Source organism: Anser cygnoides, chromosome 24, assembly GCF_040182565.1.
Source record: "Anser cygnoides isolate HZ-2024a breed goose chromosome 24, Taihu_goose_T2T_genome, whole genome shotgun sequence".
NCBI lineage: Eukaryota > Metazoa > Chordata > Aves > Anseriformes > Anatidae > Anser > Anser cygnoides.
This window is the reverse complement of record NC_089896.1, coordinates 1,218,082-1,289,629: the sequence shown is the minus strand read 5'-3', so window position 1 is coordinate 1,289,629 and position 71,548 is coordinate 1,218,082.

Sequence of the window (71,548 nt, the reverse complement as noted above, 5' to 3'; positions counted from 1 at the left end):
TTGTGAATTCAAAAGTATCATCTTGACTAAATCACCTGTCCAAAGACTCAGTGAGTACCTCAGAGAGCTCTAGGGGAGCTGGGAGGCACAACTTCACATTGTGAAAGCTGTGTAGTTTTCATCCCTGGTGTATAATATGGATCAGTGCTAAGCATTCCTATATATTTTTGGTTTTCATCAGCTTCTTGATTAGGATATCAGACATGCTGATCTGTTGTTTCCTAGAGAAGATTTGTAACCTTTTTAAAAGCTGATGTTGCATCTTATCATTCTTTCATTAGTGAAGTTACTTTAAGTGTTGGGTTGTGCATTTCAGTAGTTGTTCAACAATTTCATGTTTGAAGTCCTTGAAAACTTTAAAGCTAATATCACATACTCCTGGTAAATTGTTTTTGATCATTTAATCTGTTCCATTGACAATTCTGGTTAAATCAGTTCTTTATGTTCATATTTAATAAAGAAATATCAGATTGTTTTAATATGCTTGAGCTTCAACAAAGTAAATAAACCATGATGCAAATAATTAATATATTTTTATAAGGTAATATCTGCCATGAATGACCTTTCCTGCTTCTGTCATCCTTAAATAAACCAACCCAATTGCAGACTCCCAGTGTCTGATGTACTGCAAAAAATAATAAATAAATAAAATTATTAGTGTTTTTCATGACTTTAGCAAGTTGTTTTTTAAGATCTCTTTTGCCTTCTCTTACTGGTTTTACATTTATCTTACCAGAGCTTGTGATCTTTCATGTTTTCCATGCAGAGGCACGATATCCACTCTTGTAGGATTTTTTTCTTTCCAAGAATAGACTTCTTTTTTCTATTGTTTAACTAAGCAGACTTTTTCTTTGTGTGATCCTCTAACAATTTTTAATAGTGATTTATATTTACCTTCAGCAAATTTATGACGTGTTTAATCTGTATTGTTTGTCTGCAAATATTTTACTCTTAGCTGCACCTTTTCCTTTCCTCTGAACTGCCATCCTCGTCCTTTAGTATCCTCATTCTTGAAGTTAAATGAAATAATATGGCTCATTTTTACTCCTCTTGTAGTGGTTTAAATCATGCACTGTAAAAAGTTCAGTTCGGATGATAAAAACTCCTCTGTGAGCCACATGTTAGAGTAAAACTGCTCAGATTTGTACAGATTACCCTGCTGATTCAGAACTGAGGACTAAGCTGATGTAAATCAGATAAATGGATCTAAGGTAGCCCATGTGGCTTCTGCACCAGTGTAGTTAAATGTCTAAAATCATATGCTTATTTCAAAAGGCATGAACATGTACATGGACCAGGACTTGAAGGATAAGCGTGGTAAGTGTTAGTGCATTTTAAATGCCTACTCAATACCTTCCATGGTGAGGTGTAAATAGTCATCCACATATTTGTTCCATGGTGTCAAGGTAGGCTAAGCCCTGTGAATTTGTGTCTGTGCACAATCACTTAGAAATTGTTTACACTCAGCAAACAGCTGGCTAATTGATGGTTAGGCATATCTCTGCCTCTGCCCCAGTTGGCAGGCTAGTGGTGTGTTCTTAGCTTTCCTTTTTAAAATCATAAATCACGTTTCCAAATGAAATCTCTCTTAAGGAAACAATTGAGAATCAAGGCTGTTGTGCCAGAAATTACACAGCCCTTGGAGCTGATGCACATGCACATGCAAGAAATACTGTCTGCACTTCAGCAATGGGCTGCAAAGCATCGTAGCTGTCCTTGTTCTCCAGCATCTCCTTCTGGAGAGGATTCAAAGCCCTTGTCAGACACAGGCCAAAGGGCCTGCAGCAGGAAGCGAGGCAAAGCACGTTACAAACATTAGCAGGGTGGGAAGGAGGGCGAGAGGAGTTGGCAGAGCTGGGGTCCAGCACAGCAGCTACTGAAGCTCATCAGATTATGGTGCTCCTGTGTTAGAGAGAAGGAAGCCAACAGGAAACAGAGGGGAAAGGCCAAAAAATATAACAGTGCTGATTAGGAGGAAACTGTTTGAAAAGGAGAAGTCCGGGTCCACAAGGAACGTGTCCAGTGGCCTCTGTGAGTTCAGAACTGCACTGCAGAAATCACTGAGTTAGCTAAATGCTTTGTCCCCAGTGAATTCAAACAACACAGGGCTTCTTTTTCTGTGAAGTAGATCAGACCTGAAATGAGGTCTCCTCTTGTTGAAAGGGAGACCAGCACGAATAAAAGAGAAATAATGGTGCATTCATTTTTAAGAAAATAAAAATAATATTGTTGTGTATATGCTGCCATTCCTAGTCACCATTTTTGACCAAAGATATAGGAAGGCACAAGATGTCATGGAGAAAATGAAAGAATGAGTAAACCAGTGTTGCTTCGTTTATGCACCAGTCATATGTCAGTTTATGACAGCTTTCCTCTGGGCACATTACCCCCTGCTCTGGGTTATCATCTTTGCCAACACAAAGTGAGGGGAACTGACACTTGTAGATGAAAGAATATCACTTTTTTTTTTTTTTTCTGACCTTTATCTAGGATTTTCAGTGCTGGAAAAGGGATGGGGCAAGATTACTTGAAACATCTTATTTTTCTCCAGCAACACAAAGCCAAGCTAGCAAGGCTGCGCCACTCTCAAGCTGGCATGTGCCCTCGTCTGCGTTCCCTCTCTGGAGCACATTAGGACAGCACAAGAGTTGGAAAGGGAATGGCAATGCCACATGCCCACCACTTGGTGCCCACAAGCGTGAGATCTGGTGAGGACTTCCTGCACTGCTCACTGGTACATCAACACATCCTAAATCCCACTGCTGCTTGATGAACCGTTACAGTGACAGGAAAGGGCCAAGTACACCACTGCAACTGACCCCATCCTTGTCCAAAGTCACACCTGACCTCCCCAGATTGCTCTGGCCTTTACAGACCTGCCACGGGACAGTGCTGGTCTCCCTTGGTGTTGCTCATGGCCTTCACCAGGCACTGGACCAGAATGGGTGTATGTCATTTGGGTCCTGGTGGTGGCACTTCAGTTACCTATCTGCAAAACCTGTCCTCCTGAATACAGGGAGAGACTCAGTGAGGTGGAAATGCCTCAAGGGAAGGCAGCAATGCATGGCTAGAGCACAGACTCAGATTTGGACTCCACCTGCTGTCTTCGTTGGACAAGTTCGCTGGAAAATGGCACGGCCTCTTTGAGGCTCAGATTCCTTGTCTGTGGAGAAAGGTGGTAATCACCACCTGCTTCACATGACTGATAGGCGTTGCTGAAAAGTCTCATCACCCAGGTTGTGCTATCTATCAGATCTCATTTTCTGGCCCAGTCACATGATTGGAAGCAGTTAACTACATGGTAGGGGGTGGGTGTACAATTACTGTTATTAATGAGGGGTTAATAGGGCTGATGCTGTCAGCTGTTCCATGATCACATCTCCTAGCAATACAGATGGATATCCTGGGAGAGCCTGTGCATGTGGTTTTGCTTGTGCATGCATCTTTGCCTTACTACCAAGTAAAGTAAAATACAAGCCTGTTCAACAACATCCTTTAAAAGTCTCGGTTGTTGAATGTGTTTTACTGTCAGACTATTAAATGTAACAGCTTGTTTGCAGCTGGTAATGGAAAACCCCTTCTGCCTTGTGGGCAAAGCCCTGACCTGTGAATCACCATTATGAGAATCACTGATGCCTCTTTCCTCCTGCTTCCAGGCCCAGCCCTTGTATCTGCATCCACCACCTCCTCCGTCCTGGTCTCCCCGCTGCTGTCTCAGTGCTGGAAGCTGGGACAGGGTTGGCTGAGCAAGATTGTCTACTGGAGAGGAGAAAAGAAATAGTTCAAGAATTTTTCTCTACCAAATTCTGTGAGGGACACAGTCCCTTAGGAATGTATGTGTAAGCACATGCAGCTGCTTTTGTCTGTATGTCCCCAGAGCTGGGCACCTACCTTTACAGCAGTCCTCAATGTGCCACCTCACTGTGAGCTCTGCAAGGACACAGCTCCTCTCCTGAAGAACAGAAGCCTAAGACATGCAGGCACATACCCCTCCAACAGGATCCCCGCTCCTCTCTGAAGACAACCCTTCCCACAGAGTAAAAATGAAGAACCATAGAATCACCGAATTGTTCAGGTTGGAAAAGATCTCTAAGATCATCTAGTCCAACCTTTAACCTAGTACTGACAAGTCCACCACTAAGCCACGCTACGAAGTTCTACATCTACACATTTCTTGAAGATCTCCAGGGACGGAGGCTCAACCACTTCCCTTGGCAGCCTGTTCCAACATCAGACAACACTTAACAATAAAGAAATTTCTCATTATATCCAACCTAAACCTCCCATGAGGTCATTTTCTCTCATCTTATCACTTGGTGTTTGGGAGAAGAACAGCCTCCTTTAAGGTAATTGTAAAGTACAATAAAATCTCCCCTAGGTCTTCTTTCTTCAAGCTAAACAACCCCAGCTCACTCAGCCGCTCACCATAAGACTTGTGTTCCAGGCCCTTCACCAGCTTCACAGCCCTTCTCTGGACACATTCCAGGGCCTCGACACAACTTTTTATAGAGAAAGGAGCTACACATCTAACAAGGTTTATTGTTATTTATTATTATTATTTTATTTTTATATATAGAATTCCGGAAAATGCTTTGATTTAAGCTCAGCTGTTGCCCAAGAAGCAGGAAAGACTTCAACGCAGTTGGAGTACCCTGAAGGTTGAAAATGATTCCCCAAATCTTCAACCTGACCTTGTTTTTGAGGGAAAGCCACGCACCAGGCAGCCATCTGCTGGTCCTGTGGCCACCCAGGGCATGGGGCGAGGACACAAATGTGCGGTTTTTCACTTCAATTTACATATAGCTGTGCTTTCCTTCACAGGGAGTTTGGGGCCATGGGCAAACCCTGTGTATGTCCTGCTTGTCCACGGGGGAAGGAGTCACAGTAATTTCCTGACTTTGGATTTTAGTTGTGGCTGGCTGGTAGGGGAACAAAATCTGATGGCTGTAGATCAAAACTTCTCCCAAATCTTGTGGAGAGCCTCCACAGTTCCCAGCCACTGTCCATGAAGACAGACCTTCACAGCCCCCCAAGCTCTTCCTCCTCCTCAGCAAGGCATGAAATAGAAATGACTTTGTTTACTTGCCACATTTCAGTCTCATTCCCCCTTAGCTTCCTGCTTGTTCAGACTGTTCCCTTTTTATCTTCCCAGACAATCTCCATTGCCTTTGTTTGGCTTCCAGAAAATCCCTGTTCTAACTGGGCAGGAGGAAAAGCAAATTCAATGGCTTCCTCTCACCAAGGAGAAGTTTTGAGACGGCAAAGCCCAGGGCAATGCAGCATGTTTTCCTCATACCCAAGTCCACGTGAGTGGGTAGTGTTCAAACATAACCCGCACTGTCCTACAGACTGCTCTCTTGGGCGGAAAGGGGAAAAGAAATCAGACCTATTCTCTATTAATGTAAAAAGAATGTATGCATTTGTTTGTCATTTCTGAGTTCTGAGTGTGAGCAGCCCAGGAGCAAATTCAGAAGTCATGGCAGAAGTTTCTCATCTGAACGTCATCACCTTCTACTCACCACAGCAGGCACTGCACCAACCGCTGCACCAGGCCACATTACCTCCGTTATGGAAATTCAAGAGTGTATGGGATCACTCCTGGGCACTGGCGCATGATTAATTTATTGTAGTGGTTAATCTATTAGATCTCTTAGTCCTTTCTGCCCCAGAACAATTCTTGGGCATGGCCAGGAGCTAGCCCGGACCGTGCACCTTTCCCAAGGACAGACTGGATGTGGCTACCAAGGCTGGGGCTAGGAGAGGTACCTGTATGGCCTCGCTGCATGGGGACACTCCTAGGCACGTGTCCTTTTCTGTTACTGCATCATCTGTGTCCATGTCTGCTCCTTGACTGCATCTTGTTCCTCCTTTAAACCATGGGCTCATTCTGCCTCCAAGTCTTGCAGCCAGTGCTGCTTTCCTCTTTGTCTAAGCTGCCCAAGGAGAGAGCATTCCTCGTCCTTCCTCCCTCCTTGTCAGACCACGCTGTCCCCACCACATCACCAAGTCTTCACACTGTGATTGATAAAAAGAACTGTGCCACTGTTGGGTACAGATGCTGAGACTGCTCTGTGGGAAGAGAAGGGGCAGGATCTATGTGGACTGCCTTGCTGTAGGTGGCTGGTGTGCATGAAGATATGTAGGGATGTTTTGACATTGTAATTATTTTTCTGTTTTGCTTCTAATTGCTACCACATGTCCAGTGCATTAGAGAAGCATTCATTAATGCTGTGCTCGAATCCAAATAAACAATCATCTCCATTTGCCCCTCCCTGGACCCCTACATCTTTTTCTGTGTGAAAATTTAACAGACAGGAGGAACACGAGCCCTCTGCTTCGAGGGAAGCTGTGATGTCTTCAAGGCGAGGCTTTGACTCGCCTGTTAGCCCAAAGGAAAGAAATAATGATAGAATTTAACAGAATAAAATGTGTTGAGGGATGTGAAGAGAGATACTTTGTAATACAGAAGCAAATCGGGGCAAAATTACCATCTTAATTGTATTAATGTTACCAATTAGAGACAGAGCCCGTGTTGCTCAGCAGGAGTGTTCTGGGATAGAAGGGAAGACAAATTATCTGCGAACTCCTTATTTTGTCTTTGTGAATTACCACCCCAAGGTACTTAATTGAATCTCTAGTCCTGATCAGTGAATATTGTTCAGGGAGTGAATTAAGAAAAGGCCCACAGGCCTACTCGGTTTTGTCCCAATTAAAAGAAAAACTAGATTTTTTTTTTCAATTTTTTTTTTAATTGCTACATGGCTAAGAGAGAAACCGAAAATTAGGAGCCGGGTCTAAATCATGTAGTATCTGCTCAGAGAAGTACACATCTGGAGATCTGGACACGCGTCTTGGGTGCACATGTGGCAGTCTGCACCCCACTCTGAGCACCACTAAAATGGGAAAAAGGAGCTGGAGCCTCCGAGCCTTTCCTGTTCCCGCTCCCTCTGCTCCCATGGGTGGCACCCTACTCCCTTGGTGTTTGTTGCAAGTCGTGTTTCGAATTTTTCGATGGTGATGCAACCGTCCATTGCACTGAGCCAACATCAGTGATAAGCACCAGCCAGAGCCAGCAGGTGGTTTTCCACCAGAGTCTTTTGTTGTCAGAATCCTCTTGGAGGAAATGTTCTGGATACTTCAAGGTCTCCTGAGATGAGTTAATCCTAAGCAACACTTAGTTTAGAGTGATGTATTTACAGAAAATCCCCAAAGGAGTAGTATATGTTGACTAGCTATTTTGCTTTTATTGTGTAGATCATAGTTTGTGTATTTCCAGATTATTATCTTTTAGTCCTCGAGTCTGCTTGCTGTCTTGTTTAGGAGAGAAAAAAAGAAGCAGGGTGAGCGTTCCCGAACATTGCTGGATTGGACCTTCAGATACTGAAATATTTTGATTGCAAGAAACAGAACTCTTTGTCAAAGTGCTCTGAGTGCCAGGGCTTCTTCCATCTGGACCTCACACCTTACCCCTCCTTGATTTTCTCCATGCTTAAATGTATTTGTTGCTTTTCTGAAAAAAGAAAAAAAAAAGTCTTCAAGTTTATTAAAATTTTTATTTTATTTTGTTTCATTTTGTCTTATTTATTTTATTATTTTTCTGCTAGAACAGAATAAAACTATTTGACTCCAAGCCCTATAACCCAGGGTTAGACCACTCTTGTGTGGCTTTAAAATGATAATGTCTGGGGTGAATAAACAAAAGCATAAAACAAGTCCAAATTATATCAGTTTACAGAGCCCTGGAGTTTACTTTGAAACTTTGTGTTGGTTCTGATCCTAGTCTCATAATCATGAGAAGTGAAGAGTGGGATTTGAGATTAATAAGGAGTAATAATTCTGATGTGGGCTTGTCTTTATTATAGATAGAGATTTCCTCCTTTCACTCACGGGGTCTAGAGTCTGTCTGGAGGCTGGTCAAAAGGAAGCCTGGCTGCCCCATGGCTGGGAGGCCGTCCTGGAGAGAGAGCAGAGTTTTACAGCAGTGCAAGGATTTCCACTCCTGCTCTCCATGTTCCCTTGTTTCCTTGCATGCCTTGTGCATTGTGAGTGCTGGGTTCAGGTACAAGGATCCTTCCTCTGAGTACAGTATCCAGCACATGGTGGTCTTAGCCAGATCCTGAAGGCTCATTATAGTAATAATGATGAAGTGTTCAGCAGCTTTGTGTTGAATGCCAAGGGAGAGGTGACCTGCAGGAGAACTCTGAAGGGGATTCCTAGAAAGGAAGGGGATGATCTGCTGGAGCCGAGCTCTTTCAGCCTGGCTGCTGGGAGATCTGTGAACTCTTTGAGGGAAAGGAGGCTGTGTAAACAGGCAAGAGGGGGGAGCCATGTAAGTCAAAATAAATGTTGTGAAATTCTTTCCATTGTATCTCACTGAATACAGGAGCTTGGATGATGAAGCCATGAATTCCAGAGAAGGGGCACCTGGAACAGGGCCTGTGAGGAAGGGGAAAAAATATTATAAAACATAATGATCAAACAGTAGGGGAGAGCAAGGACCATGAAAACATCAAAAGTCATGGCAATTGTTTTGGATGAGAATGTTTTTAAGAGTCCCTGTTTACGTTGGACAGGAGAGTTTGCTTTGAACAATGGGTGAACTTTTGCAAAGCAGGCAAAATCCACTCTACTCACTACTAGGAGTTTATTTTTCTTTTGCTGAAAAAATGCATGGATTTATAAAAACAGTTAAAAACTAAAAGGTGTCTTATTGTATTGCTGCCTACTTCAGGTCTTCTCACACTGTTCATGCTGGACTGTTAGAGATAGGACTAGATAAAATGCAGGGGCAATTTACCCTTGAAATGCCCATGCGTTAAATGTGGGGTATAATATATGAGGTTCATACATCACAGATGCAAACATGTAACTATGGTCCAGACACCAGGGTTTTCTGCCAGAGTCACTAAGCTTACCTAAGCTTACCGTCCAGCTGATTCTGAACAATTAAACTTTGCAGGGGTCTGAGCCCTGGTTTTACACTTATTTTTAATAATATGTTGGTGTCCAGTATAATCCAGATTTGCATTTGTGTATGACATTGTAATCACAAGATATTGTCACACAGAGATGCAGCCTTGTGGGTCAAGAATGTGGGTGCTGCAAGCTAAAGCAGGCTAGAAGAGAAGTTGTGGCTGTTGCTCCAGGACAGGCTGCTGGAGGGTTTGCTGGGGATCTGATGAAGGCACTTTCAGTCCCCAGTCCGTTTGGGTGGGCCTCTCATGACATGAGCTGGGAAGTCTCTCACCCCAAGCCTGAATTATCCCTGTGTGCACTTGTCTTTACAAACTGGCCTCATCCACTCTGCATCTCAGAAAGCATCTGTTACTACTGTGCTGCTGAAACCCAGGTGTCCTTGCTCTATTCACAGATGTACAGAGGTGAACAAACAAGTCCAGACCATTGGAGTCACAGAAGTGCCACAAGCAGCCCAGCAGCAGGACTCCTGCAGCTGGAGAAGGCTGGGCAGGTTTCTGTGTACATGGTGCTTGGACAATTCCCCTGGGAGCTTCCTCTGAGTGCTCCCTGTCTAGCGGGGCACTCATGGAAAACACACAGCAGAACCATCTTCGTGGCTTCTTCTCCTCTCTTCTATAAAAGAGAAATCTCATGAGAGGCTCCATCAGCTAGAAGATATTCTCTAAGCACTGATAAATATGGGATATTTGCAGCAGCAGCCAGCAAAGAGAGTGGCTTTCTCCAGACAACCTGCTATCTCCAGAACAGAGCACCCAGAAATTTATGTCTATTCTCTCACATCAAGAACAAGCACAGCAGCACCATGCCATGCTGCAGAGTATGTAACCCTGAACTGTACCTGGCTATGACACCTGTCATTAAATAATGCCTCCCTTCACTTCTTCAAGGACCTCCTTGCCTGCCTGCCCCGGTGCCAACACTGCAGGTGACCAGGGCAGGTTGGTGGCCCCACAAGGCATGGTCTGCCTAAGAGGGCCCTACATTGCAGCCCCTGGACAATGGCTAGCTGTTCCTGGAGTGCCCCATACATTCCAGGATGCATTGGGCCTCACAAGTTAAATATTTAGTCTTTCCTGAATTCGAATACTTCCTGAGCTGCTGGTTTTGTTGTTTCCATATATTTGCCTTTGTTTCACTTGATTAGAGCGGTGGGCCTTGTAGATAGGGACTCTATTCTTGGCAGAAAGTGGAGTATTATTAACATTCCTTATCGCGGGAGTGTATATTATTGTGTGACATTGCACAGAGTAACCTTAAAATAAAAGCCCTCCTCTGCCATTCTGGGCATTGTTTTGACTGCCAGCCGCCTCCGCAGCGCTCTGAGCAGAGACACCGCTCCCTGGGTTATCAGCTTCTGCTTCCACTCCTTTCCTAAATCAGTGCCATTCACTCACAAAAGGATGTGCCTTTCAGCGTATCCCTGGTGGCAAAGAAGCACGGTGGGACTTGGGGCCTGGTTTCCAGTGAACCAGAGGTTAAAGCCAATTTGGCTGCCTCCTCTGGCTGCAGGCTTGCTCAGGGGAAGGGGTATAACATGCCAGCTTCAGAGAGAGAGAAGCAGTTTGCATATCACTTCAGAGAGTGCATCATGCAGAGTGTCTGCTAATCCCCACGTCCCCTTTCTGACACTTGTTAACATTTTCCCTGACCAGGGCCTTTGGCAAGGACGAGGCAGCTTTCAGGCTTCTATGTGGAAAACTTGCAGTTGTCTCTGCAGAGTCCTCTATCTAGCTTGGCAAAAATAAAAATGCATAAAGGATGGAGCAGGCCTTATGGTTTTCAGGCTTGCCCTTTGAGTTTTGGTACAATACATAAATTATAAGTTTCATATTTAAATAAAAAATAAAAAAAATGTGTCTTTTCCTATCACAAAGTAACTGTGCTGCAGTTCTGTCATCCACCCTGGCAGGAAATTGTCTCAAAGTAAAATAACAGCAACACAGGCAACAGCTCATGCACATCTATCCCATGCCTAATTAAGGCTATTTAAATGCTAACATTATTAAGCAAGAGCAATTTCTTTCTCTGTCTCCTTTTTTTTTTTTTTTTTTTTGTAAAAAATGCAGGAAAATTAAATGTCTTAATAGAGGAACTGTGAGTGTGAATGTGCCAGCAGCAGTGTTTGCTCAGCCATGTTAGGAGTTTGCAGAACTGTCTCTTACTGTTTTTCTGGGTCAGTGTGCAGCTTGATAGACGCTATTTATATTGTATATTGGGCGTCCCAAAATATGCAGGAAGTGCAACCCAGTTGGGTCAATGCTGCTGGAATTGTTTTGCTGTTTGTCCAGCCTTAGTGCTGCTCTCTAGACTGCTTTGCATTCAATAAGGGTGCAACTTGGCTGGGAGCATTTCTACTCCAATTCTCTCTTAACCTCATACTGACAAGCTAATTGCAATACCTGGTAGCAGAATATCTCAATTGCACTGTCACCTGTCTCCTCAGCCTTGCTTCTGCCTGGAAGAGAGAAACTGGAACGTTGCCTCTTTTGGTCGGTGGGAGGAACAGAGCCAAGAGCGGTCTGCAGCCGAAAGCACTGAAGGATGCAAATCTTCATCCTCAGATCCATCCTTCTTCATTGTGCTGCTGCCTGCTAGTAAGGAATAAGGTGTGTCACATGTGGATTTGATAGGATAAAAAGCCTTCTCCAGACCTCAAAGCCAGACCAAGGAAATATTTTTCTTTAGTTATTTTCAGAAATATTGGTGAAAAATGGGTAAAAATTGTATCTGCAGGATGCTTTCTACAGCATTTCTCAGTAGAGAAGTTATGAATTAATAGTTGAAGTGTATCAGGTGTTCACAAGCTTTTAGCTAGCTGATCAACATATACACCTTTATTATTATTATTATTATTATTATTATTATTATTATTATTACTTTCTTTCTGAATAGGAATACAAGAATTTCTAATAGCTCCACCCTTCCTATCCTGTATGACCGAGTGCTTAGGTGCTATAAAAACTCCAGGGAGCAGAGAAATTGCACTGTCTGTGCAGAACACTGTCACAAAGTATGATAGATAGGGAGATAAAGGAGCATGTTGCAGCTGGTGTGCTGGGAGTGCAGCTGAAGCAGCCTTGAAAGAGTGTGAAGATTGTTGTAGACAAGCTTAAACGCCACTTCCTTGGTGTAGCAGCTGGTTCAACTTGCTGCCAGATCTCCTTGCTCTGGAAAAGCAGAAAAGGTTTCAAGGCATTGCTTTGGAAAGTTTCAGGAGCCTCTGTGATGGGTAGGTTTGTCCCAAGACCAGTTACAACCCCAGGGCAGGGAAGGTCCTGGTGAACCATCTCAGTGTGACCAAGAGCAGATATTAGGAGCAACAGCACTGAAACACAAAATCTTGTCAGAATTGTCCCTGCAACGCTCCTGAGCTTTTTCTGGAAATGCAGAAGTCCATGCTGACCAGCATGACTGCCAGGCTGAAACACAAGGTAGACAACGACACCTGAAGGCAGCAGGCTCCAGTGCCTTGAAATCTTGGCAGTGTTCTCACTTAGTCATCGGAGTGTGTTTACAAGTCTCTCCCACTATTCTCTTCCTGCCAGCAGCTGACAAGCACGTCTAGTTAAGCTTAACAGAAGTATGTTTAATAATTAGCAGAGCTTAGGAAGACCTTGCTTGCAGCTCTGTTGCGTGTGGAGGTGTTAATAAGAGCACATGAGGAATGAGAAATGTTTGGCACTTGCAGCAGCTGGAGGATGCTTCCACCCTCTTTCCATGAGCAGCACCTCTCAGTGGCTTCAGGCTAATGCCATCAGTGCCTGGAGGCTCCCCTACATCTCTGCTTCACGTCTGCCCTGCTGCTGCCGGCAATGAGGGATGCTGAGGGCAGCGAAGGGGCCGCAGCGTGTGGGGGGGCTCGGTCCACCTGGGCTTCCCCTCAGCCAGGGATCTCCTGCCCTGGCTCATGCTGGCTGAGCCTTGCCTGCCTTGCACAACCGCGTCCCAACACAGATTGCCCATTGCCTTGCTCTTGTTGAATCTTTCCTGGGAGGCATGGGCCACTCTTTTGCACAAGGTGTGTGTGACAGCTGGGACACAACTGCCCCCAGCCTGTCCTTCCTACCTCATGGTAGCTGCTCGTCGTCAGAGCCCTGGCCTTCTGTCTGCTGCTCTCCCCCTCAGTCCCATTCAGCCTTCTGGAAACGTCCCTCACCAGGGCATTTTCACTTGCTCCATAGCTCTGAGTTGCACCTCTCAGTGCTGCTGTCAAATCTGTCAATCTATTTCCTTGCTCATTTTCATCTAAACTTCATCTAATCTACAATTCTGTCCATCCATAACCTTCCTTTTTTTCTAGAATGTTTCAGACTTGCTCCTTCTGTTTATGTACATTAGCTGCCAACCTTCAGACTCCTCAACACTTCTCTTTGCTTTTCTTTTATGGCCTTTTATGATGTTTATGTTACATCAAGGTCTTTTCCCTTTATTTTTTTCCTTCCTGCCCTTGGATATGTTTTCTTCCATCCATGGCTTTTATTGCCTGTCCTTATCAAGAATGTTTCTGTGGGTGACAGGGCTGTCTGGAGCACCAGACCTCTATCTGCAAGCTGGTAGGTAGCTCAGATCTGGGTCAGGCCTTCCGATGCACTCTGCCCATAACAAGCTTGACCTCCCCAAGGGCAGTCCCTGAAGCCCCTCGCTTGACCCTGCAATACCCTTCCTGTTTTGGCCTCCTCTGAAAGCCAATGGCTGCCACCTCCAGGTGCCTTTGTCTGTCATAATCATGGTCAGCAGTGACAACATCCCCTGCCGTTCCCATAGCCTCAATTTCAAGGGGAAAAGAGAGTGCCTGTCCTTTGCGTCTCACAGAGGCTCAAAGTTCACCTCTGATGCTTGTTCACGGCATGAGTGAATGGCATTCTGATTGCAAATGCTGATTTCTCAGGGCCCCATGAGACATCCTGTCTGTACAACTCGGAGAACTCAGACCCACAACTGGAGACCCCTGTTTCAGTCCGTGGTCTAAATGTTTGCTCCCGACCCCAGACCCGAATGTGGGGCAGTGATTGATCTGTGATCTGCAGAGAGATGGGCAGCAGAGCAGAGGGCTGCTCTTTTTTTCACACCTAGTGTCTCAACCACCTCCACAACTCCCTCACCCAAATCAGGAATGGGGAGATACCATCACCACCACCAATTAATTGATGTGCTTCTAACCTCGAAGTCTTGTTGATTTCCAGAAGAATTTATTCTGAGGAAACTGTGTCTAGCTAATACAGGAGCTCTGGATTTGTCCCTCCACTTAGTGGACTTGCCCAAGGGAAGATGAGTTGGAGAAGGTATTGTGACAGCGCAGTGTGTTCAAGGGAAGTGTGTCCATGTGGTCAGACTGGAGCAGTTCACTCCTCAGTCACAGTAAACCTGGAGGTGAAAGAGGGAAATGTTCTTGGCAGGACACAGAGCCATGATAAGCTGGGAAGAGGAGTCCAGGCATGCCACCATGAAAATCTCTCAACACAAACAGTAAGCAGCCCCTGAGGCAGGACGTGCTGAGAGATCATCACTGCACAGATGCCATGACAGGGAAGAGAAATTGCCAGGGAAGAGAAATTGCCGGGGGAAACACAAAGAATTTCTCAGGTTAGGGCACATAAGTGGTCACAAAGATGCTGGGGAAGTCAGACCATCTTGCATCCTGCCAGGATGTCGCTGCATAGAAAGCAACCAAGCACCTTCTCAGAAGAAATGGGACTGTCTTCTTCACTGCTTCCTTAGATTTCCGTAAAAGCATGAACACCGCCCTCCATTTCCAGACTGCATATATTTCATTCTGTCTTGCACCAAGGCTGCTCCATTTTCAGTCTCTCTTCTTCCTTCTCCCTTTCTTTGTTGAAGTGATGGAATCCCATCTCAGCTCATTTAGAGCATCTTTATTCACCCGTCAGCCTTGCTGTCCTTGTTTGTTTTCCCTTCTTACCAAGAAAAGACTGTTTTTCTCAAAAATGCTGAAGTCTGTATGATGGACTCAGCTCAGCACATAGTTCTGGTGTTCCAAAGGTTTGATGTCTTACAGCACTGGGCTGACTTCAAGGACTCAGTGCTCCACCTGACCTGGGGGTAAAGGACCATATTGGATTCTTCTCTTATAGTGTTTGTGTCCTAAGCAGTAAGATACGTTTTCTCCTTGGATATTTTGGTGAAGACATGCAGGGAAAGCTCCAAAAAGTCCCCAGGCAGGAGGTGACAGCACTGAAAAAAAAAAAAATTAAATTATTTAGGAGTCTCAGGGGGAAAAAATAGGGATCTTGAGAGGATCAGTGGGAAGGGAAATAAGTGGTGAGGTGTGGACAAAGGGTCTAGTTTTAGTGCTAGGTCAGCTGAGGAGTATGGGGATGGGTTGTACGAGGAGAGGGAAGAGAAGTCCTCAGAGGCTCCCCATCAGAGATGAGGAAGGAGGCAGTGGATGTGTAGACAATATTTTATCTATTTTATAATAGGCAATTATTTCTTTAGCTCTCTAAGACTATAGGGCACCTGGACCTTAGGAGGCATGCACAGCCTGCAGCAGCACCAGTTCCTGTTGGCGTGGTGATGCCTGCTGTCCCACGTCCAGGGAGGTGTGGGTGGTGGGGCTGGCCATGGACAAGGGGTTGGGGTGAGGAAAACATCTGACAGCCCTGCCCTGGGCCCCCTCATTGCTGCCGACAGCCCCAGGAGAAGCTGGGGGAGCTGGAGGGATGCTGGCCCCTCATTCTGCCCCGATGGTGTGGTATGGGGTGCAGTCAGGGGAACCTCACAGCTCCCCCCCTTCCAGAGGGTAAGGGCCAAACCCTTGTTTTTCTTTCTCTCTCTCGTGTTAAAGCTCCTTCCCTTGCAGCTGCTGGAGTAATTTAATTAAATCGTAATGCTGTGGAGCTGGCTCTGCTCCAAGGGCAGGAGCAACAGCTTGCCACCTCGAGGGCATGCAGGCTCATGGGGAGCCAGCCACACAGCACCAATAACACACTGCACTTGACTCATAAGTCTCCCGATGACAGGTTTAGAAGAAACCCCACCCCGAATGGAGCCCCGGAGGCAGCCTTCTGCATGGGGCCCTGGCACCCCAGCAGCTTCAGGAACTGGAGCAGCGCTGCCTGAGGTGATGCTGAGCTCTCTGGGACCATCCTGAGCTCCCTTCTGTGTCTGGCTCCAGCCAGAAACCAGCAAACCCCGTGGCAGCTGCAGGGCAGAGTCTTCTACCCAAGTGGAGCCGGTGCCCAGGATGGTGCTGGGGAGCCCGGGGGACCCTAGTGGTGCCTGCTCCTGGCAGAGGGGCTGGGGAAACAAGGGTGATTTGCTGGTCAGGGCTTGGATGGAGGTAGAAAAACAGAGCAACAAAACCTGGAGCAGAAGAGCGTCCCTCTGCCCCCAGCCTACTGCTCTCTTGGCTCTGCACCTTTTTTTCCCTCTCCTCCCCTCTCAGCATCTCCAGCCCCATTTCTCTGAATGCAGGCAGAAATCTCTGCCCTCATCCTGTCTGCAGGATGGCACAGCCCCCATGCCGCTTCCACAGCATCCACCACTCTCCCAGACAAAATGCCCCCATGCCACCTCCTCTCAATTGCCCACAGGCAAAGCCTCCCCCAGTGCCTTTCCCCCAGCCTCCTGCAAGGGGCCATGGCTGCAGAGCTTTGTGTCCCCAGCACCCCGGTCCTTCCTCTGCCAGCAGCAGGCTCCCAGTCCCATCCCAGCCACAACCAAGCCACAGCCAGACGCAGCGTGCTCAGCCTGCCCAGCATTGCCTGGAGCGAGCGGAAGACACACAGCATTTCTATTCTCTCCCCTCTGTTGCTTCCCCTATCTCTGCCTCTCCCAGAGGCAACCTGTGAACAAATGCAAACCCCAAGGAAAGGCTCAGATCTTTTAAAATGAAAGAAAACCTCTCTGGAAGGGAAAGACACGTAGAGGCACAGCTGCTGCCAGCAGGGAACTGCTCATTGTGAGCATCTCTGTCTGAGGGCAGACTGCAGCAAGAAGAAGTGCTGGCCTTTTGAGCATGGGGCTGCTGCTGGCACCGGGCACACGAGCAATGTCATGAGGCAAGCAGTGGAAAGGCAGACAAGAAAATCTTTGTCTATTATTCCACTGTAAGAGGTAAAATCCTGGCTGTTTTCCACACATTCCCAGGAAAGCAGATCCTTAGCAAAACTCATCTCACCTCCAGGAAGGATGAGCCCCTGGAGGAGCTCCCAGCAAACACCAGGCAGAGACAAAGCCCATGAGGGGCAAACTTCCATTAAAGCCTAAAGCACGAGCATATACTGGTGGCAAACATATTACCATCACCACACCGGGACGCCAGGGCTGGGAGAAGTGAACTTGCTGAGATGCCCTGGGCGCAGCTGCTTGCCCCAGGCAGCTGAGTCCTGTGACTCCCCAGAGTGCCTGTGCTTGAGGCAGAATTCAGAAATCATGAAAAGTCTGTCTGCAAGCCCAGGAACAGAGATAAGGAGAAATGTCAGGTTATTTCCACAGCTCTGGGAACAATCGACCTCATAAATCCTGACCTAACTGGTCCCTGCCTGAAGGGTAGTGCAGTCCCCATGGCTGCACAGCCCAGGAGCTCTTGCCATCCTTGCTGCCAATCCCTCTAGAAAATGATCCCCCAAAGGAAAATCACAGCTCCCAGACCAACTGGGATAAAGTCCTGATCCTGGCAAGATAACAGAGGCAGGAGTGGGTCAAGGTGGGCAGGAAAAGTGCTGGCCCCAGTGGTAAATGAAGATCTGTGTGTGTTCAAATAAGAGCGTTGAATCTCTGTGCACAGGTTTGTGTCTGGAAATGGGTGGGAATGGTGGAGGGGGCAGTATGGGGAAGTTGGCTCTTCCCCCAGCAGCCTTCCCACACAGCACGTGGCTGTCCAAGGACACCATGCCCAGGGCATCGAGGGGGGAGGATAATACAGCGGGCTCCTTTGAAACTCTCTGGGGAAACCCCCTCCAGCACTTTGCTCCTGGGTGCTATCACTGCTGTTCAGTCCACAGCCCTTTTAATCTGCTGGGGAGGAGGAAGGGCAGGAGGACGCTGTGCACTGGGACACGGGGCTGGCGTCCATCCCTGAGCACAGGAGCCCCCTCTAGTCCCTCTTGGGTGCCCCTGTCCTGGCTGTCCCCAGGAGGACACAGGCAGGGTGCTGGAGGGAGGCTGAGGGCAGGGAGGACGTGTTGGGGTGAGCTGTCCATGGGAAGATGCTGGGGGAAATTCCAGGGGGCCTCTCAGGGCCTGTGTCCCTTTCCAAGGTACAGAAGTACCTTGTTTTGGCAAAAATCTCTCTCTTTTTGATGGTACTACAAATTCTGTGCAAGTCTCAGGACAACTTTTCTGGATCCCTGCTGGTGGAAAATGACTAGGACCTGGGTGAAGGCAATTACTGGACCCTTAGGTAATCTCCTGAGAAGCACATACTACAAAAATAACTCGAGAATTTCTCTTCTCCAAAGTTCAGTGATACCTACAATGCAGAACACAATATAATCTGACCTACAGTGGATAAGATTGTCTGAATGGATTTCCTTACAGGGGACTGTGTTGATTATACTGTAGAGGAGTTATTCTTGGCATTATACTTATTAAAATATTAACTACAATAACAAATACATCCTAGAGATAGGCTTATGATGAAAAATTAGGATTAAAATTCAGTCCCACCATGGTGGGATCCTCTTCTGCACATGGACAAGTTTGCACTTAGCGAGTCTGCACATGGACCTGACCTGAAAATGTCTCGGACCCTGTGTAAGCATGAGGCCAGCTCTGCTGAGCCCAGGATTAGTGGGGACTGTTTGGTGAAACTCCTCCAGAGCAGCAGGTATCTCGATCTTTCGTTATGTGCTTGCTGAAATCCAGTTAGCCAATGCTCTTCTGAATACTAGGATGAAGTTTGAAATAGTTGGTTCATTTCAACACTGACTCCTATTTGCCTACATGTGAAAAGCAGCTGGGCAATCCCATGATCATTCAGAGTATCCATGTTGTTACTGGGAAGTTATTTCAGTAAATAATTCCTCTTGAGGTGTTAAAAATTTTCATTGTGTTTTATCTAGGATTTGTCTAGCTTCATGTCAGCCAGTGTAGCTTGTGATATGTGTGCTGGAAGTATTGCAGAGTGCGCTACTCAGAAATATTAACTCTGGCCTTAGCATTAAATACGCATTCAGCTTGTTAAAGTCAAGGTTGTCACCTCTTGATCTTTGCTTTGACATGCAGGTAATGTGCTCTCATTTTTTGAAACAAGAGTGAAAAAGAGGCTTAGAAGCAAGTAGTGTGTGTGTAGAGGGGAAAAGAAGACTTTATTGAGTGATCATTAATATTGCAAAAACAAGTGCTCGAATGTTGGAAACTTTAGGTTTAAAGTTGTCTTTCCCATGGAGTTAGCTGTTGAAGATATATTAACATAATAGAGAGAAATGGGTTGTTCCCAGGATTTTCAGAGCTGCCTGAAAAGGAGGATTCATTCCTGTGAAATGGTTTTGAAGTCTCTTCTTCCTTGTATAAATCAGGAAGCCAACATTTTTCAAAAGTCAAAAGAAAGCTGGAAATAAAGTCTCTGAAGGAGCTGACAGGCTGCTGGCTGGAATAGTCACCTGAGACTCATAAATTCAGATCTGGGAAAAAAAGAAAAAGAAAAAAAACAAAAGAGGCAGAAAAGTAGCATGGGCCAAGTGCCCTGCATCAGCAGGGCTTTTGATGGAAACAGATGTGTGGTCTTCCCCTTGTCCCTACAGGTGTCACTGAAACCAATGCATTTTCCCAAAGAAAGCTTCAGTTTCAAAATGCTGCCTTTTCCAGGGTGAGAGGGGGAGCAAACCTGTAACTGAAAATCTCCTATCAGCTTTAGAATTCACCTGGATATTTCCTTTCCTTTCCTTTCCTTTCCTTTCCTTTCCTTTCCTTTCCTTTCCTTTCCTTTCCTTTCCTTTCCTTTCCTTTCCTTTCCTTTCCTTTCCTTTCCTTTCCTTTCCTTTCCTTTCCTTTCCTTTCCTTTCCTTTCCTTTCCTTTCCTTTCCTTTCCTTTCCTTTCCTTTCCTTTCCTTTCCTTTCCTTTCCTTTCCTTTCCTTTCCTTTCCTTTCCTTTCATATATTTCACCAAATTTTGCTCTCAGTCACGTGGCCACAAAGCTAGAGTAACTAGCCTGAAATTGAGATAGGTATATGCCTTGGCACCATGGTGATAGTTGCCTTAGAAATAAATAAACACCTGAAGCAGACGGATGGATTTCTACCTGTGTGGTGGGGAGCCGACTTGGGCCCAGTGCTTGCTGCATGGCACATTGATTTCCAGTTCCATCCGCAAGCTTCTTCCATCTCTAAGACAACTGTTTGGGCTTATTTGTATTCCTGCCGAGATGTAAAAATGGGAGCCTGCGAAGTTATCTTTCCAGGTTATCTTTATTATTAGCATAGCATAGATTTCCTGTGATACGGATAGTGGGGGTTTATTCTCCCCTGAGGACAGCCCGGGTTGTGTTTAGGGAACACACCAAACACTGAAACACGTTTGTGAACTTCTCTGCTCTGTCCTGGCCACCTGCTTGTCATCACCACAGACCGCTGTTAGAAGTGATTGCAAACCTGGGGCATTTTTACTGCCATACGACTTGGAATTGCTTTTGAAGTCAGATTTCCTATTCCACTGGCATGGATTTCTTTTGGTCCAAATTGAAAAGCAAACAAAAACACAGGAAACAGTCACACAAAATTAATATTTTAAAACTATTTCAAACGCTCACATCAGGATAAAAAAAAAAAAAAAGCTCCATTTTGCTCCATTTAATGTAGGTGTTTGGGCCTTACTGCAATGCTGCGCTTCACCAGAAAAGGAAATTCCAGTAACTCTGAAGTGGAGTCCTCTGACCTCGCTGAAATATTGTTGTTCAGTCTTTTTATTCCATGCTGAAATTTGTCAAAAGCAGCAGTTCCCTGGAGGAAAATTCCTGCTCTGATGAATAGGCATTTTCCAAGAGAGATATGCTCCATCCGCAAACATTCCCAACTCCAGTAACGGTGCTCTGGAGGATGTTATTAATCGAGCCCAAATTTCCAGGCAGCAGATGTCTGTCATGGGCCTCTAGATGTTTGTACAGGTGATCACAGAAAGGCAGGAACGTGCACTTTGGGGTTCTCAGTGAAAACCCAAGGCACCCAGGGCAGGGTCCCACAGGGCCAGGCCCCAAGCCAGGCTCCAACAAGGGGAACGAACTCCGTGGCAGAGCGGGGGTGAGAGGCAGCCCTCCAGCAGGTCCGTTGCTCCTGCTTGTAAACCGCATTCCAACAAAGAGTGAGCATCACTTGGTGAATCCGTGCTCAGGTGGCATTTTAGGAGCTCTCCCAGTGCGACCCAAATGAAGCCTTCTGCTCTTACTGACAAGCTCACCATGCCTGAGTTTGGCAAAGAACAGCTCCAGCATTTGCTCGCTGACATCCGGTACCGTTCTCAGTTTCTCCCGATGCCTCATGTTTCCTGTTTCACGCGCTAAGCTCTGGTGTGTGGCTCTCTTTCTGTATGCAATTAAAATCAGGATCCAAACAGCCAATTTCCATTGGCATCGTCATATTTTGCTCTTCCAGAGATGCCTCATCAGAGGATCTCAGAACATTTTGCAACTGTTCATTAATAAACCAGCCACCTGTCTTGGAAGACAGGCAGAATTATCCCTTAACTGCATGTAAGTAAAATCCAGGACACAGACATTAGCTAGTTTGCCAGAGGTCATAAGAAGTCTTTATCCTTGCATGACCCTGTGCTTTACAACTGAAACCTTCAGAGAGGTTTTCGGACAGCTATGCAGGTGCAGTGGCTGTAAATCAAATAAAAAATGGTGGTGTGAACTTTGGTTTATATTCTGATGTTTCTTCCTAGTTTTCTCCCATCTCATATCAAGGGGCACATTACTTCTTTGATGAGGCTGTCTCTGGATCCATCAGACACGCTACAACCACCTGAAAACTTCCTTAGCCTCGGCAGAAGGAGGAATGAGTGTCTCCAGCAAATGTTTTCGATGGGAAGGGAGGGAGGCAGGTAGGAGCCCTGTGGTGCACCCACAGGCTGTGGGCTGGCTTTGATCTCTGAGGGCTTGACAGCACCTTTAGGAAGCACATATTTATCCGTGCTAAGAGTCTGTCTCTTCCTTCATCCGCTCAGATGTCTGCTTTGAACAGAACACCAAATGATGGTCATAAATATCAGGGGATAATTAGAGAGTTTCCTTTCTCTTCCAAGTTTGAGAGCTGCAGAGAAGATGATCCTTTAAAGCTGCTCAGCCTCTACCTTTCCCCTGAGAGGGCTCCTGCACTGGTCATTGGTGCATCTTACCGAGACACCGCTGGGCTTGGCAGCCAGTTCCCTTCAGTAATTCATCTCAAATATTCCTCGTGCTTCTTTAGATTGATGATGTTTTCCCCTTTCCTTTCTCTTTATATTGTCACTTAACTGCTCCGACTTATAAAGCTGTTAATCTTTCACACACATGCTTACGTTAAGCAGCTTAAGAGCACTGCAAACACTTTATCCTCATAAAGATTGAACTTCCCTGATATGAAACTTGTAGCTCTGGAATAGAACAAAATTTACGTACGCAAATAAAAGCTGAAGGTCAGGGACAGACAGAGAGACTGTAAATATTTCTGGGCCCATATTTCAGAGGATTTGAAAAGAGGAGACAGGGGTTGATTGGCTCCAAGCTGCTTCTGTGCCCTGAGTCAGCAGGAGCTGAGAGGAGGGGGAAGATGGTGCACCACAAGGCTGCATGGTGCAGAAGAGTGACCTGCAGGCTCCTGCTGACTCATCCCACCGCAGCCCAGCAGGACCACGCTCTGGGGAAGCCAGGGTTAGAGAGGCTCAGGAAAATCCCTGACATTTTTTTCTTCCAGGGATGAACCAGTTTAAGAAAACTAAACACTGTCTTTGCTGATGAAAGCTCCAAGGAGAAAACTCTGGAGTGAACAAGAAGCTTGCTGGCTGTCCTAGTGCAAACACTTTGGTGAGCTCAGGAAGAGCAAGACACTGCACCATATGTCCTCTGCCCAGGGCACAGATTCTCAGAGAATATTAGAAGGAGAGAGGTAGCCTTGTGGCAGGAGGAGGCTATATTGGATGTGAGCAGTGCTGGGAAGTGATGTTTAGGGTATGGCCATGCTTGGCTATATCCTCTCCTGAGGACATCTCCAGAAGCACCATTCCAAACTTCTCTGGCCAGTGACCCAGCTCCCATTCAGAAATCTGCACGCAGGTGAGCACCAGGTGAGCATCCCCTGTCCCACGGGTCTGTGCTGTGGTCCATCAGCTGGTACTTTCCTAACGGGTGGTACAACAGGCTGCCAGGGCAGCCCGAGGCTGCCAGAGGCAGGACCAGCAGAAGGCTTTCCAGGGCTTTGCTCTCAGGCTGCCTGGATGCATCAGGCTTTACGAGTGCCAGCACAGGCTCAGTGAGACCAATTTAAGGATGAGGGGGAGAAAGATTTATCATTTCCCAGTATGCAAGGGTAACTCCATCTCAGGCTTAATTATGGGCCATTTACAGATCAAACTCTGAACTGTGGCATAGCAAGGATTTAAGGCTAATGTGAGCTCATCGCAACCCACAGCACAATCAGACTCATTCCTAAAGACCTTACTAAAAATCCCTCCTATTTATGGGGAGACCCAGAACATTTGGTGGACATTTTCTTTCCAGCAGAAGAGCTGTGCTTCCTGAGGCAGAGCAAGCAGCTGCTCTTAGTCCTATTTCAAATGACTCAAATTCAGTACAGATTTCTTCTCTCTTTTGAAAGGGAACTAATCCCATCTCTGAAGGGAAGAGAGGCAGTTTTGAAACATGCCAGGCTGTAGTTGCATGGGGTTTGTGCCCTCTGTTCCCTGTGTTATTGCTCAAGAAAAGCAGCACAAAACCCAGGCAGACCTTGGGGATGCAAGGATTAGTGATAGGCTTGGTCTGACCTTAGTCCAGGACTTAGCTCCTTACAATGGCTGGGCACAGTTCAAGTTCAGATCAGGACACGTCTTTGTTAAGCACTGCAGAAACAGGTGTGCTGTTAGCTGGTCCTGCTATACCCCAATGACAAGCCCTGGGCAGCAGAGTGAAATGCTTCGAGACACCTCTTATAGATGTGAAGAAACGATGTCCATCTGTAAGCACAGTGACACAGCTGCTCTGAGAATTGGTTTTTCTGTTCTGGGATGGTAAGTTGCAATTAATTCAACACGTCTGGTCCTCATCGTGATACTCACAGGCTTATGGTCTTTTGGTCCAATGGTGATGCTGCACCCTCTGAACCATTCTGCACTGGGATTCTGCCCCCGTCCCCTATCAGTCCTCGTGATATTTGCTTCCCAGTTCCTGCTCTGTATCATGGAAGGGGAATGATATAAAGAGCAGCTGCTGGGAGCAGCTAGTGAAAATCCTAGAGAAGGATTTGGGACCACAGCGGCTTCAGCAGGGCTGGGACTGTGACTTAACCTGGCCTATGTAAGGCTGCAGGGCAATTATGGCCAAAGCCAGTGCACCTCCTTGTACCTTTCCTTGGCATGTGGTTCTCCTGCCTATAAACACTTGGGCACATTCCTGAGTGTTGGAAACACACAGGGAGTCCTGGTGCAAATGGGAACTGGGCCAGTACATCCCTCTTTCCCTCTCCATTATTTTTCACTGGATCTATCTGAATTCCTCTGGCAGCGATTTTTCTCTCCTCCTCTCCCTTCCTGCATGGAGAAAGAAATGGCTGTGAAACCTCCATGCCTGGGGAACTGCAGTGAAACAGTTAATGCTTTCCAGGGCTTGTGGTGGGGATGCAATTTATAATTGTGTTTTCCAAGAGAGCTATAAACTTGTCTCCTATCAGTTTTCTGGCTGAGGCGGAGAGTCATCAAGAGTTGCATCAGGGATGAGGTATAATTCAACCAATTATAACTGGCAGGTTATGCTGCACTTGTAAAGTACGGATTTTAAAGCCTGCAATTGCTGATAAACAGTATTGCAGGCAGAGCAGAGCAAAATCTATTTGCAGTGAAAAGGGGAATTATATCATTTAACCCCTTCCTCCCATGCGGCCCGTTAGCTTGTTGCCAGTAGCGGTTGTCCACCTCTGCAGCAAATGCCATGGGGAGGGGGTTGCACTTGGCTGCACAAGGGTTATGCCTGGTGGAGGGGCTGCAATGGGCTGGGGTGCCAGGAGGGCAGAGGAATTCATGTGGTGCTGGGGTGCAGGGAGCCACAGCAGGCTGTGAGTCAATGGGCTGTGAAAGCCCATCCATAAGGGAAGTGATTTCCTACCGCACATGCCCGCAGGACAGGGCTGTGGGGCCTGACACATTCAGCGCAGGGATGCTGCCAGGTCACGCAGTGAGAGTAGCCCTCAGGAAGTGTGTGCCCTCTTCCTCCGTCCGTAAATGCTGTGCTTTTTTATACTCCATTTAGATCTGAAAGGGTGATTGTTTCCCTTCAGCAGAATTAATTGTAATCTCGCTATTAGATAATTGTCCTTTAGTCTGAGTGCAGCTGCCTCTGAGTTACACGGTTACATCACCGGCATGGGGGGTGGCTCTGACAGCATCAGTCTCCCGTAGTGGAAAGACATCTAACTTGGGTCCAACTTCAATAAATCCTGGGGAGGTACGAGGGGCGGGGGGCTGCGGAGAGGAAATGTTGCCTGTGAAATAATTCCCTCTTTCCTGCTTCTGCGAATGCCCCCCTTGCTGCTCCCACCCCTCCAAGGCCCCTGTTGGCCACAGGCAATCGATGGACCTCAGAGCCACCGAGGCCAAACCGTCACAGGAGAGGGGAGGGGGAGGAGGAGGAGGAGGAGGAGGAGGAATAGGAAGAAGAAACTCAGCTGGGTAACAAACACAATGAACTGTGCAAACACGAGCAGTATTCAGTCCCCTTGTGAAGGAAGGGGAAATGTGCTGGGCCTGATTTTACGCAGAGCTAAGCAGATGCGGCTGCCGTTAACTTCAGCCCCAGCTGCGTGTCCTCAGCAGCTCCGGGGAATCATTCCTCGGCGGCCTCGTGCCCGCAGCTGGAGGGACATTTTGGGAGCAAGGCCACTAGAGGGCATTCTGGGATTCCCACAAACTCAGGCTGGCACAGACTGTGCCTGTCTAAGGGTTTCTGAGGCTCTCTCCAGACCTGCCACTGCAGCCAACCTGGTCAGGTGCTGGTGGAAGAGGGAGGAGTCTGGTTCTTCTGTAGGGTCCAGGCTGCAGCGATTTAGGACTGTTTCATTCTGTGTTCCTGCAAACAGCTGAACGTTTGGGGCATTTAGTGACTCGCAGGGGCTGTGGGCAATTCACTTCCATCTTTTTTTACATAAAAAAATCTACATACCACAAGACCTTGGGTTTTTTTTTTAGGTCCGATGGTCCTAGAAGAGGTATGTGGACCGGTGATGGGTCTGGGCCTACTGCCTCTGAGGGAAGCAGGACAGCAAGGTGGGATCTGTCCATCCTATATCTGCCCAAGGGGGCTTTGGAGGAGGCACAAATATCAGGAAGCCAGTCTTCAATGACATGCTCCTTGCACTCACATTTTCCCCAGGCTGGAGGCAGGCAGTCTTTTTGCCACCTTTTCTTCTGCAATTTTCTTTTCCGTGTTTCTCCCCACATGCTGTTTCCGTTCCTGTGCTTATTCCACTTTAATTTTCTTGGCTTGCTGGTCAGCGAGCAAAGGAGGGACACTGTGCCCTTCCCTTCCAGCAGCAGTCCCTGTACTCAGCTGGGTCCCATCCTGGTGCACCTCCATGGGGTCTGGGCCAGGCAGCTGTGACAAATGGAGCACCAGTGCAGGACGAATACTACCAATATCCCTTGGAGATGTTTCCTTAACTGTTAAGGCTCCCAGTGATGGAAACTCCACACCTTCTCCAGGCAATCCATACCAGAGCTTCATCATCCATCCTGCTAGACAGGCTTTCCAGATACTGCCATGAATCTCTCTTGTGCAGCTTAAGTTCCTTTCTTCTTGCCTTGTCCACTGCAGACACGGAGAACAGATTACTCTCTTTTCTGTAGCAATCCTTTGTAACCTTGCAGACTGTTATCATGCCGACCTTTCTGCAAGCTAAACGTGCCACCTCTTCCCACCTTTCTTTGAAGGGCGTGTGTCCAGGCTTCTGACTATTCTTGATGCTGTCCCTGGGTGCTCTCCACTTCTTTCTTGAAGCAGAGGTCCTGAACCTCCTTGGGGATGCCTGCAGACAATGTTTGCACATCTCATGATGCTGGTCACCTTCTTACCAGCAAGCTGAGCGCCCTGTTCAAACCAGGTCCTGTGCTGCAGAGCTGCTACCAGACCATTGCTTTCTGCCCCCAGCCTCTCTTGTCAGCTCCTGCCTCATTTTGCTTTTGTCCCTCTTCAACAGGGAAAAAAAAAAAAAAAAAAAAGGCTTTGTTCTTATGTCCCCTCAGGTTTCTCAGTGGTGAGGAGCCTGGTGAGGGTGGCCTGATGTTGTGACCCTCTGCTCCACCTGGAAGGGCCAGGAATGCAGAACTTATTGTTCCTGGCCCAAATAAATATGAAACAAACAGACACAAATGGCACAAAAGTAGTGGCTGTGTAACCACTGGTGTTCTCAGCTGTGATAATGCTGTGAAATGATATCTGCTATTGTGAGCTTAGAGAATAAAGGTCTGGGTGGCTGAATAAATAAAAATAACATAAAATGGTGCTGTGAGCCCTTTTCAGTTAATAATCCCAAGTATCCAAGATTAGGCATTTCCCATAAAACCTTCATGTTTTCAGTCATTTTATGAAATGACAACATAACAATAACAACATGACAATGGCTTTATAATAGGACAATAGCGTACACATCTTACACATGAGCCAGAGCTATTTTTCGCCAGTAAAGTTGCAGTGAATTGATCCATAAAAGAAGAAGAAGAAAAAAAAAAAAAAAAGATAAAACCAGGGCTGCTTTTCTGAAGACTTTCTTAAGTCAGAAGCAAATGACTGGGTTCAGCAAGAGAGTCACTTGAGAACATTCTGCATGTTGGTTACCCAGTAACCTCGGTGGTGCCTCCTGGGTTTAAAATCTCTGAATCAATGTGGTACTTAGCGGGTTTGGTAATCTGTGTCCACGTTATCAGTGGGGTTTAGGAATCCTGGCTAAGTCTCCTGTCTTGGGAATGAGCCCGGGAAATGGGTGATGTGCTGCAGACTGGGAAGGTAAGAGGAGGCTCGTGGTTCCTCCACGAGGATATAAGGCTGAGACTGAGCGTGACTTTGCAGCACGTGGGTCTGAAGTGAGCGCCAGGCCCCCAGCCCTGCAGGCTGCTTTTGGGACAGTGGCTCCTGCAGGATGGAGTTCACGTGGAGTGAAGCAGCTGTGTAACTGCTCTTGCTCACACAGCCTGTATTTGTTTTTGTATTTATAACTGGCAATAACGTCTTGGCTCTTTCCTTTTTCAGATACAAAGGCAATACTGGGACTCCCAAAATATCTCTATATTGGCCCTTACAATAATTCTTGGGGCACTGAATCATTTCTAAATGATCAAAATATGCAAGGAAGGAGCCAGATCTTTTGACAACATAATGACTTGAGCCTGACTCATGACTAGAGGTGGAATCCCACCTCAAGAAAAACCATTAGTCTTTGTCTGAGGTGAAAAATTAAGACTCAGGTGCTTTTTGTGTCATGGGGCAAACAGCAAAAGCAGGAAACCCAAGAGGAGAACTTCAGGGAGAGGGTCTGGATCACCTCTGTTCCTCTTCCCTGGCCAAAAAGGTCTCTGCCAGGAACTCCCCAGGGTGAGTCTGACAGCACCAGTCTCTGCCCATGTCCTGTCCTCGCCCCCAGGTGTGGTGGAGGAGGCACACCAGAAGAAGATGGAGGGGTGGAGTTCTCCACACCACGGATCCCTCCTCCGAAACAGAGTCAACAACCGCTGTCCTTGTAAAACATAAGCGTCACCTCCACTTCCATAGTGAGACATCTGGTCAGGCCCTGGTTTCCTCATAGCATGGATATTACCTTCACAACCTCTGTGAGCTTGGCCTATTAAATGTTTTCAGGAGACTCAACTGAAGGCGCAGGCTGCTGCTGGAGCCACCGAAGAGTTAAACTGGCAGCGATTTTACAGCTGATGTCCCTGACACAAGGTAGAGGAATGAACGGCCTCCCTGAGGGACTTGGCCGTGGTGAGCCCTGTTAGTGGGAAGCATTTCTCCGGTCAAGGAGCTGAAGGCTGCTCTAGCTGACAAGGGAGCACCACGCTGGTGGGGGTTAGCAGTGGAGACGTGTCCTGTCTGCAGCCAGGAGTTTGGCTGCTCCCGTGTTCCCAGGTGCCAACAGTTATTTACAGCGTGACCTGCAGGGTGCGAGTCCAGCAGATGCAAATCTGCTTGGCCCCTGTCAAGTGATTGCATTAAGTGCTGCTCGCACCAGCAGCTCTGAGAGGGGCCTGACCCGGCTCTGACCGCTGCCATCTGGACCAGTAGCCACCAGCTCATCAGACACACAGATCGGATGCTTCCACATCTGACACCAGACCTACTGCGTGCTGAGCCAGACACTTTGAAAAGCTTTGCTGGTGTCACAGGGATGTTCAGGCTGCTGAGAGCACCAGGCAACACTGATCCCTCTTTAACACTGACATCGGGATGTGTCAGAGCAGTGCCTCTGGCATCTCTGGAGCTGCACAGGTACAGGGGGTACACGAGAGGCAAGGTCCTGGACGGGCATGTCACCTCCTATTTGGCAATTTTGGGCCACTTTTGGTGGTGGGGTTTGTGCATTCAGCTTTTCAGTTATTCTGTATTTCTAGGGCAGAACATGTCCTGAAGGACTCCTGACTTTCACTAGTGTCAGTGAGAAGTCGAGGGCTCACGAGCCAGACAAGTGACAACTGCACTGCTTCACAGGGGGCAAAGCCTCCATACCAGTTTGAACTGAAGATCTGAGCAGCGAGGTGCCAGTCTTACATTCCTGCACAGCCTTCAAGTGTCAAATCTCCCCCTGCCCAGGCTGACCTGGAAGCAGTCATTCCAGCCGGCTGCGGCTCGTCTGTCCCACGAGCTGCCAGCTTGGTACTGCTCCTCTCCTTCCCATGGCATGATGAGGAATACCTGAGGGAAGTCTGACCCTCAGGTTGTGTGGCCTCGTTCTGCCAGCACAGCCATGGTGCAGTTGTCCAGGATGCATTTGCATGCTTCCAAAATGTATTATGACTGACTTTACATGACTGGAGCTGGGTACCACCAGGATCCGGCCTACTAGGCTGACTGAAGGTTTCAATGCAAGCTAACATGAAAGCTATATTTATTGAGGTAGAAAGAGCGAGCTCTTCCACTGATCCAATTGACATCTCTCAACATGCAGGGTGGGTTTTACCTGCCAGGATCATACAGGAAAACACAGGAAAACTCAGGTCTTCTGGTCCTTCTTTCTTCGAGCAGCTGTGAGCCAGCTGCAGGCAAAGTTCAGTTCTCCCACGGTGCAGTGAAAGAGAGGCAAAGCAGAGCTCAAATGTGTTGTCAGAGGCAAGAATGAAAGGACACGTCCAAGGCCCACTGAGAGTCAGGAAAGCAATTTGAAGGCCAAGGGGCTGCAAATCTGATGGCAGGGCAGAAGAGATCAGTGTAAGTGTATGCTGAAGCATGAATTGAAGAAGGCCAGCAAAGAGCGCACGAAGCAGAATGGCATCAGGTCCGGTGGGTCAGGCACTATCACGCACTCCAAGGAGCAGATTACATGGCTGCAGCAATTGATATGACAGGCATCAGAGGAGGCTATCCATCTGCGAGCGCTCAGCCGAGGCACACCATCCCATTAACGTCTGCTAGACTGGAACGAGATCAAAGGGAATACTCCTGCTGCAGAAGGTGTCCAGCATCAGAGGAGAGACTAAACACTTGGTAATGGTCTGACCAGGAATGCTTGCCAACATAGAGCCACACAGATCATGACAGAGATGATGCGGTACGGCTTGTATAGGGTCAGACATGCTCTCTGTATGTCCTGTTTTTTTCCACTGTGTGGCATGGGAGTCTTACTGCGGCCACTTTTCCTGTCCTGGCCATCCCCACATCTATTTTGGCAGCTGCTACAGGTACAGCTGAGCCACGCTTGTGCACTACTGTCCTGTGAAAATATTACTGGTGCTTTCTTTAGGGCTTGGTTTGTTATTTCTTCTTATTCTGCTCATTTATTTTAAAACAAAATACCGTCAGGCTTTTGAACACAGTTGCTTCTCATGCTGGGGAAATAAATTGCACCCAGTGCACATGACCTAACCATGCCTATTTGAGTAGTAGCTGTAAATATAAAGGTACAGCTGCAGTATGGAACTTTCTCCCTACAGAGGCAGGAAGCTTAGACTGGAGATATTGCAATGGGCTTCATCATCTTGCAGGGTCATAAGCAGAAACTTGACATCACAAACTTCCATTAACACCCAAGTCTTTTTGGTCTGTCCAAAGAACCATCACCGAGTGGTGCCTGCAGTCCTGCCCAGGGGCCTGCCATGCTTCTCCCCACCAAGCTCTCTCACAGGAGAGTGGGGGGATAGATGTGGAGGTCAACAAAGTTGGCAGAAGCCTTTTGGCTGACTTCTGCGGGTCTGTTGGTTTGGGATGGGTGCTGCTGTTTTGCGTGTGCTTTATTGCCTTGCTGTAAGGTCAGTTCAATATCTCTCGTGTGCTGGCTGGGCCACTGCCAAAAAGTAATGTAGCAAGACAAGGACAATGCTGAGATGAAGAGAAGTGGATGAGCTCAGTGCTCTCAATGTTAATTATCAGGCGTGATCGGCCTTGCTAAAAACTTCTCAGGCCTAGAGCCACATTTTCTCACTTGCCTTTTGTCACGATGGTGATGGATAAATGAATGGTATCTACCAGGCCCAGCTCCTCAGGGAGATGTAAGTGCACAAGACAACTTCTGTACTAAAATTATCTTGTGACATGCACAGGAGGTTGTGATGTGTGGCCCCCCCTTTTTTTTTTTTTTTTGATTTTATGTCTGCTCTTGCACAGAGCAAGCTCTGCGAGAGCCAAGTGACATGGGAGCAGCCACCAGCTGCCTGGACCTGGCTGTGCAGCTGGGATGGACTGGGCAGCACCCGCAGGTCTAAAGAATAAATGGTGTGTGCCAGAAACTGGGACTTTTCCCAATTTGCTGGGATGATTCCATTTTACTGAGACAACCCAATGAGACATCCCCTGGCCTGTGGAAGGAAAAGTTAGAACTTTGTTAGTGTGTGCCCTGTGCACCTCTAAATGCACACTGTGACACTGAGAACAACCTGGTCCTTGCTGGTGTGTGCTCAGGAGCTGCCAGGCTGTTTTCCTTGCATTACACTTGCAGAAATGGGTTTAAAATCCTGCATGGAGTCACCTGGTGAGGCCACCCTGTTGGTATGGGACGACAAAGTCTTCATACTCAGAGGGATGTCATTTTCCAGCAAAACCAACCAGGTGCATTTTTGGAGTAATGGTCCGTCCTGTTCTCATTTTATATCTTCTAGCTCTGAGGTTGGATACATCCCTCCCCAGCAGGGCCCACTCCACATATCTTCAGTGCATCCTGGTGGTGAGGCTGACAGCCTGAACAGGTCTCTAGGACATAAGGAGGTTTATTTAGGTCAGTAACCTACCGTGCTAGCAAAACCCTGAGCTTACCATCCCAGACAGTATATGTCAGTGACACCCCTCACTTACAAAAGTGACTGGACTCACTCAGTCAAGGCTTTGGCTTGAGAGAATGGGTTCAACTGCACAGTCCTAAAACAGGAAAACAGGGCCCTTTCTGGGGCAATCCCCAAGCAGAAGAAAGCATCTGGGGACCCAGTACAGAAATGAAGCTGAGTCAGCATTTTGCAGCAGACTGCAAAATCTCTCAGGGGAACAAAAAGGAAAAAAAAAAAAATCCTTTGAGAGATGATACCAAACCTCAGGATTTTTGCTCTGAAGCAGAGTCTGCTGCACTCTGCTAGTGGACAAGTACCTTCAAACACCACCTCAGAGCACGAACCCCCTGCAAGGTGATGAAAGAGCCACTCAAGAATCACAGCAAGTGTTTTACAGCTCCTGCGTTCACTGCTGAGGAGTAGCATCACGCTGGGCTGCTCGTTCCCAAGTAGCCATACCATGACCCATCCTCAGGGCCAGCCTACTCCAAAGGATCTCTACGCACACAACTGCTCCGAGCTGAGGTCCGGGACATGGTGGGGCACAGAAGTGACCACGGCATGGCACGCGGTGGGATGGAGAAGCGTCAGAGACAGCGGTGATGCTGGAGGGGAGCTGGGGCCACTAGAGGGAAGCATGAAGCCGCTCACGCTAATGGCTTCGGAGGATGGAGATGGGGAGGCTGAGAACTGGCAACAAAGGACAAGGAGCTGTGGGGATGGGGACAGGCATCGTTAACCCCTTGGGTGCTGCTGCTCCGTGAGCACCTAACACGTGTCCTCGGCAGGCGCAGCTGAGCAGACAGGCGTGTGAAAGCCATGAGCCATCTCCGAGTGGTCCAAGTCCTTCTTGCCCAGAAGGAGTCCGTGGGAACTCACCTTCCCCAGTATGGGCCCGAGGCTTCCTAGGAGCAGTGGTGTGCCTCTCTGCTTCAGCACATAAAGAAATGTGAGGTGAAAGGGGCTGTTCCTAGCTGAGGGATGAGCTGTGAGCCTCAGCTGAGTCTGTGTGGGTCCTCTTGGTGTCCAAGGGTGGAGAACAGCGCAAAAATAAAAATAAAATTAAAAAATCCCCCATCTCAGAGGTTTGTCCAAGCTGGAGCCAAGGTTCCTGGAAATAAATGTCAGCAACTGAGGGGTCAGGAAAAGGGAAGGGGACCCAGACACCCTCAGCTGACCACAGCTGTCACACACCAGGTCCCCAGACAGATCCTGGTTCCCCTTTTGTGTGTGTGGCCAAGCCCTCTGCTTCCTTACACTGAGGATGTGACTGCCCTGCATGATGAAGGAGCTAAAACAAAAATGTTATACCTCTCATTTCATCTTTGGTCTGCTATAGTTCTCACTGCCCGCTCAGGCCCTCCTTTTGGCTACACTGGCTACCTGTGAGGTAGCCATCACCTCTGGCCATGCACCCAGCAACACACAGCAGCACACAGCTGGGCTAGAAGATTTCTTTTCCAATGTGGTTCAACATTTTCATGAAGAAAGATTCCCTCCCCAAGTCCCTGAAGGTTCTGTGCAATTAATCTTTAGCACCTCATTTACCTTTGAATGTATTGTTTCACAAATGACCCGGAGCCAATACCATCACCTTCTCCCCATCCCTCAGGTTCAGCTTATGACAAGAGGATAAAGCATTTGATAGATGGGAAACCGCAGCATGGTGGTCAGCCCTGAGATACATAGACCCTAAGTACCTCTCTCATTTGCTGACTAATCCTGGGTGCTTTCAAAAAGGAGGACATCTCACCCAGCCACAGCCAGTTTTAGGGGCAGGTGAATGACTTGGGAAGCCCATCGTCTAGCTGTGGCTGGAAGGCACCTGGATGATGAGAGCAAGACCCTCCATCCCACACAAAGGCCATTTTGGCATTCAGGAGACAGTGACTGACCCAAAAAAAAAAAAAAAAAAAAAAAAAAGAGGCTTTAGGGCAGCAAGTGTGAGCTCTGGTGGAGTGAGTCCTCCTACCCTCATGCCATGAGTTCCTTTGGATCAGGGCTCACTGGTGTTTGTGTGTCTGGAATTTCAAAGGTGTTTTGTACCTCTTCTGTACGAGACCTGAAACTGCTGAATTTAATATGTTTCCTCTTTCCTCACTGGTTTGCTCTTCCTGGAGGAGGCACCTTCACCATCTTCCCCACAACAGTAGAGTGTCAAGGCATGAGCTTTCTGGTCTGTGGGGACTGTCCTGGGCATCCCCTGGAGCAGTTTCTTCCTGTGTGGGGTAGAAGCAAATGTGGGGGAGTGGGAAAGGCTTACATTAGCAGAGACACCAGCTGCTCGTCAGCCGGGCTCTGGGACTCCCCACACCCCATTACCCGCGAGCCGATGGAAACCCTGCACAGGACAAGCCATCGGCCCCAGCAGAAGGGCACAGGACACTGGAGCTAGTGCTGGATGCTCAGCTCCACTGGGTGTCTAGGCTGTGTCTTGAAAAGCTTGGGGTCAGAACTCCATCCCACAGGCAGGAGCACATCACGGGGATGTGCTTAGCTTCAGGAGGGCTGCTCTCCATTTGTTTCCCACCATACACCTTGGGAACAAGAAGGCTTTGCCCAGGGTGTGGAGCTGACAAAACCAGGCATCAAACATCCAGAAATCAGCCCTTCACAAAGGGATGCCTATGAAGCTCTAAACCTCCACAACCCCGGTTTGAGCCAGCCCCAAGAGTTCTATGTAAATGCAAGAACACATGCTGTTGACTAGTTCTGTTTCTGTCCCTGCTCCCAGCCATCTTTTGAGCCAGATTATCCCCTGAAGGGTCTCCAGTTTCCCTGGAAGTCCAGAATAACATCCTGGCAATGGCACAGGCAGGAAGCAAAGCCAGGAACTGAAGCCACTGAACACTTGTCTGGAGATGCCTGCAGAGCAGTAGTCTGTCCTTTGAACAACCGAACAGGTCTAGACTGGAGCAGGGAGAGGCAGCAACATGGAACACGTTCAGGAACAAATCCGTACATTGCAGTAAGCCCTTCTTGGAGCTGCGAGGAGCCCATAAGTGAAGCCTTTACTGGGAATACCCTTAACAAGGTACCTGGAGAAAGCGGTTGCATTTGCAAAAGTGTGGGGCAAAGGGTGTGAGACTCCACCTCGCTGCTCTGCAAGAGCTCAAAGAAAATGAGGTGACTTCTGCTGTATGGCAAAGTCCCTGCAGTGCTCCTTTCTTTGGGCATGGAGATCAGAGTACGCCTGGCTGCAGCTCTTCCATGTGTTAAATCTGCCCTTGCTTCCAGTCTTTAGATGTCTCATTTTTCTGGAAAACTCTTTGCTAGGAGAGTATTTCAGATCCTGTTTGAACCATAGCCCATGAACTGTTCTCCACTTGCTGGCTGAAAAAATGGGGGTCTGAGCCTATGTGTCTGCATCTGTTCATGAGAATGCCTTGAGGCATCACATGTTAATACACTCACTGCAGACCACAGACTAGCATTTCTTAATCGTACTAAATCATGGAAAATGACAACATGCTCTGGCTGCAAATGAACAGAGACACCTTTATGCGCTGGCTGAGCCTGAGCAGAGGAACATCTCACACTGCATGGGAGAGAGGAGCCTGCAGCAAGGGTTTGGGGATGACCCATGGCACTTCTTCCTAGCTGGTTGGGGGGGGGGGGGGGGGGGCACACCTTAGCTCTGCCCATGGCCTCTCTGAGTCACCAAACCCAGGGACTCAGCTCTGCTCTGGAGATTTTACTACCCTTTGTCCAAGGATGTGCTGTTCTTATGGACTCATGAGTAAAGGCCACAGCAGCATCGATCAGGACTGCTCATCTGAGTAACCACAACAGGATTCTGGAGTAAACTACAGATAAAAGCTGCTACCCGGCTTCCTGCCTTTAGCTGAGGTTTCCCACTCAGAGATAGCCACTGTGTCCATCATTCAGCAGAACTGCTGTCCTGGCTCTGATCCTGCACAGAGATCCTCTTCCATTTGGGGGAGACAGGATGGTCAGCACACATCTTGCTGCAGAAGCACCCCTCATGCAAGAAACATGGGCAGGAATGCTTTGGTGTGCAATTTACTTACTTATCCCCATTTTAGCAAAGTGGCTAGCCTCACTCAGTGCGGTAGCTCTGCCCCGTCTCCACTGAGCATCACAGCACGTCATACAGTGACCCTTTCAGCCTTTGCTGGGTGGACATTAAAAAAAAATAATAAAAAAAAGGAGCTGCAGAGAATCTAAAATAGCAAAAATCCAACATAATGAGGCTTTTCAACCCAAAAAAAGCCAAAGGTGATTGTTGCTTCTGATTGGACATGCCATGGTATCAGGGTGACAGAGGTGAGACAAAAGCTTGGGGTCAGGACCAGCAGGAAGGGCGTGCACCCTGCCTCCCCTCCCTGGCTCGGTACGATTGCAGGGCCAGGGAGGGCCAAGTGCATCAACCAGGCTGCACTGCAGGGGCACAAATCTTTGAGAGCCCTCAACTTCAGCCTGAGGGAAGTGAGTTTGAAAGGAAAATCACAGCAGATCCACCACCACTTTTTTCCCACCTTAACCTGACCTACGTTTCCCAAAGAAACCGGCACTTTCAGAGGTTGGAGAGGGAGGAAGAATAACAGAGAGCTCTGTATCCAGCTCGTGATGCCATGCTGCCAGCTCTGTGCCACAGCAGAGCAGGGATGAGCCTGTAATCCTTCCCTGCCTCCCAGTAAGACAGGATCAATTTGTGAGCATCAGGAGAGCTTTGAAAGTGCAGGTAGGAGGCTGTAAGAGAGGAAGATGTTGCAACTTCTGGGCTCTGAAATTCAAAGCAATGTGCCTTTTCATTTTTTTCCGCAGCCTGCCAGGCTTTGACAGGCTGAAACACCCAGGGTGAGGGCAGCCTAAGCTGCACAGAGATGCTGTGGAGCTCTCTCCAATAAGTTTGGCCTGGAAGAGCTGGAAGGAGCTGAGCCAGCTGGGCAGGAGCTGCAGCTGCCCCAGGACCAGTGCAGTCTGTACAGCCCCACGCCTGGCAGCCAGCACCTTCTGCTCCTCTTCTCTTGAGATCTCTGCAGACTCCAGCTGCTGGTGGCACTGCACGCCCATGCTGGTCAGCAGGGTGAAAAGCAGAACTGGAGGAGCTCAGGTCCCTGGTGTATCCATCATGCTCCAGCCTTCCCTCCTGCATTCTCCAGGCCTATATACAGGAATATATGGCTCCACGCGAAGTAAATTCTTTGTGACATTGGCCGCGACACTGGATGGGTTTGCTCTTTTTCTTAGTACCAGGTCCACATCTCACTTTCCAAGTCTCTGCAAAGAGCAGGAAGAACTCAGACCCAGGCAGATGGACCAGGGTTACTCCCAGCGGCAGGAGACCCATTGTGGACAATGCTTCCCCAGCAAGTCTCAGCCTTTGTGGCTCTCTTGGTACCCAGGCTGGTGCAGGCAGGCTCTGATGGATGCTCCGCTGGTCTCCTCTGAGCACGGGGAAGTGCAAGCAGCAGGGAACGAGGCAGGGCTGGCTGATGCCTCGGCACCGCAGCGCGAGCCCTTTTGAGTGGCCTTATCAATTATTCACACAGCTCAAAGGCACAGCGGGTCCGCCTGCAGCTCCCTCCCTCGCCTCTCCGAGCTCTCTGACATAATATGATTAGCTGGCTCTTTCACACCAAGAGCTGATCTTGGGAGATGTCTCAGGGAAACACCTGAGACACGCAGCATGCCCACGGGCTGGGAAGGAGCTGGAGTGAGCTGTACTGCAAGCCCCAGCTCAGCTTGGCTGGGCTGCAGCAACCTCTGCAAGCAAAGACCCCGCTCCTTGCTGCGGGGAAGGACAAATCCACCCTGCTTTGAGATCATGAGTGACTGCAGGCTGAGGCCAGGGACGGATGTGACCCACAGCCTAGCTGGGGCCTCCTGCAGCAAGGCAGATCTCACAAATCCTTGGCTGCTGTGAGGAAACCTGGATAAACCGTGCTACTAATACTGCTGCAAAGCTCTGCCCTGGAGCAGAGCAGGATCAGTGCCTGCAGGTGGTGCAGGCTGGGGCTCTAGAAGCACCCAACATCTTCTGTCCCCTTGCCCTGTTACTTGTTTAGCTATGGATAGCCCTGATCCTATGGTTCTATCTCCTCTCTGGGAATGGGGGACAGGGAGGATCCCTATTAGCTCAGGTGTGAGCTCTGCACCACCAGTGGAGGTGCCCCAAGGCCTCCTGGTGCCATGGTGTGTTTCTGCACGGCTGAGGGGCACGGGGAGAGCAGATGGGCTGGGAGGAGCAGCGGTTGCAGGGATGACAAATCAGGGTGCAGGGGTGATTGGGACACACTGGGCATTTGCCTTCTAGCTCACTGGAAATCAGGTTTCCATGTGCAGAAGGGGATAATCAGGAGCCAGCAGGTGCAGCGAGGCAGTGAGTTTAGCTGCTGGGTGCGCATCCCTCCACCAAGAACCACCCGTGTGCAAGCTGGGATGCTCCCAGCCACACCAGCCTGGCTCTGGGAGGCAGGAGATGTCCTCCAGAATCCAGGTTTGCACACCCAGACCCCATCCCTGGCTCTGCCAGCCACCCTGGCACAGCAGCAGGTCTCTGGCTGCAGGGTTTGTAGCAGCCTTGCCTGCACTGGGGCAAGAGAGAGGAGGACATTTTATTTCTGGCTGTGGTGAGGAGGGTGAGAAGCATGGTACGGGGAGAGTGCTGTAAAGAGGAGATGTGTCTGGGCACCTGTTGGGTGGCACTCCCACCCTGCTGCAAGGGGCTGGTGGCTTTTCAGCAAGGGTCCTGCTGGTGGGGCTCCTGCCTTATCCTCCCCGTGTCTGGCTAATCTTGGGATGCAGGGATGGTAAATTCCTGGGAGGAGGTTTATCCCCTCAGCATCATTCAGTCTCCAGGATGAGACTGGAGGGGAGGGGGGGGCTCTTGAGGGCAGTGAACAGGGCAGGGGGTGGGAGAGCAACCAGCACCCCCAGCCCTGGGGCACTCGTCCCCTGGGGAACGGAGGGAGGATGTGGGGGGGATTTCACCTGGACCGGGATGGAGAGTGAGACGGGTGACGTTGGTCTGCAGGGCAGAGACGGGAGCAGGGGGTGCTGGCTCAGGGCTCCCTGCCCGCAGCCCACCCGGACACAGCGGGGAGAGCAGGGGCTGCTGCGGCAGCGCTGCGACCTGAGCCGGTTGCTCATTTGTAACAGGCTCCGCGTTCACGCTGTGGTCTCCGTCTACGAGCACTCAGCTGCCTTGTCATCAGCCAATTCGATCCATCAGCTTCTTGACAGGCTCGGAGAATAAAAATAACCACCCATTTCTAAGTGCCTATTATGGCACTTTGAAAAATGCCTCCGCAGGCGAGCCTGAATTATTCCCAAAGTACTCATTTTTTAAAAACGTTATTTTAATGTAATAAATTATTTGTACTGAAGAGTAAAAGATTATCCGTGTACCCTGATAGCTCTCTGCACAGCGAGGGGCGCGGGCCCATGCCTGTTGTGGGGAGGGGAAGGTGGAGAGCTCTGGGGCGGAGGAGCCGTCACGGCCACATGGGAGCTGCCACGGATGCTCTGTGCTGTGGGAAAACACCAGTGGGAGACCCACAGAGCTGCCTTTGCTGCTTCCAGGAGCCAGTGTCACCCGGGGGATCTGAGCGTGGCCTGGCACAACGAAGCATCCCCTGGGTGAGGAAGGATGCGAGGAGATGGGCCAGGGGGGCAGCCCTCATTGCTCCCAGAAGAAGGGGGTCGCTGCTGCTGCAGCTCATCTGCAACGGGCAGCTCCCAAATGCCATCGCAGCAGCCACCCTGGAGCCACAGAGAGGCTCAGGGGGCTTTCCCCCGTGTTTCACAGAGTGGTGTGGCGTGGTGATGCCCACACACCGCTCCTGCCCTGTGTGTCGGGCTGGACTGGCCCCAGCGAGATGGACAACCTGCACGAATGCAGAAAATAAGGAAAATCCTCGCCTGGGCTTCCTCCAGGTGCTGAAGCAGGCAGGGGGGGGAGCCCTGGTGGCTCACCCTCAGAAGGGCACTCTGCACCCAACGGCCGGTGAGGCTGAGTGGAGGCAGCGGGCTCTTGCAGAGGCTCTGTGGTGATGGGAGGCTGGGCTGGGTGCTGGGGTGGCAGGAGGAGGGAGATGGGCAGCCTTCAGGACCCAGCGGCTGGAGCACCCCGTGCCACCCTGTGCCACCCTGTGCCACCTCCTCCCGCAGGGATCCCACCCACACGCAGCCGGGGCTGGGCTCACCCTGCTGCTGAGCAGCGCCTGCCTGAGGGTGCCACAGCCACCTCCTCCCTGGAGCAGAAGTGCTCCAGAAAGACCTGATTTTGATATATATATATATTTTTTTTTTTTTTTTTTTTTCTAGCAAGATATTTTCAGCACCCCTGGCACTTTTTCTCGTAGTATTCTATGATATTTTTAATCCTGAATTTTTTAGTTCTGCTTTGGTTTAAGCTAAACCCCAAAATACTTGCTCCTCACAGTCTTGTCTTGCAGAAAAATAAAAAAAATAATAGTTAAAAAAAAAAAAAAGTGAGATATTATTTGGGCTGAATGTTTTGGGTGAATCCAATAATGATGTGGTGGTTTGTTTTTGTTTTAATTTTTTGTTTTCTTAAACAGCAATGTGTAAAATATGTATTGAAAGATATATATTGAAAGATATGGCTTATGTCTCAAGCTACTCCTGATTACAGACCCCAGCACTGACTAGCGGGCTGCCCCAGAGTGTGGGACACCATCACACCGAGGGTGCATGGACGTGGCGGGGGGATGCTCTCCTGCAGCCTCAGCAGCACCGGGGGTCCCTGGGGGGAAGGAGAGCCCAACGCCCTCCTCCTTCTCCAAGAGGGGCCAGCACAAGGTGCGAGCACGCACCTGCCCCAGCCCCACGCTGTCCCCACGCCTCTCCCCGAGCCACCCTGGGTGCGCCACGATCTCTGGAGCTGCTCCCAGCCCGTGCCCCCGTCACGTCCCGGGGCCCTCCTCCCCGCCAGACCTCCCCTCCCCGAGCGCCTTGATTACAGGGTAGCCATTCAAATCATTTTAATGAGCTCAGCCTGCTGCTGTGAGGCACCAGTAACTATGGCAACTTCATTCAAAGGTGCTGTGCGTGGTGGCTGTGTCAGGATGTGTGTTTCGGGGAGCTGATTGGAGGAGACGGGCGAAGGTGGGAGCCCGCTGGGAATTTGGGCTTGTTTGCACCGGGGGGGTTCATTTACAGCGCTGACAGGTGGCACTCTGAGGGGCAGGGGTCCACAGCAGACAAGTCCCCCTTGGCCTGGGGACCTGCTGCCTGTGGCCCCAGGGGACCCGATGGCCCCGTGCCGCGGGGCCGGGCGGTTTGCAGCTCTCCGCCATTGTCCTGGCCAGCACCTCACAGGCATCAGCAGATCAGTCATGAATCCCAGCGAAGCGCTTGGCCCTTGCTCTCTTCTCACGCCCAAGGAAAACAAGTTGTCCCTCCAGGCTGGTGGTGGAGCGTTGTCTGCCTGAGAGCAGGATCAGGCCCGTGGTCCCACCTGGGGCAGCACAGCTGAACCTTGCACCTCGCTGCTTGCCACCCCAGCCCTGCTGCATACACCTGGGGCAGTCCTAAGGCACTCACAGAAGTTACAGGCCTTGTGTCAGCGCTGTGTTAGCATCGTGGGCGGGAGGAACAGGCGTACGCTCATAGTAAATCACTGTCATCCCACTCCCGCTAGTGCTGGGCACTGGATTCGCAGAGGAAATAAATCTCATGTTTCAGTGCCACTGGCAACCATAAAACCTGAGTCCAGCTGCCACAAACCTCTGTGGTCACACAGTTTGTGCAGGTAAAACAAAGAGGGGCTGCAGCACTGATCCTCCCAGCCCAGCAGGTGGAATTGTTGGTCCAGCCCCCACGCGGCTTTGCCTGGATCCGGCTGGGGCCATCCCACAGCGCAGCTTGGAGGAGGTTCCTGCCCTGGGGGAAGCCTGGCTGAGGCCGACTTGTTCCGGAGGAAAGAGCTGCTTGCATGCAAGGTGTGTCTGGGAGGTGTGCTGGCCTGGGCAGCATTCCCCAAATAGCGCCCTGGCACTAGCACAGGGCAGCTTTAAACACCTCCCTTCGGCTCTGCGTGCACTGTGCTGCTCTGTGGCGCAGGAAGATGCCACAAGAGATAAATCACCAAGATCTAAGGTCACCCAGTGCCACACCGTCTCTCTGACCCCTTTCCAGCTTGTTTTGTCAATGGCTTTGCACAGAGCTTGCCACAGAGTTTTGCTGGCTTGTTTCAGCGGCCTAATTTCTGTGTCAGTCTCTTCGGTGTAAATAAATGCTGCAGAAACCAGAGCTTGTCTGTGGACTCCACCACTGAAGTTGCTCCAGATGCACACGTTCATCTTGGATCAGTGTCTCATCCCCGCTGAATTTCTCAAGTTAAATCTCAGGGAGGTGTCAGGACTTTCTTTAAGCATCTCCTGGATTGTCTCAACAATAAATTTGTGTTTATAGGCTTGGTAGCTGAAGCTTGTTTTTAGGGGAAATGCAAATAAAGAGAGAATGAGCACTGGGAGAAAAGGTGGGGATTTCAAGGGTCACAGGTCGCAGCAAAGAAAATGCTCCCTGTGGACACTGCACCTTTAAGTCTGCTCAACCTCAGACTTGTAGAAATAAAGCAAAAAGAAATGCTCTCAACATATCTCTGAGCCTGAAAAGAAAGTTTCTCGCTCAGGCTGGAGCTGTTCCTGACTTTGTCTCCTTGCCCACTTTAATTAATCCAGCCAGGATTACAGTTACTGGGAAAGCAGCATAGGAGAGACACATGACAAGAAGTCAGGATGGAAACATGGTAAGAATTTTTGGAAGAATTGTATTTTTTTTCCACTGGAAAATACTGATTTTTTTTTTGCAAAACCAACACTTATTTTAAGAAAAGGTCGGGTTTGATTAATTTATTGAGTCAGAAAAAATCTGGAAGGAGTTCTAAATTTATCAAAATGAAGTGTTTTGACATGCTTAAAGGAGAAAAAAAATCTATTTTCCATTTCAGATGACCCTTTGTTTTGAAATTTAAGCTAATTATACTTAAACATTTCAAAAAGATAAATACCTTGAAATCAGACTTGGAAGGGAGACACGGCTCCTAAGTATCTAAGTTTTTGACTTTTCAGGACAAGCTGAACGCCTTTGTGTAATCTGAGACTCGAACACTTCCTCTCACCTCAGCCCAGGGTGACACAGAGCTGGGCTCGCCTCTCCGCCCACAGCGCGAAAGCTTTGTAAACCTTTTCCAGGTGTACAGCAGAGGGACTGGAGCAGCTGAGTTGGGGTGGCTGCAGCTGACAGCGATGTGCAAACAGCTCTGATGGCACACATGGGCCACAGCTCCCCAAAAGGGGACCGTCCAGGTGGTCCCGTTGGCTGCTGACCCCATCCTGAGCAGAGGGTGCTGTGCTGAAGGGGGGAGGACCCCCCCCCTCCACGGCACACGGGGGGCAGTTAGCGGCAGTGGTAACCCTACGGCTGGTCCAGGGCTTGGGGGGCTGAGTCAGCTGCTGGCTTCAACATGTAAGGTCATAAGACAGTTGTATGAAGCCCCCAGTCCCAAAATACTGGGTACTGGGATCCCACAGGCCATTGCCAGGTGTGAGGTGCTCCCCTGCACCGCTGGTCCTTTGGTTTGTGTGAGCCCATGTGGTGTGAGCTCTTTTTTCTTTTTATTTTTTTTTTCAGGTGGGACAACGGCCCTGCTTATCACGTCTTGTATCTGGGGCACAGGGCTGCCAGAGCCGGGCGGTGAGCCCAAAGCAAAGAGGTTGTGCGAAGGTGTCTCTGGCTGAACGCCTCATCTGACAACTTTCACTGCTCTTTTAGGAGCTGCACAGACCCAGGCCTCCCCCCTTGGTCTCCAGCCCCAGCTCGTGGCTGGGAGCCAGGCTTTTTGCACAGGCTGGGGATGGGGATCCAAGGGATGCTGAGGGGCAGCGGGTCTGCACGCAGCCTGGATCGTCGGAGCCGGCAGGGGAAGGTCCGCGTTCGTCTCCTGGCATGGAGCAGCTCCAGGCGAGCAGCAGGACGGGGGGAGCTGCCAGCTTCCCCGCTCCCTTCCAGGCTGGGAAGAGCTGCTGAACACACATGGCCTCTGGGCTCACTAATCTCTAGCCACAAAGCTCTCGTCTAAATTGCTTTTCTGCTCATTGGAAGTGATTACATTTTCCTGGAAGGATTTGACCCTCTGGCTGCTGACTGCGATGGCAGCGCTCCTTCTCCGAGCGGCTGCTGGCTTGGGGTTTTGCAGAGTGACAGCCAGCAGCAGCGGGGAGCTCTCTGCTCTCCTGGCCTTGGAAGCAGCTGCAAAGGCTCCTGGCTTGCAGGAGGCTTGGATGGGCAGAACGAGAGCAGGGCTGCAGGGCAAGGAGGAGACGTTTCACCCCCAGGGCAAAGTGTGCAGGGAGGGAGGGCAGCAGAGGGCAAGGAGGAAGAGGAGAGCACATATCTGGGTGCAGGTGACCTGCTGGCTGCCTGGCCAGTCCAAGACAAAAAGCAGACAGGACACGGAGAACGCGACACCATACCTCATTAGGAGTTTATGCAACATTAGTGCTGCGGGACCAGCCAAGGTTCAGGGGTTTGGAGGCTTGCTCGGAGCCAGGAAGGCTTCTCTGGACTTGCTGGGGATGTGGGTGGGTGCTGAGCTACAGGAGATATCTCCAGGGCTTCACGCCAAGCAGACTCACTGCTTGGCTTCATAGCCTGGCAAAATAGCTGTGACCAGCACCTTCCCAGGGAGTGAAATCGTCCCTCTCCAGCCCCACGGAAATCCCAGGAAAGTGTCAGCAGTCCAGACTAGTGCAGCTCTCCAGCAAAAATATCCTGTTAACTTGGTGGAGCCAGGAGCAGAAGAAAAAGTTGTCTCTTCTCTTTGCTTCTTGGATCTGGGTCTCCAGGAAGCTCTGAAGGAGTTCCCCAGGGTGCTAGAGGCTGTGATGTGCACGGCTGTGATGTGCACAGCTGGAAACCTCATTCTGGGGCTGAGGACACCGGTCTGTTTGGTTTGGAGCAATGAAGGTTACTTCTAGCTCCAAAGCCAGTAGCGGTGCCACTTCTCGTATTTTTTCCTTGACTACTGGGCATTGACCTGCACCAATTTATAGGAGCATAACTAAGTTATGGACAGCCCAAGCTGCTGGCACCTGCTGCACTGCCTTCTCCTGACCACACTGCCCCATCCCATGGAGGGAGGCTGCGAGCAGCTCAGGGTCTGCATCCCTCCCAGGGCCCTCCTGTCAGAGAGTGACCATGGTGGACCTGACCACATCACGATGTCAAGGGCCAAGAGGAAGGGAAAGGAAAACATTTCTTCTTGTCTCCCAGACAGGCCAAATTAAAACCAGGACATGGGAAGCACCGTTACACTTCTGTGAAAGACGCAGTTTGCGGCCACTCTGCTGACGTTTCCTGGACAGAGGAACCTCCAAAAAGTCAATATGATACGGAGTGCAGAAAGTTCATATCTGTCCCTTTCACATGCGCATGAGACAGAGTCAGCCACATTCAGTAGAACTTCTCTGTCAGAGCATCCCCAGGCTCCCGGTGCTGATGTCCCCATAAGCAATAACATGGTGCCTAGTGCCAAGAATAATCAGAAATTATGGGATATTCTTGGTACATCTCAGCCACCAAAGCATCAAAACAGATCTGTTTAGCAGAAGCAACTCCAACTTCTACAGACAAATGAGGTGCCTTAAAGTCGAGCGAGGTAGAAACTCATGTTCAGCAGCCTGGAGGGGGGGTCGGGGGGGCTGCATCAATATGTACTGGTGAAGCAAGGTTTTCAGACTTAAAACCCACATCTCTGAGTAGTTCCTGCCATAAATTCACAGGTATGTCTGTATAACTGGTTTAGTAAGCTAGTTCTTGCTGTTCTGATCCAATCTTAGGGTCTGCCCAGGTCCTAGAGGTCTGTACAATCCTGCAGCTTCTGCTACACCAGGGGCATTGGGAAAAACTTTCTTCAAGGAAAGCCACCATCCAGAGACCTTCTCCCCATGCTTCACACCCCCTATAGCTGGGCACACAGCTCTGGACATGCCAACTTACCCCCTGCCGGAGAGTCCCACGTATTGAGCCAGGGCAAATCTGACCACCTCGGTTCTTCCTGATGTGCAAGAGGAGAACCAGACGTGGTGGCTGGAAGCTACTCCGATTGTCCGGTGTCTCTGAGGGCCAGAGGACAAAGGTAACCCCAGTCAGCCAGCTCCATGACTGTGTGCAATCATGCCGGAAGCCTCCAACACGAGCCTGCTGCCCTCTGCCTTCCACTCCAGCGGGCATCTCCTGGCAGGGACTCACCGTGGTCCTGGGAGCAAGCTGCTGGGGAGCAGGAGGGCTGTAATTACAGAGATAGCTCACACCATGTCACCCAACAACGATACATGAAAATGCTACATAAACCCGTCTATCTGGTGCTCTCAATTTATCTTTCTGCCTCTCTATTTATTTCTTCCTCCAGCCTCTCACTTGGTACCGTGCAGGAGCTGGAAATGCCAGCTGCTGAAAATGCAATTTGTTTTGATTCACCAAAAAATTCACCATCTCCCAAAATATCTCTGTGACCTCTTGAATTTTTTTACAATGAATTGTGATAATGATGATTTTTATTTATGTTAACAAACTGCAGTAGCTCAGCATGGCCAGCAAATATACAAATATATATATATACATATATTACTATCTTTTAAATAAAGATGCCTTAAAACTGTATCAAACAGAAGGGATTTTTCTCTCTTCCTTTCTCTCTTCTCCTTTTCTAAAAGGCATCAGTACCAAATTTCTACCCTAATTATAACAATGCTTCTCCTAATGAAAGAATTAATTTGCCTTCTCTAATCAGCTGGCTCGCTTTGGAAATTGCAGCCGATCTGGTGGAGGAGGGGCTGCGATAAAGATTAGGAGGAGGCAGCCCACAGTTTCCAAGGTACCTCAGAAATTAGGAAGCCGCATCCAGAGGAGGTGAAAATTGGGGGTGCCGCTGAGAACCGCACGGCAATGCTGGGGTGTGTCTCCCTGGGGGGGTCTGGCACCCGAGTCCTGGCGCCCTTCCTGCCCCTGTGCAGCGCCAGCTCTTCCAGGAGGGAATTGTGAGCCACATCCCTGGTTGGAGAGGTACCCCCAGTGCTGACAAACAGTGGTTTCATGGCACATCAGCTTGTTCTTGCTTCTTCTCTCATGGGGGAACATGGGGATGCTGAGACAGAGGTGACATCTCCCAGCCCCCAGAAGGTCTGGAAGTGCAGGCTCTGGGAAGCAGGGGGGTCTGGGGGTGTTTCTGCTTGGTGTGTACGGCTGCATGAGCCCCGGGCTGGCTCCCTGATGGGCTTTGGGGTGGTTCTGCTGTGGGGGGACTGACACAGCTACAAATTAGGGAGTGAGTTTCTCTCTCATACTGCTTTGGTCCATGGGTGATGGGGCTTTGGGGTAGCTCTGTGAGGGATAGGGCTGTCTCCTGCCTCGCTCAGACTTCTCCCTGTCAGTCCTATCACAGGAGACAGCACCCTGGAGCACAGGTCCCTTAGCAAATCTCAAAATTAGCCCACTCCATCAGTAACTCGTGTCAAAAGCCCTCACAACCTGGTGAAGACAGGCTCAGGAGCCTGGGCCAGAGGTCTGGGTGCTGCAGCTCTTTGCAAGGCCCTGGCCTGGACCCACTTTCTGCTGCCGAGCAAGTCACTATCAGTACTTCTGATGCCCTGCGAAGATGTACCGGTGTGGTACAAGACACCGGGATGTCTCATACAGACTGCCACACCTCGAGTTTCTGGTCCTGTAGGTGCAGTCACGGCAGAGCAGTGCGGAGCTGTCTCCTGCAGGAGGAGACTCAGAACTGCCACAATCACCCGGATGTGGTTAGAGCCCCATGCTCATGTACAAAGACTTACACAGTAGGAAAAAAAATCAGGTGATGTGAGATCAGCTCTGGGGTATGGGTATCTGGGTAGTCGTAGGAGAAACTGCAATTTAAGCCCTGCTCACAGGAGGCCTGGGGACAGCACGGTGTTTGGTGACAGGACCAAGCACTACTGACTTTGAGGCTGACTCTGGCTTTGTGGGAGGGATGTGGACTTAGCTGCTTGCTCCAGCCTGATGCTACCCAGCAGAATTACAGGAGGTGCCAGGCTGGAAATGGTAACATTTTATTCAGAGCCTGTTCAGCTGGTGATGATTTCAGTAAATGTGGGCCTCTCTGAGCCTTGGGACGTGAAGATATGGGGATTTTCAATGCTCCAAACACTGCTAATCTTTCCTTTCCCTTCTCCAGTCTGCACTGCTCTGGGATGGAGGCAGAGCACAGAGATGTGCTTCTACTCGTTTGCCTGAATATCTCTAACAGGGATGTGGAGGCACCACGAGGGTCTGAGGGTACCAAGTGCACTCAGAGGTACAGAGCACTCGGGCAGTGTTGCTGTCACTGCAGCGAGGTCTCTACATCCGTGAAGAAGGTTCCTAGCTTTGCAGGTGCCAGGTAGAGTGAGACCAGGATGCCCACCTGGCGGTACACACAGCCCATGGCTTATAAATCTAAAAGGCCCTGGCTGGGCAGGGCAGGATGTTGTATCCCAGCCTCCTGCCTGACTCCCCATCAGTCCCCAGCATCAGTTCCCCATCCTGCCCCGTCCTCTCACCCCATTTGCAGACTCACTGACACAAGACCTTGCCTCAATTTTGGCAAGTTTTGGGGAAGTGCAACAGGAGAAGCTGGAGCAGGAGATCTGAGAGTGAATGGGTGAGGCCCAGCAGCTCTGGGTATAGCCTGCTTCAAGGACAGGGGTTGAGTCTGGGATGAGCAGGTGATGAGATGTTTCTGGTAAAAGCCATGCAAGCCCTTTGTTTGGTGGTGAAATCAGGAAAAGGGTTTAAACCCCAAATAAAACAAGTAGGACTGACAAACACTGCCTTAAATCCTTGGAAAATGCACATTTTCCAGCACAGCATGGGCAAGCAGGGGTTACCAGCAAAGCTCTTTTAAGACATGACAAGAAAAGTGGCACCATGCGCGCTGAGAAAAGACCAAAATCAGCCAACAACCTGAGTGTGTATGGACACTATGAGCACACACAGACACAGTGAGGTTCTCTTCTCCTCCTACCTAACCACAGGTATCTCTCCCAGGAGATCCTCCAAGAGGGTGAAGTTCTTCTGAATAGATGGATCACCTCATGGATCTGCTTATCACTGGGTGTTGCTTATCGTGCCCTGGGCTATACCACTTTAGGTGGTATAGCCCAGGTGCATGGCGCACCTTTAGGGTGCATGGTTGCTGTGTAACAGTCCTTGCTGTAACTCTGAAAGGCCCTTGTCTTTCACACCATCTCCTGTCCCTGTGCAGAGAAGTCTAAGTAGCTTTTACTGCGCTTTATACCCAAGGGAAACATCTCACCATCATGTGGAGGTGGTGAGGCACCGGAACAGGTTTCCCAGAGAGGTTGTGGATGCCCCGTCCCTGGAGGTGTTCAAGGCCAGGTTGGAGAGGGCCCTGGGCAACCTGATCTGGTGGGTGGTGTGCCTGCCTATGGCGGAGGAGTTGGAACTAGGTGACCTTTGATGTCCCTTCTAACCTGGGCCATTCCATGGTTCTGCGATTCTATGATTCCATGAGTTTTTGACTACGATTCTATGGTATGAAGACCCAGCCATGCCAGGGAGCAGTGGGCCAGGTTAACCTGAGCCCCACCAGCACATACTGTCTTTTTAAACGTGTTTGTCAACAGGTGCAATGGTGTTTTAATGTTTAAATAAGATTTTATCATGGTAGTAAAGGCAACACAAGGCACCTGGAAACCAGCCTGCGAGAGGAGAGGTCCCAGAGCTGAGACAGGAAGCAACACCTCTGTGGGTGGCACTGCACTGCACAAAACCATGTAATTTGACTGTCTTCTCATCCTCTCACTCTCTGGGAGATACCCAGAAACTCCACACAGCTCCTGGTGGGGTTGTTCCAGAGGTGCTACGTGTGCATGCACACCAGCACACAGGTGCCTGAAGGGTACCCAGCCCCGACTGCAGGGCTGGCTGCCTCGGGGCAGCGCTGCGCTGGCACCAAGCACAAGGCAGGGACTGGAGGGTGCTCACGTGCCGAAGCCATCAGCGCCATGGGTGCTCCTGTGACAGCCGCCGGGTATCTGTTTTCCCTTCGATGGTATAAATGCTCTCTTCAGAACAGCACATTCCCACCACCGCTAATGAAAACACATGGTGCGTTTATGCAAAAGCTCCTTCTCATTCTTGGTAATGACATTGGTGGTGGCAGCTCCTGTCTCCTCCTGCTGCCTCGCTCCCTCCCAAGCACCCTTGTCATTTCCCTTCCCTTTATCGACAGCCTTTAATGGGATGAGTCTTTTGCCAGCAGAAAGGAGCCAATGTGTTCTCAGCGGCTGTCAAAGGCACTTCGACTGCATAAAGAGCCTCCCATGTGGTCTCACAGTTAAAATATATATACATACAACAGACAAAACTGTCACCAATGTGCCAGAACCATCATTAGCACTTGATCTTCCTAACACAGAGGACATGCCTCAGCCAGTTATTTTCATCCTAAAACCTTATTTCTTTTTATTTTGGGAACTGGGCTGGGGAAGGGTACTTTGTTTCCCCTGCACTTCTTGGAAGAAACAACACAGACCTGGTGGGCACTTTATGTTACCAGTAAGGAGCTGTGGCATCTCTACAAGATGCTTTCAGAAAGTGTCAGACAACCTCCAACCTGCCTACCCCCCTTCCACCCTTTGATGAGCTTTAGATGAGACTAAGCTAGCCGCGAAGTGCAGGAAAGGGAGAAATTACACAGCATCAAGAGGGAGCAATAAAGCGAGGATGAGCTGAGCAAGAAAAGGAGCTGATTTCTCTGCTAAATCAGCTCACAAGGGCCCTGCAGCACCTGCTGCTGTTGAAGAGGATCTCAGCAGGCAGACCTGGATGTCTGCAGTTGCCATAGGAGAAGGGAAGGGGCCTTTCCTCTGAACCAATGTTACTCGTTCCCCTGACCCTTGTGCTGCAGATCTGGTGCATCTGGGTCTGCCCAGGGTACAGGGCACTCAGCGGATTGATCCTGTAGGGTGTGCTGGGGACACTGCAAAATGAGCAATGCACGTGGGGCAGCTGCATAAGCAGGTTCCTTGTCTCCCTGCAGAACATCTGCCCATGACCTGTTTTCCAGCAGTGGTTACGGTCTGCCCCCTGAAGACAGCATTGCCCATTTGCACATCGTATCAGATGCTGGAGAAAGAAGCTGGCTCACCTGGAGGTGCTGAGAGGGCCTGTGGCTGGTGTTGCTTCCCTGCCTGCAGGAGAGGAGCTCTGCTGGCCCCAGCAGCACACCGGTGTAGCAGTGGTGCATCAGAGGGACCCCAGCACATTCTGCTGCCAGACCTCAGCTCATGAGCACCTGCCCAGAGATGTACTCCAGCATTAATCTCCAGGAGGATCACACCCGTCATCTTCACCTTGTAGACGTGCTTTGGAAGGCAATTCCTTGTGCACAGCCCAGTCCTACAAGCATGGACTTTGTCTTCCCCCACCAACGTTCATTTTACCCAAGCAAACATCCTGCCAACCAGCTCCTCTAAGATAAAGAAACAGAAAAGAGGGTCCAAATAACAAGAGGAAATTTCATTTCATAACCAGAAGAGACCCCGACAGGACAAGTTCCCTCTGGCTCCCCAGCTCTGGGAGCAGAATTGGACTTAAACCATCGCAGGCTGCAGTGGTGAAGGTGCTCGGGGCTGCAAGGAGGCAGAGGGCAGGGCAGGGCTTCGGGCTGGCCAAGCAGCACTGGCACGGCGTCCCCGGGGCTGGGGCACAGGGAACACAATGCAGGCGGCTGCAACCCTCAGCTGCCCGCGGGAATAACCGCGCCAGCCACCTGCGTCCCAGCCAGCTCAGCTGAGCCCGTGCCGGAGAAATGGGCAGAATCAGACCGGAATGATGAATACGTTGGAGGATGCCATGCGGTTTCGCAGACAGAAAGAGAGGCTAAATTCATCTACTAAATTATTCACTGTGAATTTTTGCTCTGTTCTAGCAGACACACATCCAGCAGCTATATAATAGGGAAATTCAGTATATATCATAGTAGTTAGACACGTATCCATTACGCACAGCAGTTGTTAATCTTCAGTGAACGTATTTAATAATAGCTATTTATGTAACATACATTAACTACCCCTTTTAAACTGAAATTGAATGCATATTTGAGAACCTTAATTCAAAGCACTACTTAAAGCTGAGTCTCTGAGTCAGGATAATAAGGATTTTTAAAGTGGGGTGTTTAAGTACTTTGGAATAGAGAAAGGTGACTGGTTCAAAAACCCTTTTTTTTTTATAAAAAAAAAAAAAAAAAAGAGGAGGGGGGTGCACTTGAAATCCCTCCTGGGTGCAGACTGGAGCCATGTGGCCAAGCAGGGACCGCTGGCAAGGAGACAGCATGGAGCTGGCATGCAGCTGCTTATTGCGAGCAAGAGATTGCTGAGTGCCCCAGAGGCACCGGGGCCCTGGGAGCACACGCAGCCTCGACAGAGGCCAGACGGATGATTCGGGCTCTGCATCTCCCTTGGGCAGCGAAGGCTGCTCCAGCCACGGGAACCTCCTCTTAGTGGCAGGGCTGCTGCACTGAGCCTGGCCACAACCCCCACTGCACGGGGAGGGTGGGAAAGCACCGTGGTACCTCCAGCCTTGCAGCAAAACCTGTCACAGACCTTCTAGAAGGGAAAGGAGAAAAAAGCACAGACTCGGAGAGCACTGCCAGGCTCCATCTGTCCCCACAGCACTGAGGATGAGGGCATCCTGAGCTCACTGCCTGGGGCCAGGGATGCTGCCACACTAGAAAATCCTAAAATATCTCCCTATTTTTTTTTATTATTATTGTTTTAAATTGTTTTTTAAATCCTAGAATTAATAGAGATGGGGAGGAGAGGTGGCACTGATAAAGAATCAAAGTGGGACTTAATTGTATGCTGGGGGCATTGGATACCCTGCCCAGAGGGCATGCATGATCTGTGGCTGCCTCACCACCCGGAGGGGCAGGAGCAGGGTGTCCTCCTGTCCTGCACTGACCCTCCGCTTGCTCCATTCTTCCTGCTCCTCCGTAGCCTCCAGCCCTCCTGATGACCTCCCCAGCTCCTCCCCTGCCTCACCAGTTTTTTTTTCCGTTTTGCTGATCACTTTCTAGATGACCCAAGGTGAGAGGAGCTTTTCTGTGAGCAGCGGAACCATGGCACCTGCTGGTCTCCAAATTTATGTCTCGGAGAGCGAGACATCATCAAAGCCTTTCCAGGAGGCGGGACAGTCTTAACTGTGCTTCTGCAGGGGGATTCGGGTTAAGATCCCATTTCTACTTCTCTCTTCAAGACACTGATTTAACTTTCCCTTCCTATTTTAATAAACTTTGTGGTGTCCCAGTGTCTGTCCTGTTGACTCAGACTGTCATCACCCAGAGGCCAGGACCACCAGTTTCTTTATTACTAGATCAGCAGCAGGTGCTCGAGGAGTGTGAGAACAGGGAGAGCACAGCAACCCTTTCCTGATGTCCATCCTGAAGGCTCCTAACCCAAAGGTGCATTTTCTCCTTGGTCTGGGAGGCGTGGAGAGCCAGCAGCCCTCCCTGGGCTGCCCATGGGTTTATGCACACCCTCAGATTCCCACTGACATCCCTCTGGAGGTGGGACCAGAACTGCCCAGGCTTGAAGGCAGAGCCCACACAGGATGTACGTGAGGACAGATTGGCAGCTTCTGATCTTTAGTCCTTTCCTAATAATTCCTAATATTTGATTTGCTTTCCTAACCACTGCCGAGCACAGAGCTGACATTTTCAAAGATGTATGTATTATAACACCAAGATCTTGTTCTTTAGCAATGACAGGCAGCTCGTGGTACTTTATTTAATTCATAAAGTTAGGACTGTATTTTTCCATGTACATTAGTTTCCATTTATCTACATTGAATTTTATCCATCATTTTGTCACCAGTCACTTGATATCATGAAGTCTTTGTGCAACTCCTCACAATTGGCCCTTGTCTTTACCACCAAAATAATTCAGTATCTCCTGTTCCTGGCTGTAGGTATTATTGCAAGAAAGAAAATTGATGCTAAGAAGCAATCTGTGGTGGCGTTCAGCACAGCTAAACCATGTCAGCCTCAAAACAGAGGTGGGAGTGAGGCTCTCAGTTAGGCTTGATGGGATGCACAGCTTGGGGCATCCAGGCCAAAGCACCTTAGACCTGCCTTAGACTCATTCGAGCACCGACAGCGTCCAAGAGCAGTGCCTGGCTCAATGCAAAACCCCCGGGGTCCCAACCAGCCTGCCTGGTCATGAATCTCTCTCCCACCCCATATTTTCCACCTGAATTTGGGCTCCTGAAACCCGATCCTGGTGAAGGAGCTGACAGACCCTGGAGGGCCAGACCTGAGCAGAGGGAAGCATGCAGGGCAGTGAGGGGAGCTCGTGATGCAGCCCCTGACATCGGCCACAGCCCCGTGCCGTGACAGGGGCAGGCAAAGCAGCAGCAGCAGCAGTTGCCCTCCCAGCTGCCCGGGCCAGAGCTCGCTCGGATGTGTTTTGTCTATTATTCAGCAGCTCTGTGTAGCTGGAGGTCGAGGGAAGGGGCAGGTGAAATCATAACTATGGTTCCTTGCACTCAGCATGGGGGATTGGAAAGGCTTGCGGGGTCATCGCCAGCAATTCATACCTGCAGGGTGCAAAACCTTGACCCACAGGGCAGCACGTGAGAACACGATGATTTTCTGCAGTTTTCTGACAACACAGACAGTGTGGTGAGGAACGGGCGCTTGTGCCCTGTGTTCAGCCCTAAGCACCTTGGGGAGAGCTGGATTTTCAATTTATGCTGGTGCCATGGCCAGCATGAAGGAGTCCTGATGGTGTCGATGTGGCTGCTACTGAGCATCAGTCCCATGTGGGTGATGGGAGGGAGCCTGGACAGAGACAGGGCAGGGTTCAGCCAGGACAGTGAGCAGGCTGTGCAGCAAGGCTCTGCAGATAGACTAGAGACACTTTTACCATGGGATACAGAAAGCTTTTCTCTCTCCAGACTGCTCCGTTTCAACCACATACATGAGAAAGCACTTAGATCCCACAAAATGAAGAGAGACAAGCAGGAATACCTTATGGAGCCGAAGCATTTGCACATGGATGATGCAGGACGAAGAGCATGCGTCTCCAGAAACCCTTTGACGGATTGGGTCACACAGCAGCGCCCTGCCTGCTGCCTGTCGTGGTGTGAACAGAAGAGACCACTGTACCCCTCCTCCTGGTTTGAACCAAGGCTGCTCTGCACAAGGAGAAAGCTGCGGGGCTGGAAGCTTGGCCTTTGCTTTCCTCCACAGCCACTGATGACAGCACTGGGTTTGAGCTTGGAGGCACGAAGCCCAAAAAGCGACACCCTGTTTCTGCACTGGCAGTGTCAGGACTGCAGTCCCAGAGAGATTTGCCCCGGGGCATCAGCTCCAAGAGCCGTGAGAGATGCCGAGGTACTGCTGCAGGTGGTGCCGTAGTGCCCAGCACAAGCCAGAGGGATGCTCCTTACCTGCACCACCGCAGCAGGAGCAGCGTGGCTCCCTGCTACCCCTGGGCAGGGCTGATGGGTGCAGAGGGTCAGGTTTGCTGCCAGCTGGGTTAAGCCAGCCCTGTCTTCTACATCTGCCTGCAGTGAATTAGTCGGTCTGAGAGCAGGCATGCAAAGGGTATGGGGCAGGACACCAAGCAGCAGACCAACACATTCATAGTGTCTTCTGCGGGTAATGGTGGCATCCCCTGCGTAAAAGAGGTGAGCAGGGCCAGGCATGGGGCCACCCTGAGCTTCCTGGTGAGGATGGGAGAGCAACACCCCTTGGCTTTCCCTGTCCCTCACTTCCCCAGGGCGGTTCCCCTCCTGTCTCCCTCTCTCCCACCTCTTCTCCCTCTTTCGCTGCCCTATCTGTGTGCAGAAGGCCTGACCAGAGGAGCAGCCGTGCTCCTCTCCTGGGTTCTGTAACCATCAGCTCAGCCACGAGCTGGCAACGGCAGAGCAGGAGCACAGAGGAGGGTGCTGGGGGCAGCTCCGTACCCCATCATCACATCCCACGTGTGGGGCTGTGGTGGAGAAAGTCTGTGCAGAGCTCTGGGTCACGTCTGCACGATGGAAGGATGGATGGGCTCATGCCAGGGGCATGGACACCCCTGGGAAGAAGGATTTGGCTGGGAGACCGGGTACTGGGAATGATCCAGAGATGGCATGTGTGCTTGCTTTTCTTTGCAGTTCCCGTTGGAGGCTGCTGGGAAGCTGGACAAGGAAGGGACCGTCTTTGCCACAGGTGGTGTGCCTGGGCTCTGGGAAAACAGCCCTCCTGGTCTCTCCGTGCCAAAGCTTAGGCCAAGAAGAGCTGCAGAGACGACACGGCTTGATTTTCGGGCCAAGAGGGAAAACTTCACCCCTGTGGAGCACAGGGTTTCTGCTTGAAGGCAGCAGGTCCTGCAGCAAGGTATCTGAGTGGATGAACAGCCTGGAGTGATGGGGACCCCAGCGCGGGGCAGAGCGAGCTGTCGGAGGGGGTTCTCTTGCTGGCTGCTGACGCTGGCGCTCAGCTCCCGCTCCCCGTTTGCCCGGCTGTACCCTCCAGCTGCTAGCTGATATCCTGCTTGGTCTGCGAGCCAGCTGGCTGTTTGGTGTCTCCTCCTCTCAAAGGCACTTCTAAACTCAGCCGAGTCGGTTGTTAATGCTGCCTTGGATTGAGCAGCGAACATCGTACCTTGCACTTCTTTCCTCTCCCCGTGCGCAACAGGTTTCCAACACCTCCAATCATCCCTTGAGTTATTTTCTGAGGATTTCCAAATCTGTCACCAATCTTTTAAATAAATACACAGACCTCTGGCATAGGCAGGAGTTCGGTGACTGCCTCAGGAAGCCATGTCCAAAGGTAATGCCATGTCCCTGCTGCAAACTGGTATTTCCCTGCTTATGGAGCCAAGAGCTGTTTCAGGCCTGGCAGCCACGTCGTGGTGGCTTCTGGTTTGTTCATTATCCATGACATCCGCTTTAAAGATTTTACTTTGTAGCATGCAGTCACCTCGCTTTCTAAGGGCCAGATTGTTCCTTGGATTTGGAAGGGGATTTTAGCCTTTTATTTTTTATTTTTTGAAAAAAAAAATAAAAAAGAAAATGAAATGGTTTTAACAACAAGAGCTGCATGGAAAAGAGATTCCTTTTAGTTCATTTGCAAACTGTGCATTTGTTTGTTTGTTTTTAATGTTATTCAGGCTTGGAACAAAGATAGAGTTTTTCCAAATTATTGTCAAATTGATTTTTAAAGGGTTTGGAGTCAACATTTCATTTGACAGTATCAGAATACTTTGCTTCAATCAAGCTTCTGGATTTTTCAAAATTAAATGAAAGGGAGTTTTGAAACTGAAGAATGTTTCAGACCCAAAAAATCAAAACATTTCATTCTGAACATGTCAAAACTGGCCATTTTGAGTGTTTTCACATGTTTTTTCTCCAATAAACAAAATTGGGCAAAATCACCATAATTTTGCAAAATACTCCAGAGCAGACAAACTTGCATTTCTACCACAGAAAAGTTACACAAAACAAAATTCATTAATCTCCATTCCCAGTGTGGCATTCAGTGGAAAAAAAAATAATGCAAACCCTGGAATTCCAAGGCAAAAAAAGAATTAGTTCTCTCTCTGGATAAACAGTGTTTCCTCTCCTAATTTTTGTTGATAAATTGCCGCTTGCTGCATCAGCACGCCAGGCACGTGAGGTGCCGAGCCTAGCGGCATCGTGTGATTTCTGCCCCGCTCCCCTGCCTGCTGCACGGAGACTGCTGAGGTCCCACTGGTCTGCGGTGGTCTGCACTGGGCAGCCTCCCCTGCGTATCAGCACCCCCCGTTTATTAGCGTGGATAAATGCCCTTCCTTTCCCGGCTGGGATCCATGTGAAGTCCACCTGCCTCATTCCGCTGGAAGCCTCAGATGAGATGTATAAAACACCTCAGCACAAATCCAAACAACGTGTCTGCCTATCGGTCGCCAAAGGGGCATTTTCCTTCAGAGCAAATCCATCACCGCGGTGAGCACCAGGCTCCGAGGGCTCAGCTCCGGCAGGCCCAGCTCTGCTGGCCGGTGGCTGCAGCACCCACCGCCGAGGTGGGCTTTACATGAGAAACAGCCAAGCACCCTCCAGATATTAATGCTGAGAGCCCGCGGTTAATTAGCCCCCACAAATCAACTCAAGGCTAGCTTCAGGCTTGGGAGCGACCCGCGCCTGCTCTCCAGCAATGTCCTCCTGCTTCGTCCCCTCTGTCCCTGCCTCTTGGCTTGCACAAGAGGGACGTGTGGCAGGGGGCACAGACCCCCCCGGCAGCCCCCCAGCCCTTGGCATGAGCTGCACAGCTCTGCCCAGCCAGGGCGAAAGGAGCTGATTGCCTCCGCTCGCCAGCTCCCTTGCTGATTGATTTATGGAGTGGGAGATTAAGGGCTGGAGCTGGTAACAGGGAGCTCTGAAATGAATGAAATTGCAAAGAGGATTGTGAAGTGCGGCTGAGCTGCTCTGGCAGCAGCACCGAGCAGCCGCTTTGTGCCAGGCGGGGCGGACGGAGGGGCAGTGGGCTGCAGGGAGCGCTGCGACCCCACGTGGGTACACAGTTTGTCCCTTTTCCCAGTGACAAATAAGCGTCAGGTACAGATAAGAGGGTGTCACAGGAGCATCTTGGTCTTGCCTTTATCAAGGCAAGATGTGGCCACGGGTGCAAGAACCTCCGTTCTTGAAGTAGGGTTTCCTGCATCCGCTCCCTGCTCTGCGGGTACCCACGGGCACTGGAGCGTTCTTGTGGGCTTGGTGCCACCTGCACCTTCTGCCGCTGGGCTGGGCAGGCACTGTAGCACCACAGGTCAATTAATTTAATGTTGTAAAGCAGTTGCAAAATCACCTTCAGTCATCTGCTCTCCTGCTTGTGCTCCTGATGCCTGAATTGTGAGTTCCGCATTGGCCTTGACGCTTCCCGATGGCTTCTGTGGAGCAATGGGACAGTGTCCCTGCTGACATCAGGGCTCTCATTTCGTTACTTCCAAGGAGACCTTGCAAACCAACAGGGAGGTGCTGGTGCTACAAGCTCCATGGGTCAGGAGGCTGTGATAATGGGAGGTCTGGCTCTCCTCCCTGCATGCCAGTGATTGCATTTTGCCATAAGCCCATCATAGGCAGTCAAAGGAGGAACATGGGCCTGAAGCAGGTTTCTATTACAGGGGGCACCTGAATATGTGCATGAGGTTTTTGTACTGGTTGAACAATGCCCAAACCCACCATTGGAACACTTCTTTTGCAGTCTGCTGTGTTCCCTAACACCCCAGCACCACGCACCCTGGGATCAGGGGTAAGTTTTGCCTTTCCTGTGTCCTTCAGTTCCCATGGACACACCAGCAGCACATCAATGGAAAATCAAGAAGATTTAAATTGCTGCAAACCAGCAATGAGGAAACCCAGCCAGCCCAGCCTGAACTTCTGGCACTGGAAAACTGTTGCTTTTACCCTTGCACAGGGCTTCTGCAGCAAAGCGCCAGCACAGCGGTGTGAAGGCTGGTGAGCAGCGGCAGGGTCCTGGGGGGTCTCGGGGCAGGGCAGCACCCTGCGGAGCAGAGGGAGCCCAGCCTGGGGTGGGATGGGGAGCGACGAACGTGCCTTTCACAGCAGCCAGCTCAGCACCGAGGCAGTCGCACGCCAGCCCTCGGCCAGCCCCGGCACAGCAGGACACAGCTGATCGAAGCCCGATGGATCGAGGTAGATCAAAGCTCCCCTTTTATCTCAGCCTCCCTTCTGCCTTCTTCCACAGCTGGAGGGCGTGTGTTCCCCTTCTTTGTAGATGCTCCATCCCCGTCTTTAAATCTTCACTTAAAGCCTCCCTTTCTTCTCCAGCATGCAGCTGAGTCCTTTCTGAGTGTGCTGTTGTAATGCCCGTGGAGGATCCTGTTCTAAAGGCATAAATTACACTGCACCGTGTCGGCTCCCTCTAGCTGAGCATCTTTTTCAGGTAACACTTCGTGTTAAGTGCACATTACCCAGTCCTGAACTGCTCCAGTATCACAAAGCGTGGCTCGGGGGACACCCTTCTGCCTGGCGTTCATTAGGATCAATGCCGACAGCACGGTCCAAACGAGGATGAAGCCTGACACCCCCCTCCTCTGTTGCTGGGGCTGCCATTACCTAATTGGATCCAATGTAACATATTAGAGTACACATTATGAGATGACACAAATTGGGTTTGGCTCTTTCTCAGCAAATGAAGGGGCCTCAGTTATCGTAATGAGCCCAGCGAGAAGGAAACGCATGGGCGGCCAAGTGATCTGCCTACAGGAGCCCCCTGGACCACGGCCTCCAGCTCAGAACAGGTCGCATGCTGCTGCCGGCCCCTTTAACCTGCAGAAGAGGGTGGAAGCACTGCTTGGGCTGCTCCAGGGCGAGGGCAAGCCCTCGCAGCTGGCTGCAGCAGCAGGGCTCGCCGTTCACCAGGACCGGACAGCCCTCCCAAATGCCATGACCTCATTGTGGTAATGGGGCCTTCATGGGGGCCTTCAAAGGGGTCTGGTTGTCTGAGGAAAACAAGGTATCCCAGAATATAACTGGTGTTAGTGGTACGGGTTTATGCATGAGGCCAGTTCTTCATGAAACAGAAGAGGTTGCAGGGGACTGTTGTTGAAGATCAAGGAGAGTGAGGCCGGGCCTCAGCAGCGTCTGAACCAGCTGAGCTCCAGAGAACTCTGTTTCCAGATAGCTCAGCCCAAGGGCTGCTGCTGATCATCCCGTCCCACTGCTGCCTTGGCCTTTTGTCCAGGCTACTGCAGATCCACTCTGCTCCCCTTAGGCGGGTGGGCAGAGGGCACGTGCAGAGCATCTCCCCTCTAACCCGCCTGCCTGGATCCCCCAGGGACAGGGGGCACCGTATCTGGGGGTGAAGATACTGGATGGAGGGTCTCATTAACTCTTACCACGGTCAGTCAGCATTGCCCTCTCATTCCTAACAAAGAAGCTTTTTGCTAACCACAAGCGCAAGAGTGGTCAGCCTGTGCTGTGCAGAAAGAGGGTGCTTAATGTTTACTGGGCTTAGAGTGACTGCAGATGATGGTTCATAGGCACATCCAACCTCTTTTAATATCTAGTGGCAATAAGCTCCGCAGATTAACCACACGCTGTATAAAAACTTGTATTGGTTTTGAATTTACTGCCTTTTAATTTCCTGCATTATGATTTTCTGCATTTCCTGAGTTTAATTTCTTGCATTTCTTAACTTCTCAGCCCACTCCAAGATCTAATATGGAGTATTTTCTTGCCACTGATCCCAAAAACCACTGGGACCAAAAACACCACAAAAACAACAATCCTTGAAATGTTCTACCATTTGCACCTTCATCAGTTTTGGATTTTTGTGTGTGTGTGTGTGAGAGGGATTTTTTTTTTTTCCCTGCAACAAAAAGAAAAAAGGCTGAAGAAAACTGAAAGCTCCTAAGCAAAGCATGGCAAATGAGCTTCTGAAGGTACATGCAAAACTGGATTTTCTGCTCAAGATGTTCCTGTCCAAGCAACAAAATAAAGAAGTTTGGTGTGGGAGGAGGGTTTTGAGCAGATACGTACTGCAAGGCCCTGCTTCTGTGCTGAAGGGACTCAGGTGCTGGGGGAAATCAGCACCACTTCCATCCCACTCACGTTGGAACTAGAAGATCTTTGAGGTTCCTTCCAATGATTCTATGATGTCTTCCCGCAGAGCTGTTGAGTTGTAAGCGGTCCCCTCAACCTACAACTCGTTCCACCTCAGTTTCTGGCTGTTATTCTTGCAGTCCTCCTGTCGTCCAGAGCTGAAGCCTGCCCCAGTATGCAGATGGAAGAGGTGCCCAGGAGCAGAAGACCTTCCCCATGGTCTGTGACACAGAGCTCTGCTCAGCCCCTGCCCCAGCAAGATGAGCGCCAAGCCAGCACCAGCCTGCAAAGCATGTAGTTATTTCGGTGCAACCCTCAGCACAGCAGCTTGCAGCAGCTCAGAGCAAGAGCACCAGGTGCAGGCAGATGCCTTCAAAGTCCCATCCAACCCACCAAGGGACCCACCGATACCTGGGCGCCCAGCCCTGCTCTGGAGACAGCTCACCTCCACACCCCAGGGTCTCCGGCTCACAGCCTCATTCACCATGGCCCAGGTTCCCCCTTTTTCTCTGAATCACCTTTAATAGGGGAGGATAAAGTAGCAAAACCGGGGTCTTCTCTCATCTCTGTGCGGTGTTGATCCCACTGCCCTGGCTGCTGTGGTCCTGGAGCAAAGCAGCAGTTGGGTGCTCCCCGAGATAGGTCCAGTGAGGCACCAGTGGGTGCTTGCACAAGCAGGGGAGCCAGAAAATCTGACACTGATGCACCACTAGAAGCTGTGAGCTGCCAGACAGCTCAGGCTCAGTCTCATCTCTGCAAGACCAGGCTGGGGAGCTGGGCCCGGATGCTCCCGAGGAAGACGAGGGTCTCCTGCTGAGCACTGTGACACTATGCTAAAGTGTTTGGAGAGATCTTCCTTCCCAACCCAGGCAGCTAATGGCTGGTTTATGTCCTGAAGCGTGAGGGTTTAGGTCCCCTGCAGATTTTTATCCCATTTAATGTAACTGTAGATATCCTCTGTATTCATATAAATGAATAATCCTTTCTGAATCCTTCTAAGCACTTTGCTTTAGCAGGCTGGATATTATTAATCATAATGCTCTGCACTTAGACAGCATTTTACCTATTCACAGCACTGAACAAACACTGGCTAATTAACCCTCCCCATGCTGTGGGAGGCAATTATCACCATTGATGCCCAGGATGGGGACGGTGGCACCAGAAGAAGCAGTGAGCGGGGATTTGGGACCAGCGCTGCCTCTTCTCCCACAGCATGGCACTGGGGGCACTGGAAAGAGAGGAATCGCTCTATGGTTTTGGACCTGTTTAAAACTTAGATGTCTTCTTCCCTGAGAAACGTGGAAGAAATCTAATTCTATGTCCCTCCACTCCCTCTACCCCCCCCCCAAAAAAAAAAAAAGACTGCCTTTTTGTACTGAAAGTGCAGAAAACTGGCAACTACAATTAAAAGCATTTAATTAACTAAAGAGAAATCAGCATTCAGAAAGAGAGATGTTCTTGGGGGCAATTTCTGTCTAGTCAAAGCAATGGGGAGTAGGGGTGGGTTGGGGGAAATGCCACCAGAGCCATTCTGGATGGTTTTTCTGTGCAGCCACCGCCAGCTGCAGGGGAATACTGATGATAATAATAATGATGCTAACGATAATATTTCTGTGCCTGCTTTCCCTGCAGCATCCTGCCACAGACGGATCCCAAAGCATGTTATAAATGGAGTTGCTGTTGACATTCCTCTTGCACAGGCTGGGCTATCACAAATGCCATGCAGCTGAGAGCCAGACTTCAGCTGTCTCTGCACTAGGCAGTTGCCAATTGCCTCTGCTGTCCCCTGAGGGGACCAAGTCTCCGAGCCGCTTGCTGGCAGGGCTGACGCAGTCTTTCCCTGATGATGAGGGACTTTGCACCCTTTCCTTCCACGTGCTGCTCCGCTTTCAGATGGATCCCCTTGGTGGAGACAAGCCGTCCTCTCCCTTTGCCCCTTGCCCCATCACACAGAATTTATTAACCCTTCCATCCCCTTGAACGAGGGGGTGGAATTACCCATGGCCAGGATTGCTGGCAACTGATCACTGAGGTCATCTCGGCAGCCTTAGTACGAAGTTCTCACTGCAAGATGAAGTAGGATGGGCAGGATCTGTCCCTCCAGCTCAAGGGAGGAGCAGGCAGAGGAGGCGTTATTGGGATGCATGACCTGGAGCAGGAGAGCAGGCATCAGGAGCAGCAACAGGCAGAGGGGCTAAGTCCTTTTAACTGCCTAGGCATGGATCTGCTCTTCTTCTCAACAAGCTGGTCACGTGGAGAAGCATCCTCCCAAGGGACAATCACTGAGGGAAAGCCCTAACATCGAGCCCCAGGTGATCCTGCTCACTGCCAGCAACCAAAGCTCCCCTCCCCCAGGCTGCCAGTGGCTGCAGGTCATGGGGCTCAGCCGGGAGGACAACACTCCTTCCCGGTCAGATTTCACCCCCGGGCACATCTCCAGCCGAGCCAAAACTGCCCATTACTTTCCCAGCTGAAGCCCTCATTTTGCAGACAGAAGGCCGTTTATTGCCAGATAAATAACACTGCAGCTCACAGAGCCGGCTCAGGGCGGCACAGGGACGTGGAATTGCAAGTCGGGATAATCACAGGTGTATATCATATCTCAGGGGGATGTTATATCAAAGGCATACTTGCCTGTATGAAGACAGCAGCCTGGATTTGACTCAGATACCAAGTGCTTAGTGAGCATGGCTTCACTAGGCCTCGTTCCTTTTAGCTGGTGCACTTTGCTGCCCTCTCCGTGGATTGCCACTGCCCTGATCTATCCCAAAAGCTAACGCATCGGCATGTATTTGTATTGCCCCGATGTCATTTCTCTAGCTGGCAAACGTGACAGATGAACTAGACCACTCATGCTGCTGATGGAAACCCAGCACAAGCAGGAGCCAACAGAAACACTCGTAAGTCAGAAGAGATGCTGTAATTCTCACTCGCCTACCTGAAATCCCTGCCTGCCTCTCTCTGGATGAGCAATGGGGTTTCTCCTGCAGGCCCTGCCCCGAGCCCCAGGCCAGCTGACAGCGAGAGGAAAGGTGCCTGCAGCACGGAGCCTCCCGCAGCAAAGGGAAGGGAGGAGGATTGCTGTGTGGTGCTACCGGGATGAGCTCTTGTTCTGTTGGGGGTAAGGAAGTTCCCTTTGCCTCTGGCACTCGGGGAGCTCTGGGGCTTTGCTTGCTTTAACGCCATCCCTAGGAGATGAAGGGTTGCCTTCTGGCAGGGCACCTGTCCCTCCCGGTGTGGTCGGCTGGGGAGGGAGAACTCTTTCTTCCCTTTCGCTTCACAGGCCCTGCAATGCCAGGCATAAGGAGGCTTTGCAAACCCTGAAATGCCGAGGGCTGGAGCACGAACGTGAGCCTTGGGGCAGACCCTTGCGGCCATGTCCCCGCCAGCAGCCCAGGCAGCATGCTCGAGGGGCTCCGTGTGCTCCAAAGCAGCCTGCCCCCAGCAGGCAGGAGGGTTTTTGTGCACCTTGTGAGCACAGGGGGTCGGGACTAGCCCAGCACCTGGTTCTGCTGTGCCGGGAGATTTGCAGCAGGAGCTGGAATCCCACCTCAGGACCCTTTGGAGGGGAGGTGTTTGGCAGCCAGGCCACTGGTTTAGTACCTTGGAGAGCTGGCTTCAAATCTTCGCCTCTGTTCATGCTTGCAATGTGACCTGAAGCAAATTGTTTTTGCGTGCCTCAGTTTCCCCACATCATGGCAGGAATGACAGCTCTGCACCACGTTCCAGAGACCAGGGAGAGGCTGTTTGCAGAGGGTGACGGTAGAGCAGTGCGTGGCTTTTGGAAACAGTGCTTCCACGCCTCTTCTCTTCCATGCTGGGGAATTTGCTCGGGAAGCTGCACGAGAGAGAGAAATCCCCTCTCCTCCTGGTCTGCCCACTTGTTACCCTGGGAGAGTTCTGGCCGTGATGGATTGCTCGAGCGGGAAGGCAGGGGTGCCCTTTCTGTTTGTGTGGAGTGTGTCTAATATACTGATATATGCTGCATTCATCCCTTTTAAATATAAATCAATAAGCTGCTATATTTCAAAAGAGAAGAGAGCACGGGCCAGTCAATGTGCAGTATAAATGTCTTCATTCCCCGAGGTCCCCCTGGCTGGACTTAGGGCCATAGTGCAGCCACCGAGGGAGGGGAGACGTGCTCGGGGCTTTCCAGCGAGCGGTGCCAAGAAGCAGGCAGCAGCACGTCAGGGTTTTCCCCGTGTCCGGATGCTGCCAAGATCCCCAGCTGCAGCCGCGGGAACCAGCCTGGAGCTGGCACCTGCGCGGCCGCTGACCCAGCCTGCTGGGACGGGGGCAAGCTGCTCGGTGCCCCTGTCTGCACCCCTTTCTGGGCCCTTTCTGGGCCATTGGCAGCAGCTTGGATCCCTCTTTTAACTTTTTCCTTGTTTTGGTCTGCTGGATTCAGGACCGTATGTGCACACAGTGTGCCACCCAGGGTGTGCTGCTCAGTTACAGCAGCCACGTGCACAGGAGCGACGGTCTCACCTGATTTCTGTCTAAGCTGCTGGGGTGTCGATGTTTTTCATGAGTTCTCCAGGAGTCAGGGACCTTGGGGTACATGTGCATTTGTGGATCCAGAGTCCAGATCTCCCTCCATCCTTTGCCCCTGCTGCTTACCTGGAAAGCCTCCTGGGCACGGGCCGTGGCTGCACCTGCTCGACAAAACCCTGCAGCCCAGGACGCAGCCCAAGCTCCCCCGTCCTTCCCAGCAGCCAAGGGCACTGTAACCATGGGCTCATCCCGGTGAACATCATGGGCTGAGCATCTCCCTGGCCACGGGGACGGGGCTGGGCACCGGTGTCCAAGACAAGGCAGAGGCAGGGATGTCAGCTCTTCCTAGCTGAAGCTTCTTCAGGCTCAGATAACCACAGAATCACAGAATCATTAGGGTTGGAAAAGACCTGCAAGATCATCTGGTCCAACCACCCCCCTACCACCAATGTCACCCACTGAACCATGTCCCCAAGCACCACGTCCAACCTTTCCTTGAACACCCCCAGGGACGGTGACTCCACCACCTCCCTGGGCAACCCGTCCCAATGCCTGACTGCTCTTGCTGAGATGAAATGTCTCCTCATTTCCACCCATGCAGGGGGTGACTCAGGGTCAATGTGGGGAAAGGAAAATCCCTCGTCAGTGCACGGAAGGGGCTGAATGCTGGCTCCAGCCACCGCTGTCTGTGCATGAACACGTCCTCTCGTTGTTGCCTGTTATTCTTCTTGGAGCTGGCAATATTGAGGCCATTATTAACTTTACAGGAAAAATTTAAAAATAAAAAAAGAAGTAAATCCACTCTGCACAACTGCAAAATGGTTGCAGATCCAAGAGCTGACAATTATACAGCAGTTTCAGATCTAGACTATTATTTATGATCAAAAAATGTCAATTTGTATAGACTCCAACATTTCACCTACTAAAAAGCTCACCCATTAATTCACGATGCATTTAAATGCTCATTTTAGGCCAGATTTCTCTGGTTAATGCACATGATTCTCTTTCAAGTCCTTTGGAAGCCAAAGTTGAAGTTGAAAAGGAGAAGTGGCCCCTTTTCTGGAATCTTCTGCTGAGAAAAAAATGATAATTATCTCTCAATATTTTATTAATAATCAATTTCTTATGATTATTTTTTTAATGAGATGTCATTACATAAATGCCCTCATTTTCTGGAGTGCATTTGGTATTTGTAAGAGTCTGCGATACAGTTTGCATGAATAATTCCCATTCAACTGACTATTCCCAAACTGTTCGCTTCAATTCTCTGCTATTTATTACTTGAGATGTGTGGTGGGCCATGCCACTGCTGGGTTATATTGTTAATTGGAGGAGTTTTTCGGAAGAGATGCATTTAGGGTTAGCGGGCAGCATGGAGGACAGCATGCTACCTGCAGCTGGCAATGTGGATAAATACTCAGATCTGAAGCATTTCAGGATCAGCAAACATCTCCCTGAAGCTCTGGGTGTCTTTTAAATGGTCACATCCAGCAAGCACCGCACCTGGGCCAGGACAGCCTGAGATGGCTGCAGGGCGAGTCCTCTCCAAAACACTTCTCCCATGTTGTGAGGTAACTCCAGACTTGATAGCAACATCCAAACTTCCCAGTTTAGCACCCAATTAAAAGGCAGAAAATTACCATTTGGGGATTTCTAAACACACAGACCCTTTCAGGATTCTGTGGCCCCAAAGTAAAGGGGAAAAAAAAAAAACAATCATAAAAGATTTAGGATTTATAAAGGCACCTTTCAGGACTGCGATACGTTTGTAGTTGTGCTGAAGAGCATCTTGGAAAGCAAATCTCATCCTTTGGTTGTGCAACGTGTTTCTTGGGGTCAGGAAGCAACCTCTCACCACCAGCAGAGGCTGGGCGGGGTTCCCCTCCTGTTTCTTTCTAACTACAAGGCTTTCAGCCATTCTCAGCGCTGGGCAAACCCCAGCGACCCTGCAAGGGCTTTTCTGAAACCAGACCAAGCATCTCAGCAGCATCTCCCCCAGCCAAAACCAGCCACGCTGGGCGACAGCCCTGAGCACCGAGGGGATGCCGCCCCCCCCCAGCACACCGTGCCCCGTGCAGGATGAGGCAGTGCCACGCTGCACCCCGCTTTGTGGGGCTGCTGGCGGTGGGGAGGGAATCCCCGCATTTCTGCGGGGGGGGCACGGGTGATAAGAGGCTGGCAGCGTTCAGTAAGTCGGCTCTGTCTCAGAGCCCGCTGCCTAAGTGAGACGTTGACAGAAACAAAAGAAAGCCCGTTAGGAAATCTCTCCCCCCTCCGCCTGGAAGAGGGCGAGGGTTTTGTTCGGGGGGGAAGCGGAAGGTTTGCATACATTTCAAGCCTCAGCCGAAATACAAAGTGCTTTTTGTGAACGCGAGAGAAAAGGACGTGAAGCAGGCAGAGGAGGAGGAGGAAGAGCAGGGGAAGGATGCCTCAATACAAAAAAGCTTAGCCTGATAAAATATTTAGGACGGGCTCACACATCAGAATATTAATGCTCTGCATTCCTTGTGCTTGCACTCTGTTGATCTTCATTCTCCAGTGACCTTGTTTACAGTATCTGAATTTGCAGTCTGCATTTTAATAAGGCCCTGAGAGAAGGTCTGAGACACAGCGTCTCTCTGAACCAACTTCAAAACCCTCCTCCGACTGGTGGAAATTTGGGAGGATGGGATATGGCTCCGGGGTGCCTGGAGCCTCGTGCCTGCCCGGCCAGCCTCGGACCGGGAAACCGGGGCAGCGTGCGGGGGGGCTCCTGCATGCATTTAATTAATATTCATTCCCACCTTGTTCCCAGGCTCGGTGGGAGCCCGGTCACCTCTGCATGGTGCAGGCAGCCCCTGCATGATGGCTGCTCCCCTTCTTCTCCAGGTGACTCCAGGGACATCGACCAGCCAGCGCAGAGCTAAGCAGCTAGAAGTGATCCGGAACCACGGTCCCCTCGGCAGGCGCAGGAGGGGTCCAGGGGTGGCCGCTGTCTGCAGCAGCCAGTGGGAGAGCAAAGCGTGTTCCTGAACCTGAATTGCTAAATGGGCTGTGGCTGGGTCTCAGCAGGCGGTGCGGGCTCTGGGGGATGCGGGACAGATCGAGCAGCCGGCGTGTTTGTCACAGCTGTCGGCGGCTGCTGTGGAGATGCTGTCGAGGAAGGGAGCAGGCAGGAGGGAGCCAAGGAGCTTTCCCGGGGGATGCTCAGTATCCCAGTGCCCGAGTCCAAATCTGCTGGCCCAGGAGCCGACCTGCAGGAGCTGAGCTCTGGACAGGAGAGCAGCAGGGCACCGGGCACCTCCTGCATGGGTCCACGTCCACCCAGCAGAGGGTGGTGGCTGCCCATGGCTGTGCAGCCCAGGGCTGGCCGTGCTGGGGCCGTGCAAGGAGCTGTGCACATGGGGATCCCCCGGACTGGAGCAGGCCTGGGAGGAGGGGAGCACCCAGCAGCTCCTCCCAAGCCCTGCTGTCCCAGCCCAGCTCTGGCCCCAGCAGACAGCCCTGCCCTGCTTGCAAATGGTGCAGCTGATGGTGAGGTTTGTGCGGTGCCCAGGCAGGGCACAGTGGGTGTCCTGGCACTGCAGGGATGGGTGGGAGCAGAAAAATAACATCAGGGCATCAGGGGTTTTTGGAACTATCCCACTGAAAGCAAATACTGGAGACGAGCTTTGTGCCAGTCACAGCCTTCCAAATACCCACATCCAAACCATTTGGAGGGCAGGGGAGACGCTTCCCCAGTCCCACCCCATTCCTATTTATTCTTACTGTTGGAAGGAATAGGAATGCCCTGTGATTTGAGAAGGGTCTGCAGCATGCCTCCTCCTCACCCTACCATGTACCGTCTGCACCAGGCCTGGTGTGTGTGTGCCCACGGTGCCACAGAGGGGACCTCAGAGTCCTGGAGAACCAGCCCGGGGCATGCTGTGGTTGGTGTGCCTGCAGCCAGGAGCCCAGGCTGGACTTCCCATCCACACAGCACTTTGCACATTTTTACTCTGACATAAATGAATGAATCCTCACAAAGCCTCTGGGAGGGAAGGGAAGATGATTTTTTTTTCTGTTTTACAGATGGGAAAATACAATGTTTAATCACTGGCAAAGCAAAGATAAGAGCTTGGAGCAGCTTTCTTCCAGCCCTACCTCTCCCCTTGACATAATGCCTCAGTGGATATGGGGCCACGCAGCCAGCCGGGTGTTCCTGCTCCTGCCCAGGCCCCTGCAGGAGACCTTCACTGCTTCACCCCTGCGTTCCCCTGGGAAAAGCTCATCAAGTCTCTCCCCTTTGACTCCTCACAGAGAAACAGCTCAGGGCAATGCATCATCTTGCCTGAGAACTCATCCTACCCTGTGGCACCCGTGGGTCTCTCCTGGGGCGCGGATGACAAGCTCCACTGCCCGCCTCCTCCCCTGCGGACGGGAGCACTCACAGCCTGGGCTGGGGAGGCTCTGAGCTGGAGCCCTGCGTGGCCAGCAAAGCAGGAGAAATTGCAGCTCTGCCTTAGGTTAAAGCCATCATCCTGAAGAGGTTTGGAGATGATTTGCAAGAGCACAGAGGGAAGTTCCCTCCTCCCAGGCAACCTTCCTTCCTTCTCCGAGGAGCACCAGGCACAAGCATGTGTCTTGTGCAGGTCCCTCCCCAGGTCTGCCTGCAGAACAAGCGCAGGCTGGTGACGTGTGGCCCTGCGGACCTCTGCTTCCCCGACCGTCACTTGTTCCCCTCCTGCCTCTGGCTTTTGGGCACTCCAGAACTGAATCTGAATTATAAAATACCATGAGGGAGGTCTTGTGTCCTCACTTGTGCTTCTGAGGGCCATTTCCCCCAACAGTGCTCTGCTGCTCACCTACCTGGAAGCGAGCGCCCTG